The sequence below is a fragment of the Halichoeres trimaculatus genome, unplaced genomic scaffold (assembly GCF_033239565.1).
Source record: "Halichoeres trimaculatus isolate MK-OKI-2021-1 unplaced genomic scaffold, fHalTri1.1 fHalTri1_scaffold_8, whole genome shotgun sequence".
Classification (NCBI taxonomy): domain Eukaryota; kingdom Metazoa; phylum Chordata; class Actinopteri; order Labriformes; family Labridae; genus Halichoeres; species Halichoeres trimaculatus.
Genome location: NW_027437186.1, coordinates 12,812,311 through 12,884,399, shown reverse-complemented (window position 1 = coordinate 12,884,399; position 72,089 = coordinate 12,812,311). Strand labels below are relative to the sequence as shown.

The following is a 72,089-nucleotide window of genomic DNA, read 5'->3' as shown; positions in this document are numbered from 1 at the left end:
GAGCTTTGCACAGCTGCAGGCGCTGAGTTTATGCGTCCAACAATCTGCCTGTTGCATGTGAGTAAGTACACTAAAGGAGGGGGAGGGAAAGGAGGGGGGTGAAAGAGGTGGGAAGAGGAGGGAGGGTGGGGTGACACCCTTTGCTACAAACCTGCCCACAGTATCAGAGCTCAGACCGCCGCTGATGGGAGGGATGCTGCTGTGCAGGGGAGGATATATGACCTGAGTCGGTGCAGCGGAGCTATTAGAGCGCGCGCAGGTTGCGGATAGAGCTCACATACAAACACATGAACACACACATACACACTCAACAAGCTGCAGGGATTGTGAATGTTTCTATAAGGCTGACTCTCTTCATGCTGGGGTTAGAAACTTTCTGAAGTGATAAATCAACACTTCTCCAGTCAACATGTAGTTGGTCTGAAAGCGGAGCAGCCTTAAACTTTGTGGATAAATCGAAGAGTATTCTTTTTTTCCTCTCATGAACCGAGGACGTCAGCGGGTATTTAATATCCTATTGAAGTGATTTCAACATTTATTTATTTTTTTTTGTGATTTGTATTTTGAAAAATATGTGCTTCTAACTTGGTGTGTCACCTTATCCTGCAGGATTCCCATCATGGTTGTGACTTTGGAGGGGATAAAGGCAGCGACTCCTCGGGCTCTGCTGCTGGCTTGTGTGACCCTCTTTCTCTCCATCCACCTGTGGCGGTGGCTCCGGCAGCGCTCGAGCCGACCCCTGCCCGGTCCCTTTCCCTGGCCGGTCATCGGGAACGCTGCGCAACTTGGCAACGCACCACACGTGTTTTTTACGCGCATGACGCAGAAATATGGGAACATCTTCCAGATTAAACTCGGCAGCCGAAACGTGGTGGTCCTGAACGGGGACTCTATAAAACAGGCGCTGGTCAAGCAGGCGGCCGACTTCTCAGGCAGACCGGACTTCACCTCCTTCCAGTACATTGCTAACGGGGACAGCCTCGCGTTTGGCACCGTGACGGACTGGTGGAAGATGCACCGCAAAATTGCGCAGTCCACAGTCCGCATGTTCTCCACCGGCAACCCGCAGACTAAGAGGACTTTTGAGCGCCATGTCCTCGGAGAGGTCGGGGAGCTGTTACAGCTGTTTTTGGATAAGACGCACGAGCAGGGGTTCTTCCAGCCCATGACGTATCTCGTTGTGTCCACTGCCAACATCATGAGCGCGGTATGCTTTGGGAAGAGGTACTCCTATGAGGACGAGGAGTTTCGGCAGGTGGTGGGCAGGAACGACCAGTTCACAAAGACAGTGGGTGCAGGGAGCATGGTGGACGTGATGCCCTGGCTGCAGTACTTCCCAAACCCCATCAAAACCATTTTCGACAACTTCAAGAAGCTCAACCTGGAGTTTGGCATGTTCATCCGTGATAAAGTGATGGAACACAGGAAGACCATCGAGTCCAGCAGCATCAGGGACATGACGGATGCTTTTATTGTGGCGCTGGACCAGCTGAGGGACAAAAATGGACTTTCATCAGGGAAGGACTACGTGCCCCCCACTGTGGGAGACATATTTGGAGCAAGTCAAGACACACTGTCAACGGCACTGAGTTGGATCATACTCATAATGGTCAAGTAAGAAAATATTACTCTGTTAATCTGAGAGGAATCACTCATTTTATGTTTTATGCTCCTCACACCTTTATTCGAGGTCAGGGAAACCATTTACACCTTAAAAGGAAACAGGAGACAATAAATCAGAGCTGCTCCTCATCCTGTTGTAAAAACTGAACACACTTGAGGAAGTTCAGTAGCATTTGAGTTATGTAACAGCAGGGAGGAGGAGGAGGGGGGTTAGGGCCTAGACAGGTAACCGGCAGCAAGAAACAAAGAGCTGAAACTGAACACCAGTGAAAGTGAAGAGCCCACTCAGCACTTTGCTGAACAGAAGACACATTTAACAGTTCAATCTGGATTATTTAATCCAATCACAGCCTCGATTGCCCTACTGTATGAGCTGCTACACATTTGCACTTTGTGTCTTCAGAGTGAATTCAACAGAGCAGACAGGAGAGATAAGAGAGCAAGTGAAAAATAGCCTGATGTTTAAAAAGATCCAGAGAATTGACACATTTATTCAAATATTGTTTTTTAAGACCAAGTTTTGTTGCAGTGTAGCAAGCTTTGATTTTGATGTAAAAACTTTTCTCATGGTAGCATTTGATTTTTAAGAAATCCAATATTTAGGAGCAGACTGAAAAAATGTTGAACTCATCAAATAAAAAAAAGCAAAATCCAAACTTTTGGGTTTTCCTCATCAAATATCTTCATCGCAATTACAGTTTGTCACAAAGTCACACAATTTAATGTCTCCAAAGTTTTTCTTTTAATCTGATTACTATTGGGGGGGAGAAGCCAGCTGTTTTGTCTTTTTTTTGAGAAATAAAAACTTTTCCTATGAGTTTAAAGTCCTACACAGAGATTAGTTTTGTAAAGACTGGATTTAGTGTCGTTCCACTAAACCAACAAAACTCACAACTCTTGTCTTAATCACAACCTATAAACTAACTTCATTCATGGAGATAGTGCTTGAAACAACACAGCTGATTGCTGTTGCAACTGTTTTCATCACTGCCACCGTTTTCAGTCTATCACAATTATCACAATCATCCATCACAAGAGCCTTCAGTGAAAACATCTGGGTTGGTTTAGCCAAAGGCGATGAAACACTCATGAGTGAAAGTGTGACTTAAGACCGTGTTAAAGACCTCAAGAAAAACTAATCCACTTCTTTGGGGCACACACAGGAATTGTCTCTTTTACTCTTTAACGTCTAGGCAGAAAAATCAAGTCTTAAACCTGCCTTTGAAACCTGTTTTGATTGACTAATAATACACAAAACAAATGTGACTCATACATTTGTATAAAACCTCCAAATGAAGAGAAACTGTGTTCGTTTCACAGACCAGGTGTCAAATAAAGGCCTCCATAAATGTCTGCTGCATTGAGGCCTTCAGCTCTTACATATTCCCATTTCAAAGCAGTTTAAGACACAGAGATGTGGTGCCAGGGCAAAACTTAGAGGCAGATCAGAGAGACAACAATACAGGTGGAGGAATGATGCCAGTAACACGTCACTGCGGGGTCTGTGCTAAGATCTAAGGTGTTGTGATGTTAGGACTTCATCATGGTGCTGTGACTGACATGATGTGCAAAAGCTTTTAACTAGGAGGAAGTTTTCTTCGTAACATGTTGTCACCTGTGACCGCAGGTATCCTGAGGTGCAGGCGCGTCTCCAGCAGGAAGTGGACAGGGTGGTGGATCGCACTCGGCTGCCCACAGTGGAGGACCAACTGCAGCTGCCTTACATCATGGCCTTCATCTACGAGGTGATGCGCTTCACCAGCTTCGTGCCGCTCACCATCCCCCACTCCACCACCGCTGACACCTTCTTCATGGGCTACACCATACCAAAGAACACAGTGGTCTTTGTCAATCAGTGGTCCATCAACCATGATCCAGCCATGTGGTCCAAGCCAGAAACCTTTGACCCAGAGCGCTTCCTGGACTCGAGCGGAGTGCTGAACAAGGATAAGACTAGCAGTGTGCTCATTTTCTCGCTGGGGAAGAGGCGCTGCATTGGCGAGGATTTGTCAAAGATGCAGCTGTTCCTCTTCACGGCGCTGATTGCCCATCAGTGTAACATCACCGCAGATCCAGGCAGGTTGCTCACACTGGACTTCCACTACGGTCTGACACTGAAACCTTATCCTTTCGCCATCGCAGTGTCTCCCCGGGATGATTTGAAGCTGCTGGAGGAGGCAACCAAACAGGCCAAGGAGGTCTCATGAACTGAACAAACTTCAACAAACACAATAAATGAAGGCTGAACACACACAAAGACTCAAAGCTCACGTCTGTGGGCTGGAAACTCTATTTATAAGCTGAAATCTCAGGCTCCATCCTCAACACTGATCACTGACTCCTCTTTAAGTATTATGGCGCCAGCAGGAAACCTTTGGGTCTTTAGTTTGCATCAAACAGAAAAGATGTCAAAGGAAACGTCACACTGCAAAGAGAGATCACACTTCTGATACCATAGAAAGCATCAGCACTCAGAGTGATTACATCTCCAGTTATTCCTAACGAGTGAAGCTGCTGCTGCTAGGATGGGGTCATGCGGTGCAATTAAAAGCACACTCTGGGTTTTTTCATGAGGAGTAACACTTTGTCCACAAGGGGCACTACATTCACAACAATTTAAAGCTCATTTTGTAAAAGTAAAGACGTGTTAATGCCAACTAAAATTTGAGTGGCACGTGCGTCACCAATGGCAACAGCAGCAAAAAAGTGAACTCAAAGTCAAAATAAAGGGCCAGTCCCACTTTTACCCCTTCCCCTTTTGTCTTACCTCTTTGTCTACCTCCTCCTTTTAGCCCTCTGTTTTAAGGGCCAAGGAGAAGGGGTGAAAAAGATTTCTCTTAGAAACCAGACGCTACTTGATCCCCGCTACGTCATCACCCCTAGACACTTGTGGACAGAGCAACTGTTTTTTCGCTTCCAAACAAACACATTTTTTACAAAGTGATGATGAACTGATGTCAGATTAGGGAGAAAATTTCACAGCAAACAGACACCACCTGGATGCACTGCTTACATGAGTAATGAGACAGCGAAGCTATGATGAACAAACGTTAGGCAGTATTCAGAAGCTATATTATGTCGCTCCTGTAACCATAATGTTTGCTTTTGATAGCTTTTGTAGCTAATGTAGCTCCTGAATGCAGCTTAGCTGTTTAATCATTCATGAATGCAGTTCATTGTAGTGAAGTCTATTTTCTGTGAATTTGTCACTCTGATCTGACATCAGTGTAGCTGTTGTTAGCTTTAGCTGTCGCTATAGCAGCGTTGGCTAGATTGTTAAAAGGAGTGGTTTCAAAATACAACCAACAATTCAAAACATGGATAATATTAACATGGAACAGCAAAGGATCACGGAAAATTTGTCATACCCCTTGGTTTCAAGTGAGGTCTAGGTTTGACCTTATTTCAAGTGTGCCCTTCACCTTGATCTTTCGGAGAGTTGGGACAAAACCAAGGGCTAAGGGGTAGAAATGGGGTTGGCCTTTAGATTACAAAGATTCAATTTAAAATTAAGTTTTAACCAGTGCACATTTTGAATGTTAAAAAAAACATTTTTGGATATTGAAATATAACTTTTTAATTTGGAAAATGTAGATTTGGATTTCCCCAAAATAAAAACAAGACATTGTAATATTTTCTATTTTCTACTATGAAGACAAAAATCCCTGCAGTGGTAGTTCTTTTTGTTAAAAACACAAATTGTATTTGATTGCAGCTCGTCAAGTTTGCTCTTTAGCCTTTTCTGTTTGTTTGCATAACTGAGACACAAAAGCAGCCAGCAGATAATGAGACATCTGTTTTGTCCAACCAGCAGTTATCCTGGGCTCTCTCTGACTCTAACCGTCTCTTACACTGATCAAAGTGCACGCAGCTCTGCCAACAGCTGCACTTCACTGGAGATCAGCCTTGTAACCTGTAACACTATGATTGCAGCTGCTCCAACCATCCCTGCTGACTGCAGTGTGAACACTTGTGAGATTTGATTGAAAAGTAAAAAACAAAAACAAAAAAAACACTCAGATGATTTCACATCCGAGTGTCGGCAAGGTTTTGATACAAACAGAAGAGAAAGAAATTCACAATCAAACCTGCGTGTGTAACACCTAACATATTTTATCTGCAGGTGAAAAACTCGAGTCATAATGTTTGCAGTGACTGCACAATCTGGATAATAAGCTAACAGAGTGCCTCAGCCCCTGGTTTCAGTACTAATATGTAGTTTGTTTTGTTTAGTGTAAAGGCATAGTAACTCAGGACTCAAAGTAATGCCAAATGCTACTTTAACTATGAATGCCTTTTAAAGCAGAATGATATGATCTGAGAGCAGACGTGTGCCTCTCTGTCTGTGACCAGCTGTCAGATGTTAGATCAGTGTTATCCATTTTTTTACTTCTCTGTGTGATCTGCTCTGCTTTCTTCATCTTCCACGCCAGTAACCCAGCAACTTCTTCTTCATGTTATTTTATCCACAGGAATATCCATGCTGTAATTGATGTGTAGAGGTGTCTGTTGGCTGTCTCAGCATGGGAGACTGATGCACTGACTGTGAAGGTTTGGATCTGATATTTTCTTGGCTTCCTGCAAAAGCACACTGGGTGGGAGAAACAAGATTCAGGTTAATCTTTGAAACAAGAGGTGAATTTAGCACAAATCAATTCTGCCAACTAGGACACATTCCTGGATCTTCAGCCAACGCTGCAATCAATGTAAGTCTCCTGTGCTACTTCCAAAGGGCTGCTCTGACTCCAAATTTAAGTTAATACACTAAACCAAATCCTTTTAGTTATGAGATTTTAAAATCACTGTTAGAGAGCGACATGTTGGGTTGATTAAGACGACTCCTTCAGAGGAAAAGAGTTTTCCTGAATAAAGACTGCTCTTGCCAAAATGTGCATTTGTTTTGGGTGAAAATTATTGAAATACAGATCTTTAACCTCTCCTCTATGTTCCATATCTTACATTAATTTGTCCTCCACAAAATTACTATTTGCTCACAAAAAAGGCCAAAACTTACGCGGCCATTAACATAAACTGTATAAAATATGGACGTAGTCTCTGCGATTTCATTTGTTTGTTTCTGAAAATGAAGCCAACCGTCAGACGTGGCCATATTGGGTACAACAAGGGCTTTGAGCTTCCTCTCTAACAGATATAGGGTTAATATAGGGTTCACCCCATGTAAAGTGTGTGCTGATTGGGAAATGAATGTTTCAGACCCAAGTGGTTTTTGAATCAGACTGTAAAGTCCAGTCACTCTGCAGCCAGCCTTTCTCATAGGCTTCATTTTTTCAATCCGGATGTTTTCCCTTGGTCATAACCCAGGGACCCCAAATAGTGTGTGCTCCGGTGATCCAATACATGTCCAAATAACAAAAATATGCCCATTTAACTCATTTATTCTCAAGATATCTAAATATGTATCAAGATATACACTGAATATTGCTAGCCACTCGTTTAGACTAAATGCAACATTTGTGCATTTTGACCTGTCACCTTTTTTTCATTGCTCCTGGGGACAATTTGAAGTTGGATTTGAAACAGACTAAACTTTATAGTGCTGCCACTTTATCTTACAAACAAACCATGAGCACAAAGATTGACTGCTCCTCTACAATGCTTTTTTGTCGTTGTCTGAAACTACTAGACGGGGTTGGTGCCAGGAGAAGTAACATGCTGCTATCATGTTTTGAACTCTGTATTTAAAGATTCTGAGTTAGTGTTGCAAGAAAGCAAGATTAGATATGAGGTATAAATTTGTCCACAAGGGGCACAAGCATCAACACTTAAAGTTTCTAAATGGAGCTTTAATTTGATTTTATTATACCGAGCTGATGAGCATTACTCACTCATAGAATTAAATCATCACTGCTGCTTTCACAGAGATAATGCTGGTAATAAAAAATCCATGATTGGTGCATTATTTATTTAACCCATCTCAAATACAGTTTGGACTTTCTGTTATTGAATTAATTCAGTTTCTTTTCTTTAGAACTCAGTGCAGATAGAGATGTTTTTGAATGTACTGGACAGTGATCCAGTAACATGTCCGATGGCAAAACTGAGTAGACCTGAGACTCAAACATGAAGGTAAACTTAAAACATTTCAAAAAACTACAATCCAGCTTTAAAAAAAAACAGAAGAGGAGTTAAACTTTTGTAGTGACTCAAAAATTCTGCTGGAAACATTTCTATGACTCAAAATTTGTGATATGTCAGATACAGTGAACATGCTCGAGGTCAAAACTTCTCAGATCCAAACCTTCACGGTGACTTTACCTCATTATGCTTTAACCTGGAGCTGTACTAACATCATGAATGAAACATACTTCGCTATGGCTTCAGCTTTAGGCTGCACAACCTGTACCTGCAGCTGTGATGTTGCTCCTCTGAGTATTTCTGCTCGTCTGCAAGCTATTTGAATGGTGATGTTCAAAAACAATAAACAGACACTTTAATTCCTTTTTTGTTTGAAGCTGGGGTCTTTGATTTGAACATGCTGGAGGTGAAATGATGAGTCAAAGTTTTGCTGACGCTCAACATTTCTCACAAGAACATGGGCATATTTCTAAAGCAGAGTTGGGCTTTTTCCTTCTGAGTTTGTTTAAAGTGCTCTGAAGATTTGACAGGAGAGTGACGAGCCTTCATACGGCTTCTCCCTCTGCGCTGAACTTCTGGCAGGTTGCCATGTCAGGTGGGAACAAAAGGGAAGTGTTTAGGAGATCCCTTTCCCCCTGCACAGTGTTTTTATCTCACCCTGCCAGAACATCCTGTCCCTGCAGCCAAGCAGCCCGCCTGCGCTCCGAGTGCGTGACAAATTCAGATAAAAACTCCTGCAGATGATTACTGATACAGCCCTCCCTTCAAGTCTGTCCTCCTCACAAAATTAAAGCTGGAGACTAAATAGTGCTGGGGAAGTCATGGGTGGGAACTCTTCAGTCTTCAGGATCAGTAGAGGAAGTTTGCACCTACTTCTGAAACTATGAGCCAAACTCAGTCACATGTATGACCTTGTAAGTGCAAAGAAACTGACACTGTCATGGTTTATATGGTCGGCTCAGAGAGATAATGACTTGAGTTATTACAGCAGACAATATCATCCTTCAGGGGTTGTAGCTTTTGTTGTGTTTCCCTCCTTAAATTACAGGAAGCTGCAAGAGGAAGACAATATTCCTGTCTTATTCTGTGAAATGGAACCCGAAGAAACAAACATCTGCTGATTGAGAATCAGATGACAGGAAAAAGTCACGTTTTGCACAGTAAGCATACGCCTAGTGTCATTAAAAAGATGAGATCTTCCATGCAGCAGTGGTAAAACTCATTGTATGTGTTTGCAGATCAGACCTGTCAGGACTGCATTAACAGGATTAGCGTGAACGTCTCTCCAGAAGCTGGGCGATGATAAAACATGTACACATACATGCAGCATGAACACACAATAGGTTGTGTAACAGAGACATACCTGAGCTCAGCCTCTGAATGGAAGGACACTGACTGAATGTTGGTTGATTGTACAGATGTGACGTTAACACAGGAGGTCACTGACTGATAGGACATGGGGAATGAAGGAACAAAAGTGCTGAGATCTGAGATGAATCTGAGTCCACATCTAGACCAGGAACTGCAAGCTGAGGTCAACATGGATCTGCTCAATGGGCTGAGATCAGATCAAGACAAGAGCAGATTCAGTTGGGAGGAGAAAATGAGTGGTTTTTTTTTTTTTTTTTTTTTTTTTTTTTTTTATACATCTGAGCTTTGTTTGCACATATCCCAGCCCAAAAATAAGATAGAGCAAACTTCATGTCCACAAGTTTTTAAGCCTCAAGAACAATTATGGAAAAAAAGAAGAAAGAGAGAATGCAGAGAATGTCAGCGTTGAAAGAGACTGTGGGGAATTTCTAAGCAATCTTGAAAAAGTCTCCCCACTAGATGTATGCTTTGATGAAGTTTAGAAGTGAGAAGAGAGTTCTATGTTTTTCTCTGATGAAAACAATTTCTGTGATTAATTTTGTAGTGATGGTGGAAACTTGAGCCTAACTGTCAGACAGAAAAAGGACAGAAGAGCAGAAGAAAGATAAACAGGAGAGTGATACAGCCTGAGCTAAAGGCTAAAGCATGGGTTGAACTGTTTGTGACAATGTCCATTCCAACCCACAGTCATCAGTTATTCTGCAGTAGTCTGTTCAAACTTGAGAGTCTATCAATAAAATGAAGAGTGAGGTTATGTTAGCTCTGCTTGGTAGATGACAGGCAGGACATAGCTAACCAGGATCCACTAACGTTATACATCACAGACACGTTTCACAGCATCAGGCTCTCAGCGCTACTTCTGGGCAGCTACTTCTGGGCAGCTACTTATGAACTGACAGTTTGCTTTGTTGTCACGTAAGCCTACTGCTAAATGTAGCACTGGGCTGCTATTGGAGCTACTTATAACCAGCTACAACAACTTTGGTTGTTTCAAACCTTAGTGCTACGTACCTGTACTGATGATTGCCTCACCTTCTCACGTTGTATCTGGTGAAAAATTGTCTTCAACAAAGAAATTTTTTTCCAAAACAAACACACGCCTGGTTAAAACTCACATCTTACGACAGTGTGTGTGAGACTCCAGGCCAGAAGGTGGCGATGCAGTCAATTTAGAACAGATCCTCCTAACAGCATCTTAAAGTAGAGTTATCGTTTGAAAAGTGACAACAATCAAACTTTTTAAACTCTGTTTATTGGGTGGTTAAGTAGTAGGCTATGATTGGAGCCACTCACAGCCCTGTGCTCTGAGACATATTCATGACTTCTGATGTTGGCGAATCCGGTTACGAATTGTGGTTATGTCCTACCAGTGCTCAACTACCAACTCCAATCTCACCAATCAGAGCTAACATAACCTCACTCTTCATTTTATTGATAGACTCTCAAGTTTGAACAGACCACTGCAGAATAACTGCTGACTGTGGGATCACAAACAGCTGAACCCGTGTTTTAGCCTGTGCTCTATCACTCTCCTCTTAAGCTTTTTTTCTACTCTCCAGCTCCAGTATCCACCTTTGCTACAAGATCAATCAAAGAAATCTTTTTACAGGGTTCCTACAGCTCAAGGCAAGTTAAATCAAAGACTTTTTAAGACTTTTTTAATGACGTTGGAAATCAAATTTAAAAACAAGTCGACAACGAACCACAATTGAAACAAACAAAACTAACAAACAAAAACACCACATGAATTACCTGGGTTGGAGGCAATTTTAACCCAGTGTTTATTTTATATAAAACATGCCTTTTTACCTTTTTTTAAACCACATTTTAACAACTTTATGCCTATTTTTATGCATCTTTTTTGGCCACTGTCACAACCATTTTTGGAATTTTTACATGTATTTTGAAATTTAATTTCAAATTTAATTCTCAATTTTACTGCCATAATCAATTTTCCTAAGCCACTTTTTGATTTTTTTTGCCTCATTTTTTTCTCTCTAGGTAGAACCAAGACATGCGTCTGCTTTAAAAGTTCCTGGTGCAACCACATCACCGTTTTGATAGTTCAGCTATTGTGATAACGTGATGTTGCCACAAGAGTAAATCAGGAAATTTTTAGAAAAATAGATAAATGTTACTTAATTTTTTTTTACTTCAAACTAACATAAATCTTACCAATGTGTTCAAATTTTTTAGACTTTTGAAATCTGCATTTAAGACTTTTTAATGACAATTCAGGCCTTATTTTTAGAATAATGAATTCAATGCCTTTTAAAACTTTTCAAGGATCCGCGGGAACCCTGTTTTAGCAGAGAAAAATACAGACCTCTCTTCTCACTGCTAAACTTTGGATGGTGTGGTGTTGTCATAGAGACTTAGGCATACTGTAAATCAGTCTGGTCCTGTCCGACCTGATCAGGAAGCTGAGAAGTAGCATTTAGAAATAACCTGTTTTGATGCTGATAATCTCATATTAAAGTGTGGATTACAATCAGTTACATATAGAGGTGAGAACTTTTCAAGATCACTTAGAAAGTCCTCACAGGGACTTTAAAATGGAAAGTAAGGAAAGTTGTGATTTCTTTGTTGTAATAATGCTTGTTGGAAATCAATCTTGTTCTGTTGGAAAGTCTGCTTATTTGGTATGGATCATGCATTTGTGGAAATGAGCAGCTGAAATGAGTATTTGGGTTTCACCACTGAGAAATTTGCCAATCCCCTCTGCCAGCAAACAGCTTATGCTGCTGTAGCTAGTGACTCTTGTTATGAGCTCCTGGTTCCCCACAGGTACTCACAATCAGGGGCCTGATTAGCAGGACATATGAGCAGTGGACAGTAGGCGTCTGCTCAAAGAATCAGCATGCCATGATTGACTGATCTGGATTAAGCAACTTCAAGCTGATGTCCCACAAAACCAATTTGTGGCATCAAAGCGAGGAGTATCATCATTGGAGACTTCAGTCTTCCATTCAAACAAACAGGAGTCAATGGCAGAATAAGCTGTTGGAAAAAAATATTTGGAAACCCACACACTCATATCTGCTGCTCAGCCCACAAACGCATGTTCCGTATAAACATGTCAACGTTTCTAAGACAAACAAATAGACTTTCCAATGATATAAGATTTATTGCCAAAGAGTGCTGTAGCCTACGGTTTTTGTCTCTACCCTCTCCTGCCTTCAGGTTTTCTCAAGGTAGACAAACATCTGTCAAATTAAGTGAAATTTCACGAGTTCAGGTACCACACCAGTTTGCCAGTGACACATAACAGACAGCCGCGATGAAATGTTTCTACACACAACTGTGAAATAAAATGTTTCACATCATTAAGCCTGATGCCGATCTGTTGTTTCCTTCAGCGTTTAACAGGACAGACCTTCAGGCTCAACCTGCAGCTGACTGTAACTTAATATGTAAAGAACATACATGAGATTGTCTTCTTAACTTGCTCAGCCACAAAATAAATAAAAAAATGAGATCAGAACAGGATAGGCTGATACAGAGACAAAGTGGCGTTAAAAAAGAAAGAGGATACAATAAAAGCTTGTTTGAAGGTCTACCTGTTTGGACTTTACAGGAGAGGACGCCTGAAAGCCTCCAAGTTGTTATGCAAGACGCTGTCCTGTCTTTAGGCCAGTATGTACAGATTTTATGATTAGATGCAATCACGCACAGAGACGTGCCTGTGCTTCAATATAAAACATGAAAACTTCCCTTCATGTGAAAGAATAAACAGCTGTATGTTCTGTCTCAGCCTCGGCTTTCGAGGGAGCACACGTCGGGGTTATACAATCTGTTTTTGTGTCTGTATAAACAAACACCTGTGCTCATTTGGGAGGCTCCTATTTACAGTGGTTCTAGCATGGAAAGAAATGCAGAGACATGACTCGACTGGAGGGGAGTTGGCCTAAATCTGATTCAGTAACAAATACACAACTGCTTTGGCACAAAATGTACAGTGTGCGGGAAAACTCTACAATTGCTGATAGTCATGCAGGAGCTGGCTTGTCAAATTTCTGCTGATTAAGATCGATATATTTTATAATAGAAATCTCTCAACATTTTAACAGTAGGCTTCACATTATAAAAGTAATTGCAGAGGAGCATCTCTCATAAACAGTCATAAAACTAACGAGCACACAAGACAAATGACAAACTGTTGCAGAGATTTAATTATACACACCAGTACCATTAATCATTCAGTGCACACCGTCAGATAGCATACAGCATCGTCTCTGTGTATTGTTTCAAATGGGATGGAGCTTTTGACCCACTTTGGCATTAGAAAAAAAATTAAATACATTCATTATGCTAGTTGAAAAATCTGCAAAGCCCCCCTGCAAAACAAAACAAAACAAAACAAAAAAACAAACCTTAAAGTATTTTTTATGCAGCATTTAGATAAATTAAATTAAATCAACTAGACCTCCAAATCACAGGATTCAAACAAACTTACGCCTAACCTTTTTTTTTTAACAATGTGCATCAACATTATTGGGTGGAAGCATAGGCTACATCACCAGGAATGCATCAACGAGTACATATATATATGTTTAAATAAAGGATTTCTACATTTACTTAGTTAGATCTAATCTGGAATGCAATCAATGTGACTATCTCATTATTCCAAATGACAGGATTCTTCTTACACTTGTGATAATTTAATACAGAGCGCAAGACACATCTTCTCTTCTTACACTGATAGCACATTTCAACCCACTCTCTAGTTTTGCATCTCACATGTATATCACCTTTGTCTATCTTGTGTTTTTATTTTATTTTATTTTATTTTATTTTATTTTTTTTGAGTGAGCTAGTTTAGCGTAACCATGTTCATATAGATGGAAGCGTAACCGTCAACATCTTTGAGCATGTCTTTTACATTTAATTTGGGCTTTTATGGCTTTATTTAGAAGATATGACAGTGAATTGTACACTGCAAAAAGGGAAATCTAAGCAAGTGCTTTTGTCCTGTTTTAAACAATAATACATTTTATTTCAAGGCGCCTTTCAAAGTACCCGTACAAAACATAGTTAAAAACACTTCAACAAAAGTTAAAATGGAATATGGATGTATATAAAAGTTAAAAAGTGATTAACTTAAAAAGATAAGATGGATGGCAGCCAGAGTGAGTCGGGTGGCAGAATAGATAGGTTTTAAGGCAGGATCTAAAAATAGTCAATGATTAGTAAAATGTGTCTCATTACACTTTATATGAGCCACATGCAACTGACAAGCCCAGAAACAAGTCTTTTTCAGGATATTAAGAGACAAAAATTAGGTCTGAATCAGTTGTAGAAAGTAAAGATATCAATTTCTTGAAATTCGAAATAATATCTAAATTCAAGAAGTTCTTTCTTACTCCACTGGCAGATATATATTTTTTTACTTGTAACAAGCAATTCAGACCTGATCTTATCTAACTTGAAACAAGACATTTTCTAGACTGGTCAGGTTAATGTAGCTCATAGTGAGACCAAAAATGCAATGCGTTGAAATTAAGACAAAAGCACTTGATTTTTCAGTTTTTTTCAGCGTGGGAAACTTGAAGAGAGTGGGGAATGACACAAAGTGAAGGACCACCAGGTAAGGAAGGAACCCAGGCCACCACATGTTTGTCACATTATTTGAATCCTAACAGGGAAATCAGCTCATGTCAACACATCACAAGGAGCCTTAGATAAACATTAAGTTCCTTTTTTCATTCAACATGGTGGAAATTTGTGCTGCACCACTTTTCAAAAATCATCTAGAAAAGATGACCCACACAGATTTAAAATAAATGTTAAGCTTTTTGGGCTTCTTGGTACATCAGAGAAAGAGAAAAGAAAAGAAAAACAACCAGAATTTACAATGTCTTCATGTGAGATAAGTCATAATAGAGCAACAGCTGCCACAGGAGTTGTCGACTTGAGGAGACCACATGATTCAGCGTTAAAAGATGTAGATCATTTTTCTCTGGTTCACTGAGGATGGCTCACTCAAGTTACACCTCACAGCCAACTGATAAAAATTCCCCCATCATTCTGATTGTTTACCAACAAGACAAGATGTAAATACAAAGCTGGGAAGAGATCATCAGGCAGTATTTCAAGTTCAAGAGACACATCAGACAAGCAGCTGCTGCCTTTTTACTCTCATATTGATCCCACAATAGCAGAACATTGGGGTTTCAGCTTCACATACACACACTCACACACACACTCAGTGCTGCCCCACCGGCTCACAATGATCCTGTCTTTCTTGCCTCTGTTATATCTCTAAGCTCTGATGCCGCCATGACTTGGTTTCACCATCTGGCCCTCTGTGACATTCATACTGAAGGTGAGACATTAAAGGGATGAATTTTTCACGTCTTTAACTGGAAGTAAAAGTTATTAGTGTTTCATAGCGCTAAACAATATCATAGCTTTTTCACAAATGAATTTTAGCATGTCAACATACGTATCTGGACACATTTGTTCATGTGTAACAAAAACGCACCACAGGTTCTACATCAAAGGAGCGCGGAGTTAATGTATACTAGTTTTTCATTGCACTTTGGCCAGAACCCATTCAACATATTCACTATTTGTTCATCTCTTAGAACCTGAGTGATGGAAAAAATGATATTGATTTTTCAGGTTCCCTTAGTTCATAAGTTTTGCAACCTGAAACACAGCGGTAGCTACAACATTACTCTTTTAATGACAGAGTTTGAGCTCCCCATCCTTTACACGACCTCAAAAAAAAATTGCATCAGAGAGAATTCAGTGAAGAATACCTCTTACATACAGATGCGTAGAACATCATCAGCCAATCATCACTGTATGATTTGGTGTCTGCTACACACTGCTGCAAACACATCAACTGGGAATTATACAAAATACATATATGCTAAGAATTATAGGCAGTTTACTATAAGTTGTGATTACTCCAGTTCCAGTTAAGCATTTTTATGAGAGAGGGAAAACTTAAGATGTCTCTGATTTAACACAACCAGATATAAAACGTTTTTTTTTTCAATCAGACGAAGAATAAAAACAGAATCATAAGAACAAAAATCTGATTTAAAAGCACAGAGAGGACGGCTCTGACTGTGGTTGCTTCTGCCTCCACAGCTGATATGATGCCACAGTACACCTCCATCCACTCACAGAGTGAATTATCACAATGATGGCTTTTAGTATATAAACACTCTGAACACACACACACACACACACACACACACACACACACACACACACACACACACACACACACACACACACACACACACACACACACACACACACACACACACACACACACACACACACACACATCCATCAATAGCAGCTAGTTGGAAACAAATGTTTTGCTGCTGTGGTCACACTCCCAGAGCAGGGCAGAGCAAGTCCAGCTCTTTCTGTGCTTCTTCATCCTGAGGAGATAAGATGTTTGAGATTTCATCTGATTCAATAAACAGGCGAGGATTGTTTTGTCACAATTCTTGTTGCACATTAAGAACACAGCCAGTGAGATTAAATAAAGAGCAGTACTGGACTAAGAGAGAGTGTCATACTTCTTTGGAGACAGCCTTGACTGAACACGCAGCTTCACACATCTCTCTGGCCTTCTCCCTCTTCCCCAGGTCTTTGAAGCACTGCCAAAGACACAAATGAAACAATATGAAACAAAGAAAGGTCAAAGGCCTGTATCTCCATCAGGACTATGTACAGTGTGCTCCTGAAACATGTGGTACATACCTTAGCCAGAAACACATAGTTGAGTTTGGAGTATCCTGGTTGGATCTCTTCAACCTGAATTAAAAAAAAAGATTTTCATTGTTAGTTTAAGGACAGATAGTGAAAGATATGTTCAGTGAATGATGCTGTTATGGTCATGAAGCCGGACACAATACAATTGAGTGTCCAATGTTCAAAAATCACTGCTTAGAGCCAGACACAAATATTAATATCAATATCAATATGTATAGGCATTGAGACGTGTGCATTTACTGATTCATGCCCATTGGACCTTTTGATTTACTTGTCAAAGGTTTTAGGCATTGTTTGGCATTGGTAGCAGTGACATATTTGGCAAAAATCAGTGTTTTTCCAAGATAAATACTCCATTTCCCATGAGCACTATTACTTACTGTTGTAAAGGCGCAACTCTATCAACTCCTGCCAAGGTGTGCATTTGTTTGAACAGATCTTTTTTTTCTGTTCAAGCAAACTTTTCCCAGGATGCAATGGGGTAACATATTTATTAATAGTGCTATTGTTTGAAATGTTACAACAATCAGACTTCGTAAACTCAGTTTGTAGTCAAGTGTCTGGAAGTTGAGCAGACTGTCTGTTCAGTGTTCCTCACAGCCCGGTGCTCTGAGACGTGTCTGTAACGTTAGTGAATCCTGATTATGTATCAGTCCTCAATCTACCAACTCCAACCTCACCAAGCAGAGCTAACGTAATCTTGCTTTATGCTGGTGTCCAGCATTACTACATCCAAGAAATAATTTTCAGCAAAAAAGAGTCCAGATCACACTTCTCACTGCTAATATTTACTGGCAATTCAAAGGGCAAAGTCAAAGAGATTTCAGGTCTATGTGCCGTGAATGGATTTGTGTTCTTTCAGAAAAATCCAACCTGTCCACAGATACTGAGAAAAAACATTTCCAAATAACCAATTTGTGGTGATAATCTCATTTTTAATCATGGATTATTAACTGGAAAATGTACAAAAATTAGACTGTTTCAAGAAGTAAAAGTTTTACTTTGAGATGATGTTTTCTTTTATGAATACAACTTCAAGGTTTTTGCCTCTTCCTGCACTGTCTACTGTTTTGTCTCTCTTGTTATATGTTTTTTTAATGTATGATTTTTTTTTCTTTTCTTTCCAAAATCAATAAATCAGATCAAACCAAGATTACTTATAGAGTCCTCATAAGGCTGTCAAAGGGCCAGGGTCCTGACTACAAACTGACAGTGGACAAGGGATCCAGAGTGAACATGGACTCTGGGGTTGGACCACTGCAATCACCAGAAACCAATTTAGAGATCTGGCAACCAGAATAAAACTGCTCACAAGCAAAAGGACCAGTGTGATGGTTTGTTCAAAGCCGAGAAGTTCTGGTACCATAACTTAGAGCCCAAGACCCAATAGAACTCGTCTGAGCCATGAGGCTGCAGAACTGTGAACCCAGCAGCTGAAGCCTCAGAGATAAAATAGCAGAGGACAAGAGGCTGAGACCTGTTCGAACTCTGACACGATATGAGGGAACTAGCAAACGTCTTAAGGCTGGGGCCCCGTTAAACCACTGCTTAGAGGCCTTAGAGGCCTGTATAAATGCTGGTTAGAGGCACCAGCAAGAGGCTAGGGACTTGTTTACCTGAAAGGTAAGACGTGAGGAAACCAGAAACTTGCCTAAGTCTTGGTTGAAGGCCAAGAAGCTCTACAGTGAAACTACCAATCACCAGAGGTCTGCAGACATATTTAACGAGTGGCTAGATGTCCTTGCTGGTCTGGAGCAGGGTGATCACCAATGGTCACAGGCTGTTAACCCTTTAGTATGCATTTGTTACAGTTCCATAGACTCACAGCAGGCCAGCAACATGTCGCAACACTCATATCAAACTGATGGATGATATACACAAGACATGGGGAGAAGGCATGCACAGGAGAATTGGCCAGAAGCACAATCCATTCCTGTACTATATAAACATCTGGATAGAGGGAACACAGATTAAGCCTCTTCAAATAGCAGAGCGTTTGTTCTTTGAAAACCTGGAACATGAGCGACCTGTGGACAAGTTGCAAGTGAGCGCAAGGCAAACATGTTTCATTAATCAGGGCAGCTTAGGAGAGACCAAGACAGCAAAAACAAGAATAATAGATGAGAGATCTGGCTTTATGTCTGACTTCACTAATCAGACACTCACACTGAGCGGCAGGCACCATTTTTTAAAGGTGAGGGTGACTGCATCAAAGTGGTAGTCGGACTGTAAAGATCTTACGCTGCTCTCTGAAACCAAAAGTCCCCAGTCCCAACCCATAAACCTTATGTTCTCCAGGTGTGACGGTGATAAAATATGCAGGATTTGAACTTTTTCTTTAATCAGTAGTTACAGGCAGCCTGAATACCTTTGATTTGTAAAACCTGTCAGGTCTCACACCTCCATTTGATGGCAGGCTTTAATGGCTCGTTCTGATGTGGTGAGAAACCACTAGAAACACTCTGAACACAGACGTTGATGATACCAGAAAGAAGTACTTTGTTTTTAGCAAACATAAAGAATGTAAACACAGAGCTGAATCAAAGTACCTTCAGAAAGTTCTTCAGGGCATCTTCAACTGTAGCACTAGGGGGCTCCCCGAATAACGTCGCTGCCACTTTCCTTTCAAGCCATGATAACTGAGCCACCTGCAGAACATCAGACACCTCAAATGAAAAACACTCACATGACTTAAATCTGTTGGACAGGAGTGTATCACAGGAAAGGTTTGATCACTCTGACATCAAGGAAGCAATAAAACTCATCAGACATTTTTTCTGTTCATGCATTTTTACACACACTGTGAACTCGGATAAGTTGAGTTTGCTTGAAAAATTCTTGTAAACTTTAAAAAAACCTAAATAAAAAAATTAGTTAATTTAACTCAACATCTCAAGTAGTTACGATTATTATGGAAAATAATTCTACTAAATGTCTTTAATCAATTAAACCTGATGCTTATTTGTTACAAATTAAAATATTAAGTAATGTTAAAAAAATGTTGCATATCACTGTCAAATATAATAAGTTGACCTTACTCAAAACTGAACGGTGTGATATCAATATTTGCCTTATGAATAAAGTAAATGTAAAAATAAAAAAAATGAAGCAGATCTGAACAACTAAATTAAATAGCATTTTTAAGTACAGCTGGGTCTCATATCCACGGCGTTCCCTCCTCACTCATGGTTACAAACACTGTCACATCAAAAATCAGCTCTAATTTCATAACTTTAGTAACCGTGGGTGAAGAGGGAAGGCAGCAGATATGAGACCCTGCTGTACATTGAAATATTGTTCTTCAGGGGGCACAGGTTGTCTTAACCCCACGACACTGACTGGTGGTCTATGCTCCATGGCACCTATTGACCTTTGCAGTGTGCCCAATGGTTAATGTATTAACAAATGAATTTTTTTTCTAGCAGGCTATTTAGGACAATTTTGAAAATGTAAAAAGATTTATCTATTTTTGACACAGACCGCCAGTCCACACCATGTAGAGCATAGACAGCTGATCGATGCCTGAAGGAGCAAAGACAGCTGGCCCATGCTGTGACACACAGACAAACAATCCATGTCACCTGGAGCACAGACGAACAGTCCGTGTTATGTGGAGCACAGACAAACAGTCCATGTCATGTGGAGCACAGACAACCTGTGCCACTGCAGCAGGGTCTCATATTGACTGCGTCCCCTCCTCACTCACGGTTACAAAACGCAGAAACTAACAATTTTAAGTTGTGCTTACTTAAACAGTAACAAAAGTTAAATCTACTCAGAAATCATCCGTTTCAACACTGAAAACTCAGACATTTGAGTCAACTGAAATTACTAACAAATTTTAAGTTTTTATAGCTTAATCCAAATGAGTAATTTGAACTTTAAGGTTTACCGTGTATGGAAGTGAGGCCCACATGATAAATTCAACCCAAGCCTGCTGTGAGCTTTGGTCCTCTGCAGGTAGTTTGACTATCTCTGGCTGCTTAAGCATGTAAAAAGCTTCTCAGTTCAGTTTAAAGAGGTTTTCTGTCTGGTTTCTGAGTGGTCATCTGAGACTCCTTAGTGTCTCAATTTCAGAGCAGCCCTACCACATTTCACTTTAAGATCTTTCTCGTGCACACTGTCGCTTTGGAAAATGTGTGTGTGGAAAGATTTTTTTCCTACTGCCTGACCAATGTTGAAAATAATTAACTTGTAAGTACTGGCTCCATTAAAACACCCTCTCTTTACTCCAGACTTGTTCCTGAATCTGACTTTGACTGTATTTCCATGACCACAGGTAGTTTGTACACTGATACTTTCCAGAGTACATGATTACGGCCGGTAGAGTCTGGGTCAAACATGTAATGTTCCTGCCTCGCACCATTCATCAAAGCGGCGTCTAATTGCAGGTGTAGCGTTGCTTTGGCGTCATCGCAGAAACAGAACCGCTGGCTGAACGCAAACAGTAGATCATTGTTAACGTGCTACAGACAGCCCATAAAACTCAATCCCTGGAAATATCAGGTGTAGTTGCTATGAGTGCAAAGTCCCTCATTTCTTCTCTGATACTAGTGAAGCTGTGTAATAGCTTCCTTCCTTTCTTTCATGTGTTCAGGATGACAAGTGGTACTCAGCTGTGGGATAATAACCTCCTGAAAAAACAGAACATGTTTCTGAAATGTCACATTGTATCTGCACAGTTTTACTTTTTAAAAAAAGCAGCCGCGATCAGTCAGGATCTGCATTGTTGGAACATGAGCCGGACAGTTACAGGGTGAAAATATCTCTCAGGTCCAATCTGATTTACAGTTAACAATGGGTGGTGTTAACCTCCCGTGGTGCCTTCTGCAAATATCACAGGAGGGAAAACAAACCTCAGGGAAAGCTAAACAGTGGGACTGAATGAGAGGAAACAGTAGGTGGGGTTTACAGGGAGAGGTGGGAGGCCAAGTAGACAAGCAAGCCTCCATAAATTTAATGTTTGTCTTAGAGAGGAAAGATGGGAGGGAAAGATCACATACAGCATAGCACCAGCGACCCAGCAGGTAGTAGGACAGGGGGTCTTGTGGCTTCAGCTCGATGGCTTTATCCAGATGATCCTAGGAGAGACAGACAGACAGACAGACAGGGAGAAGATTTTCACAGTTGATTCATGACACGGCTGCTGTTTCCCCTGCTTTCTGTCCTGACCTGATCTGTCCTGCTTCACCAACCCACAACTATTTCACAAACACCTCTCACACACGCAATCTCACCCAGCGACCACACACTCCCAGCTGACACACACACCCTCCCTCTTTCTTTTCCATTCTCCCTTGCTCTGATTCAGAGTATTTTCTTTTATATCTTCCCACTCCAGTACTCTATCTCTGTCTCTTTCACCTGTCAGGAGCTTTGCAGGTACACAGTGTTTCAGGGGGAGAATCTCTGACAGAAGATAAAACGCTACGTGCAGTTGTTCCATACTCGCTGTTATGCAACTGAAGGACTGTAGGAGTGGCTTATAGTGGCTTAAGTGATATGTTGAGCCAGTCCCCTCTACCACCCTGAGTTCATGGGAAAAGCTATACCTGCATGCTGTATGCAGGGAAAAATGTATACACAGAATTTACATAATGCAAGGAGCCACAAGTTTTTAGGAGTGTGCCGGGCCCAGACACAACAAATGATTCTTCTTCTTATAGAACGGCTTACCTTAAAGATGTATCCGTTCTTTATCTTGTTCTGCACTGTGTCATATTCTGCCATGATCCCACACATGATAGCATACCTGTGGACACACAACATTAAGCTTATTACTGGTCTGCAACTCACAGTTTGGATTAACTTTATGGACTTTTTTTTAACAGAAACATAAAATTAGTAACAGACTCACTGAAAGAGGAGTTGTTTAGAGTGGAATTTTGACGCCAAGATTGGGAAAAAAGTCTGTTTCCTGCTGCAAGAAGGTAAATGCTTCTTAAACTGCAGGTACCAAGATCTTCCTTTTCAAGAAAACTGCAGACTTTTTTTAATTCTTTTTTTTAAGTGAAGGTCAACAAGGCATATTTCTCAATTTTCCTGGGCCAAATTGTTAAAGTAGTTTCAGATAGCCTGGTTCTACAGATGAAGAACAGTCAAAGTGGCTTGGGGTAAGTCAGAGATCTGAGTTGCTCAAACAGGAATAAGCACGACTGCACATGGATGCTGTCCTGACCTCTTATCACCTCATCTCTGCCGCAGAAACTGTAGCAGCAGTTGGTATTTGCAAAGAATTCACAGAATCAGTTCTTATCGTCAGTAAAAGAAAAACAAAACAAAACACAACGGTCCTGCAGAATCTGGCATCACACCACTAAAGACTGAGTGTGTGTTTGCTCTGCGTTCTGAATGGTTGAACTCTTCTCCATCATCATTTTTTTGCATCATCAGTGCCTGAAACCTACATTCTTTCAACTTGCCAGCAGGGGGCGGCTCGATGGCTGTAAAAATAAAATTTCTATTGTGATGTATCGTCCATTGTGTCAGACTGGAGGGGAAATCAAAGCTGAAAGTCTTGGTTGATTTATTATGCCAGTAAAAAAAATCTTTTTGAATTTACTATGATAATATCTAGATTTAAGTCTTCTTAAAATGCAACTTGATGTTTCTATTATCAGATTTGTTGAGCGGGGTATTGTTAATGGGCACAGTATTTTAAGGCTGCACCACCTTGATGTAAATAAGCACAGCCGACTGACGGCATTCTCGTAGCCCGGTACAGTTTGTCACTATTTTGATCTTAAAAATGGAGATAAAATTGGACATAGTTTGTGTCTGAATAAACTGAGATGTAACCACTCAAATGTAGCACTGTGTTCCCAGCACAGGCCTGTGGACTTTAACCTGCAAGGAGGACCAAAGGCTGAAAACCCTTTGACGTCAAGTTGACATTTGTCAACTTGAGTCAAGCCAAAATAGGTAAAAAGGTTCTTGTTGGGTCTTACTTCAGAGTGCCCATTAAAGTTCCTGACTAGGTTTCACACAGACTGAAATTAACTGTGATGCCTTTTTATGACCAGCAGAAGAAATCAGGAATTAACACAATTGATAATTTCGATAATGTTAATTTTTTACCTATAACCACTTTAAAGAAAGAGGAATAGATTCTTCTTACTTTTTACACGAAAAATGTTCACACTGAGTGACATTTTCCTGCAAAAAGGAGAAATGATGAGATGCTATGTCAGAAAACACATCTTACAAACGCAAGATAAAATTGTCTTGAGGAACTGTTTTTCCATGGTGAGCGCTAAAACCAACACAATCAGTAAATTCCTGCCAACTTGAATAATCAAGCTTATGGTTACGGTTTTGTTGAATGAAAATTGGGTTCAGTCAGCATTTCTTATGACAGCACCCCCTGTCTTTGGTATTTAAAATGAACTCTGAGAAACCATTGGACAATGACAACTACAGCAATGTTTCATTGTCTGTGTTTACAATTAACATATATCCCATTAGAGTTGTTAAAAGTGTTTTTTTTTTTTTTTTTTTGCAACAAACATCAAGTAGTATGAAGACATATATTTGCACTTGGATAGACAGGCTTGACCTTGACAACCAGTGTGTCCATGTGTTATATACCTAATCTGATCAGATCCTGAGCAAATGAGACACGAGTGTAAAAAGTTTCGATTTAGACAGCTTTGCTGATGTGATGTGTCATGTAGTTAGATAGGAGGGACGGAGAGACATTGTTTCTCTTGGTATCCAACACTGACAACTTACAGGAGTTTCGAAAAACGCCAACACTCATTCTTTTAGTAAAACTCCTCATTAGACAACATCAACAGAGAGAGGCGGCCTCCCCTTCCTCCTTTAGTCTCTCATTAAACCACCAACTAGGAGCAGTGGGCAGGTGGAGGGGAAACAAAGAGCGATTTGAGCTTCAGGATCTGTAAGTCAGCGTGACGCGTGTGGGTTTGGAAAGGAGAGGAAAGAGCTGATCAAAGACTTTTCACCACAAGGCTGCTTTAATCCTGCTGGTACTCTGTCAAACACCACAGAGCGACATAAACACCTTTTCTACGAAGGATCGGTGGGTGCAAAGGTCATCTAACAGCGCTGTCTAACATGGTGGTGCTGATGGTAGATGGAATCTGTGTGTGTGTGTGTGTGTGTGTGTGTGTGTGTGTGTGTGTGTGTGTGTGTGTGTGTGTGTGTGTGTGTGTGTGTAGAGAGGAGTCTGTTAAGTGTGAAGCTTTGGAGTTTTTGACAGGGCATGATTCAGCTCTCTGCAGTCGTTAACTAGACTGTGATCAGGCCCAACAAGCAGTCAGATTACAATGTAGAGAAAGAAAAACAGAAGGGGTTATTAGTAGGGAGCTGTGGAAAAGTAAAAAATACAACATGATTAGCAGGTAATTACTAGAAAAAGGCAGGTACAAGGATTCATCTCACAGGCATGTAAAAAACTGGAAAAATGCCTGTTCAAATGGAATTGCCAAAGAGCATGATTCAGGAGGCTGTATTTCAGTGAAGCACCATGCAAACATTAATCTTTGTACAAACCATCGTCATTTCTGCTTAGTGTGGGTGGTGTGGAAATTAAAAGTGATAGACAAGGACTAACCGCATCATTTCTAAGTGCCCTGTGTTTTCTCGAGAGCAAACAAAGGCAGCAGAATTGTGTTTAACTGTAACCAAAAAGATGTGTTTATTTTCTTAAGGTAGCACAGGGTGCGGCCACACTGCCGCTGGTTGGCGCGCGATGAGAGAAGAGCTCCACAACATCACAGGAGCAGAGATGCTATCTTTCTGTGTGGTGCTGCCTGACTTCCAATGAAAACACAATGCTGGATGTAAAGGCTTTGAACCACCCTTCTCTGCTGGGAGGAAATGGAGCCAGGACACCACTGGTTTGTGCTGTATCATTATGTTTTGATCCAGATTTGGAGAAGTAGAGACATAAATCACAGTATCCTAATAATCCTAATAAAGATTGAATGCCTATGCAACAGTAAGTCAATGCCTGCCAGTGAACTGAGTGAACAATTTAGGACAATTTGTAGGTTTTGTACTATGGCAGATACCTCTTTGTGAAGATTACATCACAGCAAAGAGAATACAGTGTTTGTCTGTCTCCAACTTCGCCTGAAAATGCCAAGATGAAGCACTAGGTTAAACTCTTGCAGTGTCCAGGAAAATAAACTAGCCTCTGGTTCTTGCCAATTTCACATCACATGCTGTATGTGCCTGTACAGTATCTCTGGTTGAACTATGTCACACATGTGAGGTGTGGTTAATGTAAGCAGAGCAAGGTTTGCTTGCAATCATCCTTGCAGGTAAATGTCCACATGCCTGTGCTGGTTATTACTCCAGTTTAACAAGGTCATGTGCAGATGAGTGCTCACGTTTCCAAAACATCCAATAGAAGTGAGGCACCACTCACTTATTTGTTACTCTCTCAACAAATAGGAGCCTTGAGCCTTGTTTCCACCAAGTGATTCAGTTCAGTTCAGTTTGTCTTGGTAGAAGAACAATCCCCGGACAGATACCCAAATAACCGAGATGAACTGTCCCACTTTTCGGGACCTTTCCATTTGGGTGCCAGACTAAACCGATTCCAACCCGAGGGTGAAGCTACAACACTGCAGACCATTGATTGGTTGACAGAATTGTCACTTATTGTGCGACAGCAGCTACTGTATTTCTTCTCGTAGTACACAGTCTTCTCTGAAACAAAGCTTGACTGTGCTTTGTAACAAAGAGCCCCATGGAAATCACAAAAAGGACAAATCGCTGGATGTCTTCCATTGTTGCTCTTTGTTTACTGTGTCGCATTTTTCTTCTTTGTTGGGTTTATTAGCGGGGTACACTGTGTTGCGCTGCTATGGCGTCACACTTTTACGTAGCTAACGTGGCTATTGGCATCTGGCTTACATGCCCCCACCAAGCTGCGGAACGCAAACCAATCAAACCAACCTGTACTGATCCAAACCGGACTGCTTGGTGGAAATGGGGCTTTTGAGTTTCAACCACAACAGCCCCCCAGTGCTGGTCACCAGCCTGGTCAAAAACAGATGCTGGATGGATGGCATCTCACTTGTTAACCAACATTGGTTACAAGTCATCAAACGTAATTGCTTTGGTAACTTTAGCAGCACACCCAAGCTGATCCCAAAAGTGTTTAACAGGGTCTGATCTTCTGGAAGGCTGTTCCATCTACTCCGCTCCAAAATTCTGGAAACTCTCTGAGAAACCCTGTTCTTTGGGACCAAGTGTTGACATCTTGGAAGATGAAGTTTGTCCCCAAACTGTGGGGTCCCAACTCTGCTAGTTGCAGAACCTCATCGTGATACCTCTCTGCACTGGGATTGCCTCTAGTGATGACAAGTCTTGTTTCTCTAGTTAGGGACAGGGTAACGTCCCCAACACCATCACACTGCCTCCACCAAAAGATGTTACTCTAAGGGAGTGGCAATCAGCCCAGCATCCTCTGCGTCTTCTCCACACTTTGACCCTATGATCCGACTGGTGTAGGCAGAATCTGGACTCATTGCTTAACACAAGGTTCCATTTGGGTACCAGAAGCTGAAACAAGAGTCAGTAGCAACAGCAGAATAAGCTGTTTGTCATGACTCCAGTCCATGTCTTCACCCATTTTGACCCCTCATATTTCCTGTCCCTATTTAGCTGTCCTATAAACCAAGGCTAAAACATCTGAAAGTATAAACACCAATCTAAGCACTGTTCCCATTCACACACATCCATCCTCTGATGGCACAGGCTTCTATAGCAGGAAACCATTAGTATCAACCAATCTCACTCATGCATTAGCACACCACCAACCATGTCACCAGCTTAAGACTGCAAGAGCTGGTCTCAAAGCACCAACCCTGCAATGCCAGACAACCAACTTTACAACTGAGCCAAAGCCTTCCAGATGATCCTGACGATTGGATAGAAAACAGTGACCTCGCCTAACAGCAGACTTCCTTCAAAAGGCTATGCTAACCAGTTAGTCACACCTGTCTGTCTACGACATGCTGCAATATGCTGATGTGATTAAAGGTAATAAATCTTACCAGTGGTTAGATGAAGAGAGCGGCTGGAGCAGCATACCTGAGAGAAACGGTAATCAGGTTTTGGATCCAATGTTGCCTAGGTGAGTGCTGTGGGAAGGGTTGCTCAATTTTCAGGCTACCACAACATGTATATTTATCGCTTTGTGATTGGTTAGCTTTTACATTATTCAGCTATTATGATAGGACCAGCATGCAACAGTGTTGGCTCAATTCTGCACCTGGACTACAGAGTTAGATTGTGGGAGGCTTTATTTGTGATTTTAACAAGAGCATCTCCTGCAGTTTCACCATTTTAACCAAAAAAGAAAAGATGAGAAAGCTAAATAAAAGATCAATATTTTGTTTTAGGGGTTATGCAACAGATCTATTGCCACTGTACGCAGCAGCAGCAGCAGCAACAGCAGGCCTGCAGTGGAGGGGTAGAGACAGGTAAGGGGAGCGGGCGAATGAGAAGCCAGGATGTGAAGGTGTAGGGAGGTGTGTCAAGCCTCAGGGGCCAATCCGCTCTTGTTTATGCTTTCCTTTCTTCTCCCAGTTGAAATCCAATCTCTCCTTCACCATCCAAGGCAAGAAAGAGTAAGGAGGAAGGGTGGGTTTCAGCATAACAGCACGACAAAGGGAAGATGAGAGGCAGATGGAACACTTAATTGCGCAAGGTTCATCCACATTTGTTACTGCAGCTCAGTGAAATCCCCCACTCTACTGGGCAAAAACAAAAGGCCTTAAGTGTCAGCTGCTTGATGGGAACAGCAGATTGATTTCAGTTCTTGAATCCAAACACAGAGAGCTGGCTGACGAGGGTGGGTGAGGAAAGAGCCCAGGCTAAAACTTGTACAGGAACAGGAGGGGGAACTCAAGGAATTCACTGACAACCTGAGTGAGACAGACAAGCTGATGGTGTTTTGGGTTTTGCGTCAAGTGTTCCCACAGTGATGAAGCAGAGGACGAAGGGTTTCCTCAGCTACTGGGAACTGAGCACAGTGTTACTACGGAGACACTAATGATGACGGTGGCAAACAGAGGCACGTGTTCAAAATTAAACTTGTCTTTGTAAAAGGGCAAAGTGACCCCATCCCCCTGCCCCCTCTTCTGACAAGCACTGCCACAGGCTTCCTGCTTAATCTGTGGGCCTTTGTACCATCAGAGAGGCCCTCCAGTCGGGGATTTACACGGGGTGAATTCACACGGCGGGATCATTGGAAATGCACCTATAAACAAAGCCGGCGATGCAAGAATGCAATCACATCTAGCAGCCGTCAGCCTGCTGAGATTTAGGCTTCTCACTCCGTGTCACGAAAGCACTGCGCAAAATGCCATGCATACATACTGTGAGTTCACTCATAAGCCCTTTTCATTCACATACGCCAGAAAACTTTCAGAAGATTCCAGGAAAGTCTACCCCAAATAGATTATATTAAATATTTTCTAATTCACACGCATTCCTCAACGTGCAAAATGTGGTGACTGTCTCTTATGAAATTCTTAGGATTTTGTTGCTTGTGTGAATACAGCCCCTGGAAGAAGGAGGTCGTGCACTCTAATGCATGCAGTCCTGTTTCACACATCTGTTAAGTGTTTGAGATAATTTAGATTATAAAAGCCGATGAATAATGCATGAATAAAAAAAAGAATAAGAGTGATAGACATAAATCTAAGCCAAGCATGCTTTGGTGCTTTTACAGAGTGAAATGTGAGAGCTAAGGGGTGGTGATGTGCACTCTAACATGCAAACAGATTTATAAAAAGTTCAGGGGGGACAGACAGTTGTGGAGAAGCGGATAGTATCCATCACAATGCTGCTCTTTGACTGAAGTGCTCCTAAAACACAGCCAACATCAAAAGAGCCCTCATCCACTCTCCAGGGAAAAGCACAGAGATGTGGTGCATGACTGAGTGGGAAAGTATGCGTAATCTCTGGAGAAGTGATGACTGTCTGACAGAGATCACCTTCATTCATCACTTCAGGTCTTTTAACAGTGTCCAGGCTCAGAGGGGATGCTGCGTGTTTCCCACTGTGTGAGCTTTAAAATGTTTGTAGCTGCACATCAACGGTTTCTAATAGGGTGGAAGCTTTTGGTGATTTAGTGTAATCCCTGGTTCTGTGATAACAGTCTGACTTCTTTCACTGTGGGCACTGACTTGGTGCTAAATAAGGGGAATACCTACACTCATTCACTCTCTCTCACACACACACACTCACTCTAACACACACGCACGCACACACACACACACACACACACACACACACACACACACACACACACACACACACACACACACACACACACACACACACACACACACACACACACACACACACTGCGGCATAGCACTTGGTTTTTGAGGCAGACAGAAACATAGTTATCAGATGTAACGTGGTCCTGAACAAGTTACTGACTACTGGGACACACACAGGGATAGTTGTGGGGCTGTATTCCTGAACTTGAAAAAAGATTTGACTGTAATAATAATTTTCTTCTGTCAAAACTGTTTAATTTTAATTTTCTTGTCATGCAGTCAGATGTATGGAGTCTTCTCAAACAATGAGGAGGTGACCTCATCATTTGTTGATCGACATGTAGGTGTGCCACAAGGCTCAATTTTAGGACCTGATATATTCAGTGTATATGTTAATAATTTGCCACGTCTGCCCTGCAGACGTGGCAGATATGTGTGTTGATGACACTCTTATCTATGCTACAGTTCCACAGTTTCATTTAGCAGACGCTTTGTCCAAAGGGACGTACAACACAAGGAAGAAATAAGACAGAAGGAAAAACCTAAAAATCTAGTTAGTGCGACAGAAGTGCTACAAGTTATTTAGCTGCAGGTGCTGCCATTAAGTGCAAGAATTTTTTTCTTTGAATAATGTATAATAATCTAATAATTATCTGCTAAATAACCACAATTAATTGCTGTAACAATATACTTCAACCTTCAACACCATTCAGTAATTAGTGCTGAAAATTCACTAAGAGCTGGGTCTGAGACCCTCTGACCTATTCTGCCCCTGAGGATGAAGAGGAGAAGGGTCAGACTAAGTGCTTAAGTGTTCCCTGAACCGATGAGTTTTCAGACATATCTTAAAGTAGAAAGGGACTCTGTGGATCGTATAGTTAGGTAATTCATTCCACTATTTGGGAACATCAGAGGAGAAGAGTCTGGCTAGTGATTTAGAGCCATGCTGGGCTGGGAGCACCAGGCGTCTTTCACAAGTAGAGTGTAGTGGGCGAGAAGGAGTATAGACCTGGATGAGGGACCCCAGGTATAGGCAGAAGCCGTTCTAGTCAATATGCAGTTGGTATGGGCAGGCAAAAACCAACAGCTAAATTAACCTTAGCTGAGGTAACACATTTAATATGAAAGAAAACAAACAAAAAAAAAGTGTGCATGTAATTCTACATACAGGAGAATAGATTTCAACCTGGTTTCATGTTTCAAATACCTGGGAGTTGTCTTAGACTTACAGCTGTCCTTTAAGAAACAAAAACAAGCCCTTTAACGCTGAGACTTAATCTCAAGTTTTTTCAAAACCAGATACCCAGTGATGCAGCCAAGCTGATCAATCACTCAGCAATATTTGCACACTTGTCCTTCTATGCCACGCAAGGGAAAACAGCACTTGCTCCCCTCAAAACAGTATACAAGCAAATAGCACTGAAAAAGTTACCACTACTGTAAAATACTTTCGAGGCACAACCCTCTAAGTTTTGTAAATGTTGTGGTTTTTGCTGATGCTCATTTAGTGTATAGAGTAATCAATGACCTTGCTCCTCCCCCATTTAAATAGCTTCTTTCACTGCGTGCCGACAGGGGAAGAACAACTAGGAAAGAGGCGACTGCGCAATACATTACGGGTCTTCTGAATTTCTGCCATCACTAAAGGAGCAACTTGAAATCATGAGTAAACTCTTTTCAATCATTAACTTCTCACTGTGAGCTACTCAACAAAGCAGGTTTTTGAGGCAGTCAACCTCACCCTACCTGCTGAGCTGTCACTCAGACTTTTCAGAGTGAAACTAAATTAGGTTTCTGTGGTACACTGCAAAGAATACCCACACACAAAGACAGTCATTGGGGGTAATTAACTCCAGATGACCAAATATTTAAATTAAAAGTGTGTGTCGTCACACTTGAAACACACAAGTAGATCTTGAAATACATAATTTTGGAGACATCAAATTGAAGCTGACTTGTTAGTAAGCTTTGTGGGTAACTGGATAAGTAAATACACATTACAATGATGTTTGTGTTAATTACAGAGCATCCAACAATATTTCATGTCAGGCTTGGACGGATGAGGATGTGTTGCCACCCCTTTCATTCTCTCATCAAGCTGCTGAGTTCAGATGATTGGCAGACTGAAACTTTCTTTTGAGCTGAAGGCGTGCAGAATACTGCAGCTCTACTAGTTTTAGTCATGTGCTGAGATGCTATTCAAGCAGGTTAATGAACTGTTAGTTACTTGCTGCACTGTAAGCAAAGTGTTGCATGCATATTTCAGCTAAACCTGCAATATTCTCACAAGACCGCGCCTCGCACTGATTCAGAAAAGCTGAAACTTTGCAATTATCCATCCATATTCAGCGTTCATTCTTTACTTCACAGGAGTTGAACGGCTGTAGATGAAAGGTTTGAGAAGCCATACATTATTAGCGTTTCAGTGGCAGAGCAGGAAATGAATGGCAGCGGTCCAAACACCATCTGTCAAAATGTGACGGGCTGAGCTGCATTCAGGAAAGCAGGTGACAAGTTTTCTCACGGCATCGGAGCACTAAGTAAACAGTTACCTCAGACATAAACTTCCTTGCAACACGGGCTGGCACGGACCCCAGTCCAGGCCTCTTCAGCGCTCAAAGTGCAGCTTTACCTACTTAACCCTGTCTGTTCAGTTTAGACAGTGTTTCTGCTTGCTTTAAGAATCATACAAATTCCATCAGTGGGTATAGGATTAAGCATTAAGCTTTTTCAAAGCTGTTGCTCTTAATCAACTAAACAAACCTAGCCTTCTATTTCATTTTACGTCTAGAGTGGGGGGGGGGGGGGGGGGGGGGGGGGTGCATAAGCAAATGTAAATTTGTCCTAACGGAAAGGGCGAGCAGAGCTGCTGGCCGGAGCAGGACGGAAAGGTCGCCAGAGACCACAAATGCTCTATTTCACAAAAAAGGACAAAAGCTGAGGAAACTTTTAGTTTTATACGAGGAAGCAGAGGTAACTCTGGAACTCTTGTATTCTGTTAGTTAAGCAAAGATAAATACAAGAGGCTTTGTGACGTTTCATTGCAGCTGCAGTAGCCCAAGCTAATCTCAGAGCTGCTTCTCGTGCAGTCTTCATCTCTTTGCCCCAGTCATGGATTCCATGTATGATCAGCAGTCAAGTTTTGACATGAGCGGCGTTTCAGAGGAGGAATGCACCACTTGGGGCCTGCACAAATACAAACGGGACTACTGCCATTGGGCCCACTCTGCACAGCTAATTAAAAGCAAGGGGATTTTTCACTGAGTCACAGAGCAACCAGGGAGGTACACGAGCAGAGAGGCGGGGCATCTCTTTGTTTAAGACTGATATAAGGCAGCAAAATTCCCCCAGGACCACTTATGAAGATAATCACAAGTACTGTCAAAGTGTTTACTCTGGTCAGGTGGCTGCACTCAACATGTCTTTTATGGTCTTTCTGTGTGGTATCTGTGAAAGAACACTGACAGCAGAACAACAGCCACATGAATACTGTGCATCAAAATCAGAAACAGTGAGAAGTTTATTGATATCCAACAGAAGAAGTAGCTAAAAGGATCTCAGGGCCTGATGGAGATGTGTGGTGGACTTTGGCTCAGATTCTGGGATTCAAAAATTACTTGTTAACTTATTTTCTTCATTGGTGATTGGTAAATGCTTGCTTAGTAATAATTTTAGCCATGTTAGAGCCCAAAATGTAACAAAAACCCATAGTGTACTTATAAAATTGTAATAAAACCCAGAATGTAATAACTTTTTCCCCAAAATGAAGAAACTTGTTATATTTTGGGTCAGTTATAACATTTGGGGTTTTATTACAATTGTTTTTGTTTTAATTACATTTTCAGTTTAGCCCTTTTGTTACATTATTGACCAGTCATTACATTTCAGGCTTTATTACATTTTTTAGATTACAGTACATTTTTGTTTGTTGTTACATTTTGGACTCAAACAAGCCACTACATGAATAGGAAACTAGTCAGTGTTAATATGTAAGTGAATTTGTGATGCTTATATTGTTTAGAGCGATAGTAGCTCAGTCCATAGGGACCTGGGTATGCAACTGGAGGGTTGCTGGTTCCAGTCAATGCGTTGACCAGAATTGGGAATTGGCTGATAGCAGGAAAAGTGTCAGCATGATTCCTGAGCACTGTTGAGGTGCCCTTGAACAAGGTTACATACCCCTTCCCAACTGCCTAACATTGTACATCATATTGGACAAAAGTGTCTCCTAAGTGAAATTGTAATTTAAAAATTGTAATTCGAACAGCCACCGATTTCAGTGATGGTCATTGTGACACAGGTTTGGCAAATTTGTTAAGCTGGTTAGAAATGTGTAATATATTCTTAATAATTTGGCCTCTAGCTTCTTAAATTATTGTTATTAGCACATTAGGATCAATCAAAACAGAAAAAACTACAAGAAAAAAACAACTGAGTAACAGTTTAGTCAGCACACCATTTGGTAGGAGTTTTGGCAGTGTGGGCAGGTGCCAAGTCCTGCTGAAAAGGGAAACGAGGATCTTCAAAGGGCTTGGCAGATGCAAGCGTGAAGTGCTCTATAATTTCCTGCTTGACTTAGGCTTGACAAACACAATAGACGAACACCAGCAGATGACATGGTGCACCAACTCATCATAAAACTTTACAGCAGACTAAAAACACTTTGTGTTCTGTGCCTTCCCACTTCCTCTTAGCTCTAAGACCTGATTTTAAAATTTCTAACCCTTTATCAAAGGTATTTTTTAATGAGAGCATTTGTCTGAGTATCCCTTTGGTGCACAAAATGTGTGTGCAACGTACCCCGACATGGTCCATTGCAATTTTAGATTACAAAACACACACACCATATCAAGTATCAGTAATGCTCTCAGAAATGTAATGTAAACTAGATTGGTTTGGTGGTGACACAAATCCTCATTCCATGTCACCACATGTATTATCAGTACAACCCCAAGCTCTTAACATCAATAGCTGTAAACGAACACCACTCAGTGTGAAGCAACCACCAACATACAGGCAGAGAAGTTGCAATAAGAGAAGACCATATATCACAAAAGTTACGTGTGTGTGTGTCAATGTCAGTCGATCAGAATGAAGTAAACCCAGGCAATGTTTACATTCCTCAGACTAGAGGTGATGCTATCAGGGGCTGGGGGGAGGATGGTCTGCAGAAAAGAGATGTTTGAAGGGTAAGCTGCGGTTATCTCATGCACCTCTACATGCAGAAGCTCCTGCACTTTTCTTCATGTGCTGTGTTCAAATGACTAGGTACATCTGTTCTGACCCACCGTGGGCTTTCTGAAATATTTGTCAGGAAACCTTAGAGGTACATCCAGAAAACTCCCCCAAAGACATGTCTGAGTCAAACATCCATTTAGCAGTGAAGAGCAGCTGCTCCTGAACAACACGTCACTCAAAGCCATGCTCCCCCCCAACACCACTCACCTGGGGAAAGTACCTGTGTTCATGCTTTCATAACGGGGGAAGTTTAACTGGATCAGGAGTTAACCAGGTGATTGTACATGACGGGGCTCAGAGAGAAAGGGTCACATACTGTCAGTCTTAATGCAAAACCTTGGATTACCTTTATCTTTATTAACTGGTTGGTTTAAAATATTTCTAAATAAATGTTGCTGACATGAGAAGCTAATAGCTGAGGGTCAGCTGAAGATGTTCGAAAGGTTTAAGGTTGGGAAGTAAGGTTTAAAAGCTTGTAGGTGAGTTATTGCAATTTTTCCGTCTTAATACTGCAGCCAAAATGACTAAACTACTTCACTGAAGCGATGGAGCCATAGGGGTAGTGATCTGCAATGTCGCTTACTTCACCTCAGCTCGGTTCTCTCTGCAACTTCTTGCCGCCTTTTGACCAAAAAAGTTAAAAACTATTTTCAGTGACTCATAGCTAGAGATGGGCCAATATTTTTTTTTCAGGGTGGATACCAATTATTAGTAGTCAAGGAAGCCAATAGCAGATTGTAGCAGCTAATATCCATTTGTAGTATAAGTGAAAATATTGGCGTCAAAGTTATGAATGATAAAAACTCTGACACTTGACTTTGTTAAATGCCTTATCCTCCCTAACTGAAAATTCTAAAAAATAAATAGAGCCCTAAAGTTTTCTAGAGTAAATAAAGTTTTCCAAAATTTCAATATCACTGAAATGTTATTTTATCGTTCATTTATCTTTGTTTTGAGGTACTTAAGGTATGGTGCTGTGGGTGAGACAATGCTGGAGACAGAATAGTCACTGCAGACAGAGAGGCATTGCATCACATCCATAATAAAACAGTTTCAAATTGTTGTTAAATTGTTTCCTATCAGATGTTGGATTAAAAAAAATAACGCTGAGGAGAATATGCCAAAAATGCTGAATATCGGCACATCAACCCCTGCTAGAAGCTGTAATGTTTAATATTAACACTACATCCAACTTAAACCCCTCGATGCCTGTTGTCGTGAATTTGCAACATACTCTGTTAGGTCTTGATACAGCTGAGATGACCTATGTATTCCACTAATGCCTCTTGATTCATATTCTACACAAACCAAGGATTGTATCAAATACATTATGTCCCAATATTGTGGTCATAGGGTGAACTTTATATTGTTTATAACTATTTTGTTTGCAAAAATACACTACAAAATCTTTTATATAGTTGTAAATTAATTCAGGCAGTAAGGAGTTAACAAGCCTGAAGGAGCTCTTACCCTGAGTTTTAAAAACCCAGATATGCTATCTGCAGGTTTCAAAACCAGGGGATACTTAAGCCTTTAAACACCAGATCCAAGTTTCTGATCACTCTATTTTGGAACAGAGCATAGCTACTGAGATAGTGTGAGATATAGACTCATCCGTCACAGCTGATCAGAAACCTGGATAATGTGATTAAGGTTTATACAGAGATGTCTCTCATGTTTCATGTCAACAATGAATCCACATCAGACCAGAACCGGGATAGTGCTCAAAAAAGGGAGGCTTCTGAAGACTTGAGAAGAGTTTACTGAGGTTGTTATTTGATTGGTGATGTGAGAAGGGAGTCAAACCTACCACTGATGGCTGTCAGCACAAGTAGGGTTCAGACCCACCGCCTCCTCGCCAACTTTCTTCCCTGGAAGAAGAGATAAAGACAGAGAACACATAATGATGCTCCAATGAAACACTAATTAAACAAAAAGTACTCACTGAGGGCAGTCTCACCCACAGGAGAACATTATGAGAGTCAGGGGGTGTGTTGACTGAGAAAGCACAACAGGATATACAAGAAAGCGAGCACTGGATAAAAGCAATGAAAACAGAAGTGGTATGAAATGCAATCCAAGCAGAGGGCTCAGAATTAAATCCTTCATCACTCAGTGCAGAGCGTCTCATTCCATCTGTTCTATTAATACCTAAATGAATGTTAAACATGATGCCCTCCTGCTTAAAATATCCATGTGTCTGACACAGCCAATTACGCAGGTGTCTTTGAAGAAAGCACCTGGCCAGCTCTGATCAGAGGAACAGAGATGAGGATGAGGAAGGATTACTGAGAAACAGGTCAGTCCACTTCTGTAGAGTCACAAAACAGCCTCTGTTCAGGAAAATAAAAACATTATTGTCAACTGTGCAAAGTCTCAGTGTGTAACACAAGACAGCCTTTGTACCAGAGTTTTTGGAGCGACGTTTTATCATCAAAAAGTTGGCTTCAAGACTGTAGGATGTTCTTTCTTTTGAGTGAATGACCTACTTTACTGTGGTGGATGAGGAAACACTGTGTAAACTTTGTGATAACAATCGATAAGAATATTTATTTCATCATGTACGAGATAGCTTGGGACAATCAGTCACTTGATAATATTAGTTTTCCTTGTCAAATAAAGACCACAATGTAAGACGAGGCTGGCATGTTCACACAGTTGAAACCATTTAATAAAAAGAGACAGAGATTAAGATAATGTCAGTGTGAAATAAAAGCACAGAGCTAGAGTACGCCTAGTCAGCACAAATGTATTGCATCTGCATCAACTTCACACATTTTCTGATCAAACTGCATTGTTTTTATTGCAGTTTTTTGTTTAAAGGACTTCCACATGCAACACAGCTAATTTGCAAAGCTAAGTTTTTTGCTGAGTGTATGAATGTGCACACTGGCATATTAGGCCTCATTCGCAAACAGTGCGTTTGCACCATGGACTGTACAAAACATGGACGTCGTCTCCGCAACGTCACCCATCTGTTCCTGAAACAGGAAAATGAAGCCAATCCGCAGACGCTGCCACATCTGATACAACGCCGGCTGTAAGTTATGTTTCCAACAGCTACAGGGCGCCCACAGTCTCGTGACCTGAGCTGTGCCTCTGATTGGACAATGAAACAGTCCTAATAACTTCTAAACCCCTGAGTTAAAAAAAAAATTCACTCACTCTACAATGTGTGCTGATAGAGGAATCAGCATTTAAGACCCAAGCCTTTTTTGAACCAGGTTGTAAATATGCTTTTAAATGCTGTAAAGGTCTGTTTTTAAGGCTGGGTGTGTGGGTAACTTCCAGTCTGTCTGCAGCACAGCCTCAAGCAGAACCTCGATGAACAGCAACTTTTAGCACTTCCTCATAGGCTTCATTTTTGCTGACCGGATGTTGCCCCTTGGTTTACGCAAATATGTGATTAAACCATGCGTACAAAAGTTTGAAGCACAAATCTGAGATTCATCAATATCTTCTTACTTAAATGTATTCTTACGCTGCACACAAAAATAGGACTTTCACAGACCATGCAAATCATAAATGACAACAAACTTTCTCAGAGAATATAAACAAATACTCTTTTGGCTTACAATAATTGACTATATCTATAGATGTCAGTTGTGTGTTTCAGTGGGGGGAGGCGGGTCTGGCAGAACTTGTCTATCAGTATCATGCTCATAAACTACTCCAGGTGACAGTGGTGCACTTTTTCGATGAGAGATCAGCATGGATATGAGAAGAAGGTGTACATTGACAGAGACATGGCGAAACCCTGGGAGGTCTGAAAAGTTCAGGCAGCTCACACTCAAACTGAAAATGTGTCGCCGTAGTTCAGAGAGAAAGAGTGATGCAATTGTGAGAAAAGACAACGGAGATCATGGAGCCCCTGAGTTGGGCGCAATCTCAAAATGTGAGTTTGTCTGTTTTTCTGGGTTTTTTTTTTATTAAAAACAGGAAGAGCAAAATACGAAAGAAGAGAGCCTTATTCTTCTTTGATAGTTTCAGAGTACATAGTCATAAAACACAATATTCTGTGGGTCCCGAACGGTCAAAATGCTCTGAAAATGGCTGGAAGCGAACGAGTTAACTGAATGCATGACATATTTAAATAACTTTCAGTAAAGAAACAAGTCTTTAATAAAATTCAATCGTAAAAACCGTAAGTTGACTAAATATATTTAATTACCATGAAACTGACGTCTTTTCGCCTTTATCATACTTAAAGTATTGAATCTTAAATACTAACGCCTTAAATACACTAGATTTGTCTGCAGTCTGACTGTGTTCTGTTGTGTTTTGACTGCATTTGTCAACTCACACCAGCTGTTCAGCAAGCTAGATATGCGAGACAAGCGAGATAAAGGGGTTCCCACGCTTCCCACTACATTGATAAGTCTCTCATCATTCATGTTGGGCTGTAAAACCTCAAACCTGTTGACTCCTAGTCTGGCTCTTTTGTCATCAGTCAGGCTCAATGCGAACTGATTTTGATACATTTGTTTTATATTGAGAGTCACTGGATATTTTAGGTGGAACAGAATTAGCTGGTTACCATGTGTCCTGAATCCGACTGTGATTTTGCATACACGCTTATTTTATGAGCAGAGTGAGAACACTTCTACACATTTATTAGTGAATGAGGCCCATTGCGCTCCACTGCTCAGTTAGGTTGACATTTCTTCCTTAGCTGGTGCTTTGATAATGACACAGTTTTCTTTTTTAAACAGTCACAGTTTCAGTGTCTCATCTGCACAGCTGTCTTCCTGAGTATTTGCCAATAAAATGTTTGGTCAAATTGATTAAATCTTGGAAATTTTACCTAAGCTGGTCAAAAATGTTAATGTTTCCCATTAATGAAAGATTGGACCGTATCTGGTTCACTTTACATTCTTACCTCAGGAAGTCGGTGAGTTTTATTTTTTTCTGAGGATCCAGATCAGATCAGAACCAGGATAGTGCTCAAAAAGAGGACACTTCTGAAGACTTCAGAGGAGTATACTGAGGTTGTCATTTGATTGGTGACGCGTAGAGGGGTCTACTGTCTACCATCTGATCAGGGACACTTTGGAAATAAAGATCTGTGTGCATTTGAGTTTTTCCAAACAGTACGATGACTTTAAATTGGTAAAACAGCCAGAGTTTACACATAAAATGCCTGGCCTTTAAGGTATTACACAATGTTTAGTTTCTTACCAGTTTCTGCATGGCCTTTCTTCTCCTCCAGAGTTGAGCTGACATCATGGACATCACAGTAAGCTCGTGTGAGTCTCCAGAGGAATGAAGAGTTCTGTCCAAACTGCAGAAGGACGTAGAAGTGTTACAGGAAATCTTTTTTATACAAACACACTTCCTCCAAATGAGATCATGCTGTCTACAACAACTAAGCGACTTTGCACAATAAGTAGTAGATGTATTTTGTGTCCCACCGAATAATACAACAGTCGCCAACGGTCACAAGCATTACCAAAGTATAAATTGCAATACCACGCAAGCTGTGTAAAAAAAGTGTGAACAATGCACTTAAAGCTTGAGACCTTTGTCCTTCTACTCTTTAACTTCTAAGAAATGTGGAATACAAATAAACTATGAAAACAATCAAAACAAATTTGTTTTACATGCAGTAACATTTACTATTTAGTTTCTTTACACACTTAACAGTTAACTGTTTATATTTTCACAAAAATATTAAAAATAATGAAGTCACTAAGTCTTTAATGAGGCGCAATTAGATGTTTAAGTATTTGGCTTGTTAATTCTAATAAATCAAACTATAACCCTTCACCAGCAAAAACAAAAAACATAAACATGTTTGAACCAGTTTCCATGAAGAACCTCATCTGTGTTGTTTTGGGATAAGCAGCAAAGAGAATTGGCAAAGGTGGCTGCTCTACTTTTTTTTTTTTTAATTATCAATCAGTAATATATTGTTCTGTTACTTCTCAGGATTGCAGTAAAGTTAGAATAACAAGTCATATTTAATGGTGGGTAAACAATGCAGCATTGACTGAATATGTGCAGAGAGTAAACACACCTCCTCTCTGTGCTCCAGAAGGAGGTCAAGACTTTCCCTTTTCTCCGTGTCAGTGCCTTTGTGCAAACAGTCGATCCTCTCCAGCAGGACCGAGAGCTGGTCTGCAGGTTCTTCCTCAGCGCTCTCTTGTGCATCACTGAGCTCCTCCTCCTCAGAGTCTGTCAGCGCTGTTATGTACCTGAAAGCACAGTGAACAAAGGGAACAACGTGTTGGTTGAAGAGGACTCTGTCAGTCTGTGCTTCTCTGATTGTCTCCATCCTGCTGGCAGCAGCATCAAGAAGCAGTTGCCAGTTTCCCTGAGGTACATGACGACAGCCTAAGTCCCATCTTAACATTTTCTACCTGTGAGGTGGATTGAAAGCTCCAAAAGAGCCACTCTGTGCTCAATCAGACACCAAAGTCTTAATGAAAGCTTTTATCAACTCCTCCTGCTGGTGCTGGTTTGAAAGGCTCCATCTTTCCTGAATGTTTACACACAGAACGTGTTTACATAAGTGGGTCACTTAATTGTTTATAAAGACTGGCTGTTAGAAATTCTTGACACCTTAACATAGACACCTGAGGGCTTTTGAACCAAACACAGGGAGACTTGTTTGCTGGGTGAGGCAACACTGGCATCAGATGTTTTATGAAGTCTTTCAACTTCTGTAAGTGTGTACAAACACCTTCAGCTAACTCTAGTAAAACAGCAGCCGTATTAAAGCTAAAGGTAAGAAATGAAAGACACAGACAAGAGAGAAAATTATGAAAAGCCTCCATTAAGTGTTGGCAGCTGCAGCGTGTGCGTCATTGGTGGTTAAGGGAATATTTTGGGCTGAGAGCCATGGTTCTGGAGGGATGTGTCAGAGCGGGCCACAGACAGAAATACTTGGGACCCAACAGGTGCCTCGTGCCGGAGGCTGCTTCCTGACCCCACCCCATAACACACACACCTCCAGCCCTGCGTGCTGTGATTACAGGAGGAGTATGAGGGCTGCAGATTTTCTTCAGTCAACAAAGGAACTGTCAGAAATAACACACCGAAGCTGATAATGTCAACAACACAAGTGCAGCAGTGCTGTTGTGCTGAGATTAAAGAATGCTGGCCTACTTCACTGAGTTGTTTTGTTTTTTATGATCTGATGTGTCTCATTTCTAATGAGACAACTCATCTGTCAGATGGGAGGAGTCACTCAGAAACCAAACTGTGGTTTTGCAATTAGAAACTTTGAAAAAGAACTTAATGTTTATTGCTTCAGATTTATAATCCACTGTGGACATCCCATCCTGCTCCAGTCAGTGGACAGAGTATGTTTAAAGGAGCAGTTTGCAATGATGCTGCAGATGCCAACCTTTTCCCTGAATGTGCAGGAGATCTTACTGAGGCAACAAAAGCTTCTGAAAAAAAACTTAAAAGGCCGGATCTGTTCAGTGTATAGTTTGTATCTGGCCAAATGAAGAAATATGCTGGATTTCATGAGCAACACTTATTTGTATAAAAGCTTGGCTGAAGGTATCATGGTATCATGGTACCATGTTTCAATACTTTAATGCATCCTTGTGACTGTGAGGGAGTGGAAGAGTAGGTGATTTTGCATATTGGACATGAACACAGCATTGCAAGTTTATATATTGAGAAATAAATATGTTAAATTTAAAACTTACATATTTCATCATTAAACAAATTAGTATATATAACCACGTGAAAACACACAAAAAAGTACCAAAAATTGGTACCGTTGAGTACAGATTGCAAGGTACCTGGCATTTGGTACCATATCGTTTCAAATGGGAAAACTACCCATTCCTAACTACATTACGTTTCTGCTTCGCTGAATTATGCACTCTTAACCTTTAAAGGTAAAATGGGGATGAGGATTATTTTCCAACCAATAACTGGTGGACCTGTTTCACTGTTTACTGTGTTTTAAAATATCATGCTTATTCATTTATGGTGGGTCTGTTACATCCAGCACTCCAAAGGGTTGGTATATTGTGTTCAGCGCAACCTGAATAGGATGACGAAGTGATGCCTGTGATGCACCAGTTTAAAGGCCCTGTGAGGACTTAATCACTGATCTTGAATTAGTCTCACTTTTATACATTTGCTTCGATGTGATAACACCACCAGCAAAGTGAAGCAGCAAGAAGTGAGTTCACAAAGTGAGAAACAATATGTGTTTTATCTGTGTTTTTCTCAGCTAAAAAAGGATTTCTTGGATTAATTTTGTAGTAATGGTGGACACTGGGGAAAAAAAGGAAAAAGAAGCAGAGGAAAGTTGAACAGGAGAGTGATAGAGCACGAGCTAAAACAAGCTGTTTTAGTAGTAAAAATAAAAGTGAGTGTTAAAAAGATCTGCTCTCCATTCATTTTGCTTAAAAACAAATACACACCATGTCAAAAGTACATCTTTACTACAGTGGGTGATAGTGCTCATGGGAAACAGAGTCTCCTTGGAAAAGCACTACCAATATGAGCCAAAGATGACATAGCAGTGAGTGGCAAACTCATAGTCCTCACAGGGCCTTCAAAGGTAGGGTCTGGAGGAATTTTTGTGCTTGTTCATAAACACAGCATTCAAATTGGGCTCCTTCTCCTTGGCTCAGTGCCAGCAGCAGCACACACCCACTGCCTCCAACCTTGAATATGTGAACACACTTACAGCCTGGCAACCACCTGTACCATCTACAGGGAGTGCAGAATTATAAGGCAAGTTGTATTTTTGAGGATTAATTTTATTATAGAACAACAACCATGTTCTTAATGAACCCAAAAGACTCATTAATATCAAAGCTGAATGTTTTTGGAAGTTGGAGTCAGGCTTTTTTAGTTTTAGCTATTTTAGAAGGATATCTGTGTGTGCAGGTGACTATTACTGTGCATAATTATTAGGCAACTTAACAAAAACCAAATAAATACCCATTTCAACCATTAATTTTCACCAGGGGAACCAATATAACAGCTAAACATTCACAAATATACATTTCTGACATTCAAAAACAAAACAAAAACGAATCAGTGACCAATATAGCCACCTTTCTTTGCAAGGACACCCAAAAGCCTGCCATCCATGGATTCTGTCAGTGTTTTGATCTGTTCACCATCAACATTGCGTGCAGCAGCAACCACAGCCTCCCAAACACTGTTTAGAGAGGCGTACTGTTTCCCCTCCTTGTAAATCTCACATTTGATGAGGGACCACAGGTTCTCTATGGGGTTCAGATCAGGTGAACAAGGAGGCCATGTCATTCGTTTTTCCTGTTTTAGACCCTTTCTTGCCAGCCACGCTGTGGAGTACTTGGATGCGTGTGATGGAGCATTGTCCTGCATGGAAATCATCGATGGAGACTTCTTCCTGTGCCACTGCTTGAAGAAGGTGTCTTCCAGAAACTTGCAGGAGGACTGGGAGTTGAGCTTGACTCCATCCTCAACCCGAAAAGGCCCCACAAGCTCATCTTTGATGATACCAGCCCATACCAGTACCCCACCTCCACCTTGCTGGCGTCTGAGTCAGACTGAAGCTCTCTGCCCTTTACCGATCCAGCCACGGGCCCATCCATCTGACCCATCAAGACTCACTCTCATTTCATCAGTCCATAAAACCTTAGAAAAATTAGTCTTGAGATATTTCTTGGCCCAGTCCTGACGTTTCAGCTTGTGTGTCTTGTTCAGTGGTGGTCATTTTTCAGCCTTTCTTACCTTGGCCACGCCTCTAAGTATTGCACACCTTGTGCTTTTGGGCACTCCAGTGATGTTGCAGTGCTGAAATATGGCAAAACTGGTGTCAAGTGGCATCTTGGCAGCTGCACACTTGACTTTTCTCAGTTCATGGGCAGTTATTTTGTGCCTTGGTTTTTCCTCACGCTTCTTGCAACCCTGTTGACTATTTTGAATGAAACGCTTGATTGTTTGATGATCATGCTTCAGAAGCTTGGCAATTTTAAGAGTGCTGCATCCCTCTGCAAGAAATCTCACTATTTTTGACCTTTCTGAGCTTGTCAAGTCCGTCCTCTGACCCATTTTGCCGAAGGAAAGGAAGTTGCCTAATAATTATGCACACCTGATTTAGGGTGTTGATGTCGTTAGACCACACCCCTTCTCATTACAGAGATGCACATCACCTGATATGCTCAATTAATAGTATGCTTTCGAGCCTATACAGCTTGGAGTAAGACAACATGCATAAAGAGGATTATGTGGTCAAAATACTCATTTGCCTAATAATTCTGCACTCCCTGTACATGGGGGAAACTCGAGAGCCGTCCAACTGACTTGACTTGGTTAGTCAATCACGGGTATGTGACACATACCCGGTTAGCAGAAAGCTAACAGCATCGCTCTTCATATCATGCTGCAGGTGTGCCTGAGAGCAAATGAAAGCCAAGGAAAAAGCTTTATCTGTTTGGTGTTTCATTGCACTGTGGTTCTGTTTTTCTTTCTTTGTGCTATGCTCACTATTGTAGCTGCTCTTAATAGCTTCTGCTCGCTATCATCAACATGCAAAGTCACTTGAGGACTGGGCATAGTGTGATTGGCAGATATAACCCCGCTTACATCAACATACAGGCAGAGGAGGGGTTTGAGGCAGACACAAACACTGACACACACACATATATAGAGGCCCGTAGGTCACAACTGAGCAGGATTGTTCCTGTAAAAGTTGATATTCAATTTCTTTTAGGAAAATCTTGCAGACTCTACCTTTAATGTGCCATCCTTAACAGATGACATAAGGCTATGATTCATTATCTTAAATACGGCAGGGTTATGCATCTCAAAAAAAAGGAAACAAAAAGAAGGGTGCGATGTTGGTAAAAAGGTAAGCAATAACTGACCATGGAGACAATAGATCCCTACTAGCAAAACCTGCTGGGTTTTTTTAATATCTTTTATAGGATTCAAAGGATTTTCAAATCTTTTTTTGTCAATATTTTATGCAGACCCCCAAATGTCTTTAAATTTGGGTTGTAATCAATCATTGCACTGTGCACATTATCTTTCAAACATCACCTCACTTGCCCCCTGCACAAACCTGAGGAAACCCTCTGACCTGCAGACATCTATGATCTAACACTGCAGCTTAAAAAAGTCTGAATGGATGTGCAGCAGACAGACATGGCTTTTCAGATATTGCCAGACAGTCACATCATTGGACTTGTGTCATTCATTCATCCTTCTGTCATTTTATTCATTGAGCAGTTGCTGCAGTTATTTACTTAGTGGATCTGGAGGACTGAGTGATCAGCACATACCCGTCACGCCATTCCACGGCTCATCAATCTCTTGAGTTGAAAGAAAAAAGAAACTAAACATCTATTTGTATTAGTGTGTGTGTGTGTGTGTGTGTGTGTGTGTGTGTGTGTGTGTGTGTGTGTGTGTGTAAGCCATTACTATCCTTGTAACTAGCGGCGCACAGATCTGAAAGAGCATGTCTAAATATTGTCATTGACACGTCAACACTGACAATAATATACCAGCAGGCCCACCTACATCACACACACAGGACATGATTTTGTTTTCTGCAGGCAAGTTTGGTTTGAGTGGAGCAGCAGAAAAAAAAAACTGGCAAAAGGTTGTTGAGGTTTTTTTTTTGTTTAAGAAGCACACACAGAGACAAAAAAGAAGGGAGATGACCTGTGACTCTAGGATGACATTTTATGAATGAAGGTTGACAGTGCTCAATCTAGGACAGAGGATTAAGACCATGTTCAGAAAAAAAAGGTTAATTCACAAGATCAATTTTACAAACCTACAGGAAGAAAGTCATAAATTAACAAGATTGATTTCATAAATTTACAAGAAAAAAGTCTTTTTTATTTGGTCTTTGAAAGGCATCACTCAAATTAAACACTACTTATTTTTCTGATCATTACGCTGAAACAGGACTTGTGAAGTACAGTACATGTTGGATAATGGTTAACTTCTGCTTCCACTTTTCCCTGTTTATTTTGATCTCAGTTTTATTCATCACCATTAACAGCAATGTTTTGTTCCTGTGCTCACTGTAAAATAAATAAACACATGACCTTACAAGCACTCTGTAGGGGAGTTGTGCAAAATAACCCCAACCCAGTGCCTTTTTCCTACTTCAAGTTACAGTCTACCAAACCCAAACAGCACTGTCATCCCTCAAAAACCCAGGCTCCTTTTTATCTGAGCTCCAGGTACTGACTATTCTGATACACTCACGCTCAGATGGGCAGGGAGAGCCAGCATATCAACAGAGGGATCAAATTTAGACTTCCTTTCACTGTTGGTATGTCAGGCCCACAGCACCTCAGGAATTCATAAAAGTGAGTGATGATGGCCAAGATTTATCCATCTCCCCCCTCGATGCTAGCTCCCAGCCCCCCAATTTTCAGCACTTTTGTTTGTGTTTATGTAGTGGTAGAAATATCTTTTTTGTAATACTAAAATCTCAAAGTTTTTCAATTTGGCACACATTTATTTCTCAGTTTACAGACTTGCAATGCTGTGTTCATGTCCAGCATGGAAAATCACCTACTCTTCCACTCCCTCACAGTCACAAGGATGGATTTAGGTACCTAAACATGGTACTGTTTGATTTTACATGAATCAGTACTCTTTACTACAGACAGATTTCGGTCAGTACCTATAAAAGTACGTAGTTTGGTACCCTAGTAGATCAAAAAACCTGTCTGGGGTATAGCCTTCCCAAGTTTGATTGGGCTGTACGCTCTACCTCCAGTAAGAAGATAGAGAAAAAAGAGATTAACAGTTTCTGTTTTAACTTTGCCCTGTGAAAATCGCTCTTAAATATCTTTTAAGTCTGAACAAACAAAGCACACTGACAATGCAGAACCTTACGGGTACAGGCTGCACATCTATGTTCATTCTCATGTATAGTTTGACAGACTTCCTTATGCTGACTGGTTGGTAACACATCCAACTGCTGTATTTTGTTTTCTTCTCGGTACACAGCTACCACACTGTGTCTGACCTTGCAACACTTGTATTCAAGGCTAAGAGTAGATGGCTTTATTTACATCACGCTGTGTTCTCAGTGGAGGGGACAGCCATTCAGTACCCAGACCCCACGGGTCCATGCAGGGACTCTCAAAAGAGCTTAGCAATGGCAGTCTCCTCGGCTACCCGTTCAAAACAAACCAGTGTTACCATCCCAACATCAGTGAGCCCTGGAACACGCAGCCCAGCTCATTGAATGTGTGCAGCAGTGGTGACAAGACTACTGAAAGCCTCTTTAACAACAATGGCTGAACCCCCCCCTCCATTAGCTGACCAGGGACTGACTCCAACTTTCTCACACATCAGCTGTAGACACCAGAGGCTTTAACTATGCTCTCCTTTGTTGTGGTAAATATTACAGGCATGGGGAAATAACCTGTCACTCAACTGTGAGAGAGTTTGACTGACACATCAGGAAACTACACGTCACCACTGAATGCAACAATTCGTCTCACATGTTAAACCATAAATACAACTTCTGTTAGGATGTTGTAACACTCTGCTCTGAAAATAGCTGGAGGAGCAGCAAACTAGTTTGGGGGATCTGGGTTTTGTCACAAGGTATGTTGGATTTATGATGTTTGCCCAAAGGTAAGAACAACAGTCAAGAAATAAATGTGAATGTAGCAGATATCTTCTCTTGTTTGACATCATTGTATCGATCGGGGCATTGCTCAATACAGGGCTTTATACACCACTGTGAATTTAATTTTATATTCAAAGCAAACTTTATTATTGATAATTAGATGAGTATGACAAATGTTTTTTTTTCGTACAAGAGACTGAATGAGTACCTGTGTTTTTTGTGTTATGCTACACTTTCTCGAAGATTTATTTTTGCAAATGAGAGCAGTGATCCATAAACTTATGTCTCTTGTACAAAAAAGAGCATTTGTCATACTCATCTAATGATCTATAATAAAGGTTGATTTAAATCTAAAATTAAATTCACAGTGGTGTATAAAGCCCTGATCCTTCAACCTATTTGGTCTAGATCAGTTAGGTTGGATCTGTTGAGCCTGATCCTGTTTGCGTTTCCACAGCCAACTGTGCCCCCTCTTGGTAGGCGGCATGTAAACCTGATGCTAATAGCCACGTCAGTTACATAGTACCATGAAGCCACAGTAACATGACTCCATTGCAGTGTACCTCGTTAATAAATCCAATGAAGAAGAAATATGCGTGCGTATGTGGTAAATAAAGAGTAACGATGGAAGACATTCAGCAATTTGTCTTCTCAGTGATTTCTATGTGGCTCTTTGATACAAAGTGCAACCAAGCTTTGTTTCAGAGAAGGCTGTGTGCCGCGAGGAGAAATACAGCAGCCCCTGTCGCATGGTAAATGACGATTCATTTGACCAATCTGGAGTGTTGCAGCTTCATCTTCTGGGATCAGCTCGGTTTAGTCTGACTCCCCAACAGAAGGGTCTCAAAAAGTGGGATGGTTCATCTCAGTTATTTGGGGATCTGACCCGGGACATGCCATAAAATGTGTGCCGAAGACGAATCAAACCACTTGGTGGAAACCGGGCTTAAGATGCAGAAATAAACCATAACCTGGTAAAATACTTCTCTCATTTATACAATTGCTAACAAGAGTATATTGTTGTCCTCTTCCTTATTAGAGGACAAAGTGGTAATAAAAGCGTCTTTCACACCAATTTTTATGGTATTTTAAAATAAACATTTCACAGATCCCTTAGAAAAGGCAGTGTGGGTGGTCAGACGTATAGTAGACAGGGTGACTGGAGACACATCAGACAGTAGATGATTTCTGCTCAGTGAAGACTGTATACACTGTGCACCATTCAAGACGCATGTTTGTCTTTCACTGAATAGTCGGATATGTACCTGAATGCCTCAGATATGGACAGATGCCTGCAGAGCAACACATCCCATGACGTCACAGGGAAGTTATACTAAAGCTTTTAATCGCTTCACAGACAATGAGATCCCTTTTCTCTTTTCTAAACATTTCTGCGTGTTGATCAGACATGCCCACAGCTAAACAAAACTCCTACTTAAATCTACTTAAATCAACAACCATCCAGTATGCATAAATGCTATTTTTTTGGAAAAGGAAGAAAAGAAGTGGTAATGTCCTTAAGCTACAGGGACGTGATGTGAATAAACTCAGCGGGAACTGTTCAAGGAATTACAAGTTCCTACAAGACACTTTGAAATGAGGCCTCTGACAGTTTGGCACACAGATGAGGTGATTGATGGGTCTCCTTACCAGCACAGAGGAAGCCGTTGTGACACATGACGAGTGAAAGGGATAAACAGCTGTAACTTGCAACCTTTTAGTCGCAAGTTCTGCATGTTCCTGTATTGATCGACACAAGCCTTGCTCAATCGTTCCGACATAACGTCACACTAATTGTTCTGTGTTTCAGCAGGAGTAATGGACATTGTGACTCAGGCTGTCTGATCACACACACTGTCAACACTGATCAGACTTGGCATATCTCTGCAAACACACAGTCTATGGAGGAGTGACTAATAAGTAAAGAGTTTTATCAATGAACTGAAATAAAACACTACAACGTGGATGTAAAACCACTAAAAACCGTTGCTTCTATGAGACTCTGCAGCAACATCTGCTTAAGGATGTGTGGCAGCTCAGACCTTCCTAATCCTTTCTGCTGGAAATTTGCAGCTCCACTAGAGCTGAAGTTTACAGAAGTTCAGCAACTTCACTCTCAAAGATGTGATATTCTCATTTATTGAAAAGAAAAACATAGTCCAAATCCAAAATATGGCTGCAAAATGTTCAGCTAGGATGTCTGCATACTTCCATTCTGCACCGAGCAATAACTGCACTAATCTCTCTAATCTCAAATGCATTCTCAAGGCTTTAGATTTCAACAAACATGCAACAACTGTTACCCAACCCTGAGTACTGCAGCTCATACAAGGATCTTATGCGGAGATGTTGTTCTCCAAACAGTTCCAAGCCAGTTGAGCAGACATGAAGAGCTCTTTAAATGGATGTGAGGATTAGGGGTGTAACCAGCTCCTCTGGGGGAACACTACACATCCCCTGAGGGGCTGAAAATTTCTTCACAGCACCATTCCCACTAACCCACACACCCTCTGCTCATACAAATAACAGAGCGGCAGGAAAGGCTCTCTAATTATGGAAGGTGTGTGCGTGAGGTGATTTCTTTTAAAGCATAATAACCCGCGTTGTAATTAAGAGCATTTGATGCAGCCGACGACTGCCACTCAAAACCTGTGAACTGTACCTGCTAGAGGGCAGTCTCACACTTCCTTCTGTTCCCTCAGCCAATGAGCAGGGCAGAAGTAACCCAAGTAGAGGTGGATTGTAAAGCCTGCCTGCTAGGTCTGCTTACATAAAGACATATTGGTGTCACTGTGTAGTATGTTTTCCAGCACGAGTTGACTCTTACAGAACATGTAATGCAGTAAACAAAGCTTGGGGGTATTCTGAAATGGTGTAACTATGCATTTTGTCCAGCAGGGGGCACACCAACTCTTAAATAAAGTCTACGCTATCTGCAGTCAAGAGGTAGAAGGCATTTGCTGGAATCTTTGAGTGTATGAACCCTGTTTTACCTTCCAGGGGGGGAAACTACTGATGTCAACTATGCAGATTTGTTTTCCAGTGTCTATAGGAACTGAAAAACTGTACTGACCAGCTGTCTTGTGTCTGTAGGCTCCCGTCTTATCAGCCAAAAAACATCCTGACCAATCAATACAGGGACACTTCTAACTTTAATAAATTTACAATACATTTCATTTTGTGATGTGGGGCCTTCATGGATCAGACTTGGTTGTCCTGTACGTCCCACAGATGCTTTACTGCAATCCAGAGCAGGGGTTCTGAAACATTTGTTTCACTGCCAAGTAACCCCTAACAAGTCCAAACAAGTTTCGGTTGGAAAACAAGTTTTAAAAACACAGCACTGTGCTATTAACATCTATTGGGTATATTATTTAGTTTATGAGCTTAAACTTACACTGAACTTCAAACACTGATTGAACAAACAACATTAAAGGAATTTTGCTTGGTTGCTATTTTTTGAATATATAATTTTTGAATCTTGCCTGAAGTGCCATTGCTTACCCCCAGGGGTACACGTACCCCCATTTGAGAACCACTGATCTAGAGCTGGGGTTCCCAAACTTAGCTATGCCAAGGCCCCTCAAATAGCATTTGCTTCTGGCCGGGGACCCCCTTTGAATACCAACAGACAATGCTTCAGAATATGTAAAGAAATGTCAACTTTAAAACAAATTTTCAAGCTTTTATTCACTTTTCAGTAATTATTAAATTTGTTTAGAATAGGAAATTATTAACGAACAAAAGCCAGATTCACACACAGTTTGTTGCAAAAGGGAGAAGGTATTTCAGGGCTCTGTATGCCTTTCTTACATGTAGCCAGTAGTTTGACAAGGAATAAGCGTTAAGGTTCAGCTCAGTTTTTTATTTTGATAGCTCAAAACTGCCATGTTGACATGCCGCGCTTGCAGCTGTCACACCAGGTGTGGTTAGGTACGATGCTCTGATCTAGTCCTGTTGCCATCACAATTTGGTCATTGTCACAGTAAATATTTCACACCTTGATGCTCACCCATTTGTCCTGCTTCTTATCAGACAAAATGTTCTCTAACAGATCCCACCAGTCAGGTGTTATTATAATAAGATAATCATCATGACCCTCTTTATCTCTCTGTAACTTAATTCTGTTCTGGTTATCTGCCCTTCCAAATTCCTACATTACAAGGTAAGGCAGGGAGAACAACAAAGGTGAAAGCAGAAAAGGTCCTCTGGGTACAGAATAGAGTGGGCATCAGTGAAAACACATGCACAGCATAAAAAGAGGAGCTATGGTGGAGATTGTTTGCAAAGCAAATATTAGAAAAGCATAAAGAAAATGCTAAAGCAGTTTGAATGGAGGGCCCATTTTACTATTTGCTGATTGGATGCATGGATATAGACTTTGACCTGAACTAAAGCTTTGTTGAATTTTGGGGTAAAAGGTTTGGGAATGAGCTGTCCTTAATTTTGGGAAGGATTTTCCCAAGGACCAGAAAATATGAAACCAAATAACTAAAGGAGGACAGACTTTGATTTTAGAGGCTCTTGATGGGTTAAGCTTCAACTCCCAAGATGTAAATATTACCCTGACCTTAAATGTTCCTGAACCTCTAACTTTTTTGTTCCTGGACATTTCTGCTCTGTTGAGTACAACAAAAAGGCCAAGCAAGGTTCATCTTTTCTTTTTTTGCATCTGGAGGAAAAAACAACAAAATGTCAAAATGAAGTGAAAGATTTAGTATAACATCACCAGTTTAAATAAAAGTGTAAAAAAGTGTCTGAAAAGATGAACTCTTTTTCACAAGTTTTAGCCTCTTTGATTTCATATATAGTTAAATTAAAAAGTTGTTTTTTCTCTGACTTATTTTCTTATGCTTGGTTCTCTTGCTGACCCACTTTTTGCAGTAAATTATTTTAAAGATTATATAACACTGACGCATTAACATAAACAATAATGAATAGAAACAGGACCCAACCTCTGCATGGAATGTGATTCATAGAGGGCACAGACACTTAACATTTATTACCCAGGGTGCACTGGATGTTCACTTGGCCTACTTAATGTTGTTGTAGTTGTAAAAATGGCTGGGAGGCAGTTGATTAATCATTGTAAGGACAGTAACAGAAGCAGGGAGGAGCTGTACAGGTCTAATCTGAGACTCACCGCACAGCTAAAAATGTGTGGTTAGGGTTTGACAGAAGCTTGTCTTCTTGGCACTTCTCAAACTGAACTTCCTACGGAGAAGATCAGGTCACATGAGGTTAAGCACCAGAGAGACGGACCGAATGTCTCCGCAAAGATCTGCATGTGAGAGCATCTCTGCCAACTCTGACAGTTTCCATAGGATAAGGAGCCATTTCTCAGAACGATGCCAATGCCTCAGTTTGGCTGCTGAGAGTTTCGGTTTAATCATCATTCGACTGTTGATGTTTGTTTTCATGAGCTGAGACTCAGAGTGATAGTCTATTGAAAAGACACACATCTGTTGTTTATGTTATCCATGGCTGGCGCATGTTCAAGGCTTTTGGCTGAGGTTGGAGGTGGATGACTGGGCATGTGCTGCTTGATTAGTCTGCTGTTCTGTGCAGTGCCTCAGGCTAATGTACATACTGTCATGAGTATAATTTAGTGCAGAAAAAGAGCTAGCAAGTCTGACTGGTAAAGTGGGAGGACCACAGATTGTTTGATCCTCACACAGATCAGCAGATAAGATGGTTAAGTGTAAATTAACCTGACATAAATTCACAGTTTACCACCTGTTGGGGTGAAGATCTGCAGCGTGTCTATCATGCATGCGCCTGCCTGGTGGGACCTATCACTAAATGAAGAAACAGGCCTGATGAAAGGCAGAATAGAGCAGCTCCAGAGTGTGAACAGATCAGCTCTGCAGCAGAGGAAGATTTGAACAGCTGTTTTCAAACCTTTCACTCGGCTGTGCTCCTGTGTCAGCTCATGAGCACAGCTGAGTGGAAGTAAACAGTGAAGTCTGCTGGATAAACTATGTACTGATGTCACCTTCCAAACATTATTGCAACAGTAAATTCTGTGTTTACTGTCACAGTAGCACACTCTGTGTGCTGTAAAATATAATGCAATGAGTTAATTTGCACTTTCATTGGCTGTGTCATACAAGAAATCACAATTAACATGTTGTTAATGTGTGAATCTGTTGATATAACTAGAGATGCACCAAAACAGTCCCGATACCCGGGATTTGATATCACCGATACCAATACTGATCCAATTCAATACCAGTGTTAATTTTAACTTTAATCTTTATTTTAAGGATGAGACTGAGACTATGTTTTGGTCTTTTCAGGCTTTTCTAACTTTGTAAACTAATATTTAATAAAAATATATTTTAACTGACCATTATTATTTTATGGGATTATAAATTGTACATTTGTAAAGGTGTGAATAAATCTCCAATACTAACAGGAATTTGGATTTAACTGTAAATCTCAACAGTGGATAAGTGAGGAGTTGAACTTTCACATATTCCAAGTTGCCGTCAGAGTTATTGGTGAAACAAGTGAGATACCTCCAAACTGCTGAGCCACTATTGCTCTCTTTCTTCATAATATCTAAACTCTGTCCATCACAGATTTGCAGACCTACCAGTGTTGGTGAACACAAAAGAGCAGAGATCTAAATAGATCTGTCCTTTGGTACAGCGCTTTGTCATTGATATCCGATCTCACTGTTTGAGTCTGTAATGGAACTGAAACCTGATGCTAGGATTGGATCAGTGCATCCAAAGCAATAATACAATTCATGTGTTCATCTCACTTGAACGATGGAGGCCTGAGCATAATGTCCACACTTTCATTTGTTCTGTAAACGTGGCCTCTATGGTTATTCTTCACCCTTTGTTGCCTCAGTCTTGTCTTTAATGCATGAATTACTGTGATGTGTTTATGCCTGTTCAAATTTTGTGTGATATGTTGTATGTCTTTTATCTTTTTTTAAGCCTGTTAAAACCATACATGTGATTTTTTTTTTGTATTTTAAAACTTAAAGTTTACATTTTAGGCTGCCTGTTTGACAACTGACTGGGGACTACAGCTGGAAATTAACCCTAAAGGCTAAGGCTGCCTCTTTTACTGTACTGTAAATTAAAGGGAGACTGTCCACAAAATTTTTATTACATTATGATAGTGCAATAGTACAACTTAATTCTTCAGTACTGAGTAATGTTGTTACATATCTTTCATATCCCCCACATGAAAGCAAGGCTCAGTGGTGTACCTATTTTAATAGGATTGTAATGATGTAAGAATTTCAAAATCCAAAGCAGTTACTGGATAAAGTCTCTATTCTGGCTTATGTTTCTGTAGCACAGCAACAAAAGTTAAACTCCTGGGCACCTTAATTAAAAAATTTCCTGTTGTTTGATCCATGATGAGCTAGGCTACAACATAGCACACTATGACGTGATGCGATAAGATACCATACAATATGATAAATTGCAACTTATTATTGTCACATCCGTCCGAGGGATGCACTAATACAGATCCTGGTATCGAGTATCGGTGGATCAGAGCACCTCAAAGCTGGATCGGTATCAGTGGGAAAGGGGCCAATCCGTGATGCCAATTAGGCAATCAGCTCTTTGCCTTTTTTTACCAACGCTCTTTGCTACTTGATTTACAATGTTACCTTCGATGCACTTTCTTTTTTTTCTGCATTACCAGTCTACAGGGTGTAAAGAGTTTACAACTGAATAGAATTTCTTTACATTCTGAAGCTCTGTTTTTACCAAGATGCCGCTAAACATTTAAACATTGTTGTAGTTTAAATTAAAATCGACTTCAGTAATTCCATTTACTTGTCATTTGCCTTTTAATGAAAACATTACTAGTTTTATCCCACAGTAGGACACTCAGGTTATTATTTATCGGTATAGGTATCAATCAATACCCAGAGCCTAGGTACCATTATCAAAAGGGAACCAGAAGAGTTGGACAGGTGCATCCCTAATCTGTCCTCAGCTCATTAAAAACTTCTCCAAGATTTATAAAAGAATCCACATCAATCACTGTTGTGTGCTTTTATCTCACATTCTGACACACAACCTCTTACCTGTCTATGGTCAGCTGTATGCATTACAAACTAACTGTCCAACAATTTTAAAATGTGGGGTTAGTCACGGTAAGCACTGCTGCATATGTAATCTTTTTAAATGATTGCATAAGCAGTTGTAAAATGTTAAGAATATCTTCTTTTTACGGTCCAACACTAAATAAGTGACATGTGGACATTGTTATTCCAATGCTGTAGGTGAAATGTTGCACAGGAAGCAAAATGTCCCTCCCTCCACAGTGGTATATCAGTGATGTATTAGTGTTGTTTCCCTGTCAACTTTGACCCCCTCTCATCTCAGTGACCATTAAAGGTACAGCTGAAGGTTACCGTTAAGCTCCACTCTGTTTTCCTAAGAGGATATATTTTCCACCTGACATTACCAAACAAGGGGGAAGGGACAGAAATATGAGGACATGTCTTCATGTTTGTATCACTTAATTATTTTTGGTCTAAACCTTCTCCTGGACTTTAAGTACAGGTTACTACAATCCAAAATACTGGCTGTGACCAAGGTCCAAGTCCAACGGTCGACATACCGACCTGTATTATCAGTGAGTTTCGCGCACTGTGAGCCCAGTTTAAACATTGCTATTAAGTGTGTCAAAGTTTTCATCTGAAGATGCAGTGAAATCATTTAAAGTAGACAGAAGACAGACAGAAGACAGGAAAAAAGGGGAAAGATAAATGAGGAGCATGACTAATGCAGATGCAACCTTAAAAGTGCAGTTTGGTAGAAATTTGATTCTGTTTATGCTCTAATGAAAACCTCATCACAAATCAATCAATGTTAGGCTCTAGATTATAAACAGTAAGCCAATGAGCTTTTTAGTCTCAATGTGGAGCTACCCTTTGCCTGCATTCCTTCTAACAGCCAGCAGGGGGTCAATACAATGGTACACTGTACTGAAGTGTGTTATTGATTTCATACCAAAGTGAAACAATGTGTTGCTGATCTCAATCACTACTTTGAGGTGGTTTTTGATGCTGGACAATGCTCATTTTATGAGTAATGCCTCAGTTTAGTCACCATGCATGTAATATTATAGCCCCTGGAATTTATAACAGTAATTCACTTATTAAGTAATCCCGCATGGTAGTCGCTGAAACAAAGGCTGCTGCACACATCTTTTCTAACATAGGAGAAAAATGTGTGAACCATCGGGCTCTTTAGGTACTCACCCTCCCTCACTCTCTGCTTCCTCGGAGCTCCGCCCCCCTGCTCTGGCCCCAGCGATGCTTCCAGCAGCCCTTTTCCTTCGTGTTGGGGTGCTCCTGTGGAGGGGGCTAGCTCTCCTAGCCTCATCGCGTCCTCTCAGCTCCTCCCTGACGTGGTCCTGCAGTGTCGGCAGAGCATTCTTCAATGACTTCATCTCCTCCTTCAGCTCTGACACGCACTGGATCAGAGCCTCCAGGCGCTCCAGCACCTCAACCTGACCCCTGGGCATACCTGGACCATCCACCAGCATGAGGCCAGTTCCCTGATCATTGTGTCTGTTGAGGTAGAAACCGGGACAGGAGCTTCTTCGTTTGGACTTGAAGCCTTGGTAACACACCACAGCCAGGCTGATGCCGGCCATTCCAGCCAGTGCTCCCAGCACCAGCACTTTGCTGTCTGCCTGGGCCATCCTGCACGCCTGCAGAGAACGGATGAACAACACATGTGAAAAGTGACAGCAGCATCAGAACATCATTTGTCCTAAAAGCCAAAAATTAAAGTATTAGTCTCAAATGAACATTTCTGACATGATGTCTTCAATAGGGACATAGCCTGTTGACAGTTTAGTTTATCTTTTCTATGAGTCTACATTATGAGGAATACAGGTCTGATCTTACATGAATGTCTGTTCTAAGGGTCAGGACTGAACTTGGGCAAAAAAGCTTTCAAGTTTTCTGCACCCCCCTAGCTGAAATGACCTATAATGAGACTTGAAACTTCAGCTGTGCCCACTGGACGCTTTTAAACAGATCCTGAATGATTTGGAGGTTGATGCATCTGTCTGCAAATGTTTTGTCTGATGTATCTAGTGCAGTTTTGAACCCTAGAGGTAGTTCTTCTGTATACTTGTTGTTTTGAATATGGCATTTGTATTAGTGTCTGATGTAACCATGTAGCTGTGCTGCTGCCTGTCCTGGCCATGACACTCTGGGAAAAGAGGTTTTAATCTCTAAGAGTCTCTTCCTGGTTAAGCAAAGGTTAAATACAATAAGTAAACAAACTCTAAACCTTAGTTAAGGATGATTTATTTTTTGGTAACCACAAATGTAAGTCTCGAAAGCAAAGGGGGTGGCTGAGGTTGTGCAGAGATTCAACAAGTCATCAGACTATGTAGCCCAGGCTGCTTTGGGAATACACTGAAATTTTGCTCCACAACAATCTACTGTTAGTATTAGAAATATATAAGATCCTGATGAGCAGGGCACTTGTTGAAAATGTCAAAAAGAAAAGAGAGACTTCAAGAGATCAGTCACTTTTAACATGTGTAATTGGTGATGAATTTCTTAACAACAGAGTCCCTGAAGAAAATTAAACCCATGATAGTTCACCTGAGGTCAAGTAATAGACATCAGCCAATCAGCTTGTGCCGATTAAGAGAAATATAACTCGAAAAAAACCAACTGGTGTAAGTTAGTTACTTTCCAGCTTTCCAACTTGTCACAAATTAAATGAAGGCCAGAGAGTAAGCCCATTAGCCTGCTGAAACTAGTTTGCTTCTTAAAATAACACAAATAAATACATGTTGAATTACTATTCAATGATACCCATCCTTTTCTGGATCAGCTACGCTCTAAATTGTTATCTTAACACTGGAACAAGTCTCGGGACGTCCTGTTGAGTGTCCTCGAAATATCTCTTATAATATAAAAACATACTCACAAAACACAGCACTTCAGGAGCTGAATGAAACCCATATGAACATCAAGAAAAGTCGTCCAATGCCCAGAGCTATTAGCATTTAGATTTGAGTCAATATTGCTTCACTGACGCTACAGTGAATGAAGTCAAACATAAATACCCAATAAGATATCGCTTCCCTACAGCAGAGGCTTTACTGTGAGCTAATGTGAACTATGACAGCAGGATAAACAAGCCCAGCTTAGATAATTGGATCAACAACCAACAACCAGCGCTAACCAACCAACAAGCGTGAGAGCAACATCAAGCCCTAATAGACTAAATATCCAGTGTCTGAATCACACCTAATCCTTATTTATTCACGTGTTCAGGCAATAATTTAGATTACTGTGTTGATTATCTGACACAAACAAAGTCCAGCTGTTGGCTAGACAGTCGAGGTGACACTTTCCTAACACAGAAAACGCAGAGCTACAAACGTCACAATGTTCACGTTAGAAAAACGGATTCACGAAAAACAGAAAAACACTAAAAATAAAGATTTTCAGTCTCAAAAGTCACAGATTAGACACGATAAGACATCTTACTGAAGAGGGGAGCAGGCTCAGGTCGGGGACAACAGTTCGCCCGTGTAACCGTCTAAACATTCCGTGCAACATCTCTTCCTCTTCGAACGTTCCGGTCTGTACCTGCGTCAACTCTACAGTTAATTAAAAACTGTACGTTTAGAGACGCATTAGGGTGTATGTGGTTCAGGAAATTATACAATCCGTCTATGAACCAGATACTGAGCATATACGACCATCCTTCGGCAGGACACAGAAACTGCCCCATAATGGCAGTCTGACTGTGATATACAGTAAGTGTAAACCTTTCCTGCTCTTCCTGATGAGCCAGAAACTTGTCAGGATGGGAGCTTGCAAAAAAGATGCATGTCAGATAGTAACCTTGTACTGAAGCCCCAAGCAGCAGCCACACATTTTTACCTTTTTTTTTTCCTGAGTTAACAATTTAGCCTGGGTTGTTTCCTTGACTGGATAAGGCTCAGGCCATGTCTCCCAGCATCAGAAAGTTATCCTGTTATCAAGACAAAACTAGCATAAGTATCCTCAGACAAAGTGATAAATGAACATGTTATCATGGAAAAAGTGCCCAAGTATGTGGGTTTTTCTAAATCCCCCCAGGTGGTAATTCTGGTTTGACTTGCATCAGTTCAGATGGGAGGGGGTTTCACCACACAGGTACTAGGTAAGGCAGGAAGCCACTTCCCTCAAAGTATTATAAAACATCAGTTAATGTAAGGTGAAATACTTTACATTCTAGAAACCAATAGTTTCCTTATCTGAATTGAAAACAATTTAGACCTAATCTCTGGGATTTCATCTGCTGCTGATGAGGCTCTGAAGTCACATTTATTTCTGCTGTGAACATTTAAAATGGGCTTTAATCTTAATTTCTCAACACAGACGTTTGCCCTCTCTCTCTGTGGTTTCCCACCACATTAACTTTCATGTCTTAATTTTTCTTGAAAAAAATAACTTCATCATTTTTGAGGATTTTTCACTGCACAAGCAGTTTTATATTTAAATCTCAGAATATTTTTCTTCATCTGCACTCAGTGACTTTTCAGGCAGAAGTGCAGTGTGTCTCTTTTTCTTACTGTTATGTAGTGAAGGCCAAACATCCTGAAGTATAATCCAACATGAAACGTTATTAACAGTCTTAAATCTCCAATTCCAAGCATGTTTACTTTTGTGGCTACATATGTCAGAGATTCCCGAGGTTTTCACTCGTTAGCAGCAATACACTCATCACATTTTCCTCCAAATATTTATGTTTGTTATCAAATGAATCTAAAATTGACTCAAAGAAAAATATTTTTCTTTATTTATTTATTTTGTCAATTGGGTTTTTATAATTTTTGTTTGAATAAGTTCCCAAGCCTCCCCAAAAGCAGCCAATTTTTTTTTCAAGTCAAAATCAACCCAAATGTGGATGAACTTTTTTGAGTGTTTGTTCTCTTTTACCAGAATTAAAATGTGAAAAAATAGTTAAACACTTAAACAGTATGAAGAGTGTTTCCATTAATTAAGGATACAATCAGATAACAACTACTGCCTTTACAGAAATTCATCAAATGATAAAGTCTGCTTGTTTCATTCGGTCTGTTTGTGTTATTCCCACAAAATATCCAACTTATAATAACCATGCTGATACAAATAATGCCACACATAAAAATCCTTATGATAAGATATAAGGGGTTTAAACACAGACCTACCTGGTGTGCTCCTCTAAGTGAGTCCCTTCTGAGAGAAAGGGCAGAATGTGTAACACATTTATTATCACATCAACCTTGGACCTGCTGTCCTCGCTGGGTTTAATTCAAGTGTTTGGCATTGGCTGTGAAGGAGTGGTTAACAAGTGATTTATTTCTTATATGGAGCTTCAGCTTCATAGTTCAGTCTTTGTTGATCTTTTCAGTTTATCTAACAATAATATTCAATATTATCCATTATCTGATGAAGCTGGAAATGACAGTGAAGTACCTACACTGATATAATGAAAGAAGAAAAAAATGTCCAAGGCGATCTTAAAGAGTTTTAGTTTGGTGTACCACAAGGGGGCTGTTTGGGGCCACTGACCTTCTTTATTTCCTCCAAAGACTTTCTTCTTATTCTGAATCAAGTTGTCAGCTAGGTATGATGATGATGTATCTCTTGTCTTGCTAGCTGCCTCACTTGGGAATTTGAGCATGAATCAATAAGCTGGTGTTTCAAAGACACTGAGGAAGTTTAAGTCCTCAAAGTGATATTAGACAGCAGACTGAAGGGATCAAGGCAGATAAATAAAACTGATTTATGTGTAGAGTTGAAATCAGGGCTATTACTGCAGAGGGTTAGCTGATTAAACAGAACATTTGGGACTTCATACCAGTAATAACAAAATGTAGTTTCCCTGACTTCAACTGTCTGTTTCTGAAACAGAATTTTGAAGCAAATCGGCTGGCACGGCCATATTGGAAGTGGCGCGGGCTTTGAGTCTCCACATTAACAGCTATAGGACTCACATGAGCTTAGCTTGGGAGATTGGGTGAACTTGTGATCTTAATAACTAATAAACTATGAGTAAGAAAAAAAAATCACCCCGTTCCGATATGGACTGAAGCAGACGCTCGAGGAACTGCAGATTTTAGCACTTCCACATTGCCTCATTGACCAAAAGCTCTGTGTATTTATGACATCATTCACAGTTCAAAGTAAGTCTAGCAGCTCTTTTCTAAACAGGCTGTAATCTCTCTTAGTGAAAGAGATGCACTTAACCACTTTGCTAGACATTTGTCCAAGCAAGCGTGAGAACTATTTATGTTACTCAAGAAATCCATTGTTGTGGTCAAGATTTAGTGCATGTCTAATAACTGCAACATTATGCTTCCTTCACAGCTTCTAGTTTGAAATCCAAGGCACTAAACAATCCCCAAAAGTGATGCAGTTGGTCAGTAATTAGCTTTAATATCAGCTTGATAACTTACACTCATGGTTTCATCCTTGGTTTCTGACTTCTTTCTTCTGGAGGGAGACTGGTAGAGACAGATTTGTGTAACTTAGTGTAAATGAATGAATCTTAATCTTGATTTAGAACAAGAAGAAGGTCTTCAGCAAAGGTGAAGACGTGCAGTGGCCCCTAACTTTAGACTGAAACTCATCCTCGTTGACTCACTTCCATTCTGAAATACAGACCCAGAACAGTTACCCTGTGAGATGAAACAACAAACCATGATCCCAGACATGATCGATGATTTCAAAACTCCTCAACAACCATGACCTCGAGTTAGTTTGCTGCACAAATGCTTCCAGCTCTTTGGGACGATTCTCTTATTTGACTTGGCAGAGCTACGTGATCCATCTAAAAGGTTTTTTTTGTCAGTCTTTTGAGAGGAGGAGAGCCGTACTCGCCTGGAAAAAGGTTTCAGGGAGTTCCCTCATATGAGAATAGCTACGTGCAGTTTCTTCTCTGCTCTCTGCACACAGTATTGTTCCCGAGCCCACAGCCTGCATCTGGCCTGCAGGAAACAAAAAGCCCACCTGAAACCCACAGACACGGCAGTGCAGAAAGAAAAAAAACCCACTTCTCAGCGGTCCTGGGTTGGCTCTGCAGATGTGGAGATAAGAGGGAGACGCATCCAGCCATGGCCTTGCTCCCATTGGGTCAAAGCCAGCAGATAAGCAGATATTGTCAACACGATGGTTTTATGTGGCCACCACACATCAACTTCAACTCTCACAGCCGAGGGGGAGAAACAACAGCAGCCTCAGATTTGCCTTGTGCACATAAATAAGCCCATTTCAGGTGTCAAACAATACATGGGAGAAGAATCAGAGTGAAATAAGGCGTCACTATCAGGACTCTGCTGCAGACCACAGAGCTGCTCCTGGTCATGGATGATGGAGTGTTTTCCACCTGTGTGGGGATCGACTCCTGTTTCAGTGCTGTGTGTGTGTGTGTGTGTGTGTGTGTGTGTGTGTGTGTGTGTGTGTGTGTGTGTGTGTGTGTGTGTGTGTGTGTGTGTGTGTGTGTGTGTCAGAGAGATGTGGATTTCCTTTAAGCTTTAAAGTTTGTGGAGGAAGAAAAGTCCAGCTCATGAAAAGTCCAGCTCATGACTATATACTTGTCTTACTTATGTCTACAGCTTAAAAGCATATACATGCTAGGACTTGGTACTTTTTTTTCCTCTGTGTATTTCTCATTGCAGCATGAATGATTATTTTATTATTTCAATCAAACATACCGTTAACCCTCTATGGTACCTCTTTGCCCCTGGGCAATTTACCCACTTTTGGCCTTTTAGACTCACACAATACATCTCAGTTGTCATGAAATACTTTCAAAAAGAGACAAGACCTCAAGGAACCAATAACAAGGTTTGAATTTGTCATATGACCCCCTGGAGGTCATACAAAATCCATTTTTTGCAGACTTCCTTGCAAGGACCAACTTGGCCAATCCTCTCCTCAAAACTGTCCAATAACTTTTACCGGGTCTTTCTCAGTCTATAAAAAATATGTTCATATTAAGTAAAGCTTAATCTCTAGTAGTTCAATTTGCTTGATTTGCTAATTTACTGAAGGGAATGTGTAAAAATGCAAATGTTCCCCGAGGCAACACTGTACCATTATAGATTCACCATGAAAACCTTTCGGTAACCTATCTTTGGGTCTACAAACAGTTCAAAAACAAACTGGTCATTAAATGTTTTTGGGCCTCTACAGTTTTCACCGTGTTAGTTTTAGTAAAGTTCAGACTTACACTGTAGGCTCTGGTCAGCTAGAGTGAACTTTGTGAGCACAGGCTTCTATCCTCCACACATTTTTCCCACAATGAAAAGTCTGTCTCCTTAAAGCCACAGAAGTAAAGTCTTTTGTCAATCACTTCATTAAGTTGAATAAAATGTGTTTAGACTCCTTGACTCATTCATTTCAATGGGGTGTTCTCCAGTGGTACAGTGTTGCCTGCAGGCAATGTTCAGACATTAAATCTTATATTATCCATGTGTTTTTGAAAAAAAAAATGTGTTGAGATAAATAAATAGATAAATCTTTTTTTAAGACAAAAAAAAAACACTCAAACCATTTTTTTTCTAACTGGCATCACTATGCCTACCACAGGGGGTTATATCAGTGTTGATGGTTAAACCCTTTTCGTATCTTTTGTGGCTCAGCATCAAAGTGATATAATTCCTTTGAACTAAGATTTTACAGAGTTGAAAATGCACTATATAGAAATTGGAACATCTTGTGGTATCTAGTGGTCGAATTGAAGATTGAAGCTCTCCCTTTCTCATCCCTTCTGTAGGCGAAGAGACGTTGGGGAGGAAGCTCCTGTGATGCTTAACAAGTTAATCCCTCAGCCAGAAACTTTGGTGTAACTTTTGACCAGGACCTTTCTTTTCAGCCACGCTTATGTTTTACGCAGCACAGTAGAAAACTGACTTCTTATCATCTGGTATCAAGAACAATGAACAGGTGAGGTTTTTTTAAATTTCATAAGTCTGTAATGATGGCACAATAATGTTTAGCCCCTGGTCTTTTTCACAAAATCAAACGTGGTCCCTCTTGGAAAAGATCTGTACATCCCTGGTCCATTTATTTACATTAGGCCAGATAATAAACGAGACAAATTAACAGTTTTATCGACTGTCTTAAACAACAGAACAACAGCATTTTCAGAAACAGTCTGAGGGTCTCACTTTGAGATGGAGGTTTTAGCATTGGATCAAAAAATAGAGGCAAAATTTTCATCAAACTCCAAAACAAAATCCAGAAAAGTCTTCCATATAAAATTATTGTACTTGATGTGAGAAAAATGTGCTTCTTTGGTTATCAGTCCTTCTTGTGTTTTAAACCTTTGTATTAAGAGCTCCTGTCAGCAGCAGCAGGGGTTGAATGACCATGACTGAGAAGGTTGAGATAAAGCCCTGGCCTGGCATTAGTAATCCTTAAAAGGAGCTCAACTGGTGTAAGAAACATACCGTCTTTATGAGAAAAAGGCCTTCATTCGAAGTCAATCAGTCTATCAGTCCATCAGTCTATAATCAGTAGATTATAGATAAGTTGACTGTCAGAGCACAAGTTGAATTTTTGAACAACAAATAAAAGTCAAACCAGTGTCTACTCAGTCTCAATACTAAGGCCTCAATGTGTTTTCCAATTTTTTTTTTGCTTGAAAAGTTTACATTTGTTTTCCATGTGATACGCTGATGGACTGTTATTGAAGACCTCTAGTGGACAGAATCTGTTACTGCAGCTCTGCTTTCACATTTTCTCAGTCTGAGCTGCAGCACTCAGCAGCAGCAGCTCCTCATAGAGGTGTTGTGTTACCATGCTTTATTCACTACTGATCTAAATCTCTTTGAGGCATTTTCCACTGTTCTTTACATTTAAAAGAGAGAGGGGGAAAAATGGAAAAACAGAGTTGAAGATAAAGCATAATGATGACATAACAAACAGCTCAAACAGTTATGGTTTGTTTAGGTTATCACTTTAGCTTATTTGGTGAGCCATGAACAGAAGCTTTAGAAAAGTAATTTAAAACTTTTTCTGTCTGACAACAGAAATTTTCCACCATTTTAAATTTTAAAAATTTAAAATGTCTCCAAATTTACTAGCAGCAGGAAGCTAAAATAGTGCACACTATTTGCCCAGTTTTCTCTAAAATCGGATTATTAACTACAAGCTGTGCTTGAAGGCTGATGTGTATAAAAAGAGACTTTAGCAGCACAATTACAGTTAAGTTTAATATCCCAGCTGTCTTATGAATGATAAAACAAAAATGAGATTTTCCTAAACCAAGTCATCTGCATCAACTTGCTGTTTCATGTTTGTCTCTGAGAAAATCTTGCTTCTGCAGCGAATACAGAATTTTTTAAACAAAGATGCATAGTAGGAAATGTAAAAAACATGACAGGATTAATACATAAATCGAAATATGATGCTCTCACATACTAGTTTCTTAAAGAGTCTTTCAATTCTGCTTTGCTTTTTGCAAAGGGTATTTTAGAAAAAAAAACACAAACAAAGAAATACGACAGGTTAAAAGTTATGGCATCATATAACACACACTCAAATCTACCAATCAGTGACGAGAGTAAACAAGTTAACAACTGGAGCTCGGTGGGAATGAGGCAGGGAGATGGTATCAGAAGGAAACTCTCTCTGTGACCTCAGTTGGTGTGCTCTAATGATCTCTAACCATCTTCTACTTCCTGTTTGTCCTCTGCAGCAACTCAATCAGTCAAACCATCAGGATTCCTCAGAGAAGCTACGTATGTAAATAATCAAACAACTCTGAACATTAACTACACGCAATGCTTTCTTTTTTTGTGTGATACACACTTTGAGTATTCTTTCTCCTAATGTGCTTCTCTCTAAATCATACTTAGAGTTACTGCTTCATTTCAGTAAGTTTGGCGTAGATGTCAGATTTTATCCTTCTCTCCCTCTGAGCTCTGGCACAATAAAAATGGAGGACAAAATGCTGATAGGCTTTGAATACTGATTTCCAAAAAAAAATGTTTTTAAAACAAGTCTTCCTTGAACAGAATCCTTTGAATATAAGGTTTTCTGTTCTCTGGCCTAAACATGAGCTTTCATTTGAGTGTTTATTGTGGGTGTATTGGTGTTTTTGTGCAGAACACAATAACCTGTGTTATTCCACCTTACACACCAAAACTTGTTGGTTATACCCTTCATTCTCCATGTCAGTAATCCTTATGCATTATATGTATTATTTATTGTTTTTTTTTTTTTTTCATCTTTTTTATGAAGACGTTTTTAAGTGGTTGTAAAAAGTAAAACTAAAAGCTCATGAGAGCAGGGAAACAGACAAATGTCCAGCAGGGGGCACTAAAAGAGCTTGTATTAAGATCCTCCTCAGGCAGAGGTGCTGATGAGGAGTAGGTCTGGCTTCTCTCCACAGTGTAAGTGAAGCAGAGGTGAGGTTCACACTCATCTTTAAAACAGCCTGTAACAAAGCCACAGACTGACTGAGTTTATCACTGGACTGCATCAGGTAAACAAAGCCGCTGTGGTTCAGGCTGGACTGAGCCAAAGATCAGGATAATCTGCTGCTAAACACAGACTGAGCTCACACACACTACCCAGAATGCATCAGTGAAGGTGAAGGTGAGGAAAGCTTGAATCATCCACATTGTGTTTGTTCTCCTCACACAGGTATACAGATAGAAACATAATGATCAGATGTGGCTCCAAACTGCATGCTGTCTGTCCTGAACATACGGCTAATATCAGACTGTTTCCATCCCAAAACAAACAGATCCTGGTTTGTTTCCTTGTATGTTTTTTTAATTAGACATAAAAACAAGTTAAATTTTCCATAAATGTGACAGTTTATGAATTATTAAGTTTCAACACCAAAAACAGCCAAAAGTTTTGTTTCTGATGCCTTCATTTAGCCTGCATTAACTACAGAGGACATTGTTAGGTAAAGAAATAAGTTATAATATCAACATTCATTAAACAGTATTTGAGGTCATTAGTCCCATGTGTCATGGGGGAAGAAAATCAAATTAGACCACAGAGGACAGGTTGAGGTTTGAACACTTTGTTTGATTTCTTGATATGCCAACCCTCTACTCTAATGATAATCCTCCAAAACCCATTTTTCTTTAATTTGTGGGTCATCTTCTGCAGTGAAAGCAAAAACTAATGCCCCTCTACTGTTACAAATCCAACATGACTCACATAAACTTATTTAAAACTGTACCACCAACAAAATACTTACATCCTAATGCTGAAATGTTCACTATGACGTTGCTAACTGATTTTTTTTTTTTTCTTTTCCACAACGTACATTTTGAAGAGGTACTGCATACTGTATAGATCAGGGCTCAAACTGCCCTGGTCTGATGTCATTATGTGAAAATGTGAATCAAAAACAGAAAGAGTTCAAAAGTACAGTAGAGGACACAACACTGGATAAAAGTTATGGAATTATTGTAGAAACTGCAATAACTGGTTCATAACAGTTGTTTAGAATGCATTATAAGAACTATTTGGGTCTAAAAATGCTGTTTGCAGGTCAAAATATTGTAAATGTGAAAAAAAAAAATCCTAATAAAATCCACATCCTGATCCATAAAAATATTGACACTATTTTCCTCATATGACCCTCTAAAGGAGGACATTTTCCTTGATCAGAAGCAGAACTTGTGGATGTTTACGCAACAGGTAATACCACAGAAAACTGACCAGTGATCGTCTGGTATCAAGAGACACCCGAGGGACAGGTGAGGTTTGATTTCATTAGTCTGTAATGATGGCACAAAGATGTCTAAGCACCCTTAGTGACTGATTTTTACTGAAATCATTAAAAGAGCATTTATCAATTATCTTTACTGATAATAAATATATCAGTAAGACCACTGGTCCTTGGTTATCCTCACAACAACAACAAAAAATGTGGTCCTCTTTGGAAAAAGTTTGGAGAACCCTGGTTGAGCACATCTCCACAGATGCTTGACTGGATTGATGTCAGCTTGACTTTGTTCCACAGGATAAAATGATGAATAATTCCCCAAACCCATAATCATAATTAAATCACGTCTGACCTCAAGATTTGATTGACATTGCACTCTGAAATAAATAATCATTCATGGTATTGGATAGGTAAAATGAATATTTTCCTGAGACCTCATCTAGTAATGAGAGCAAGTTTTACTAGATGATCTCAGTGGTATCAGCCCCGAGTGTGACGTACAGCAGAGGCTGATGGGAAAGATGTCAGACTTGGATCAGATTTGTTCTGATTAATTCCTGTCTTCTTTCCCTTTGGTTTTTTAATTTGATGGTTAAAAAGGTTTCCGGAGGCGAGATCATAGATGACTCATCCGGCAAAATTCAGCAGAGGAGGAAATTTTCAAAATGCAAAAAAAAGTTTTTCAGAATTGCTGAAAAAAGATTCCCCTTCCTTAATTTCTTTTTCTGCTTTAGTTATAACAACTACGGGACATGAGATAATACTTTTTGTTTGTTGCTGTATCCCAGATTTTATTCTCAGTGTTTCCATTTTTTCTCTGGAATTGTGAATCTTAAAACCATCACTGTGTCATTCTTTTCCTCTTGCTTACCTGGCTCTACTGTAACAATTCATATAGATTTGAGTTAACTTGTCTTCTCTTCACATGGACAAACATTGGCATTCACACCGAGCCATAACACTTAAGTCTTTGTCTTGTCAGAAAGCCTTGCTGTTCCACCTCATAACAAGACAGATGAAATAAAACTCAGTAAAAGTCTAAGAGAGACAAAGCAGATCCCCAGAGACCTCCTCTAGCTTCAAAGAGAAAACTATTTGGCTTTTTCTTGTGATTTTTTCCATCCAAACTGTGAGGGCCAGCCATAACATTCTGAGATAAATTTGGGAAAACCCAAAGCTGATGTTTGAGCCCTCAGACTTGATTCGGGATGCGTTTTTGTCACCTGGGATGGCATCAGCTTAAACAGGGGACACATATTTCATGGAATTTAAGCCAAGACTTGTGAGTCAAAATTAGACACAAGAATTTCAGGTCCGGACCTTAGGTTCTGAGCCAAAGTTGCGAAAACCCAAAACAGAGGTTTTAGCCCTCAGACTTGATTCGGAATGCGTTTTTGTCACCTGGGATGGCATGGGCTTCGACGGGGGACACATATTCAGCCCAAACTGGAAAGTCAAAATTTGGCTCCAAATTTCAGGTCCGGACCTTAGGTTCTGAGCTCAATTTGGGAAAAGCCAAAACAGAGGTTTTAGCCCTCAGACTTGATTCAGGATGCATTTTTGTCACCCAAAATGGCATGGGCTTCGACGGGGGACACATATTTCATGGAATTTCAGCCAAAACTTGGAAGTCAAAATTTTGCTCAAAATATCAGGTCCGGACCTTACATTCTGAGCTCAATTTGGGAAAAGCCAAAACAGAGGTTTTAGCCCTCAGACTTGATTTAGGATGCGTTTTTGTTTATCTCAAATTATTCTCCAAAGGAGAAACAGCTAGTGCACAGAATACAAAAGTGAATATTGAGGGAGGAAACCAAAAGAGCATGTTTGACCATATGTGCCTTTCCACTCCGATGTCACATCACTATTTATGCAGAGAATCAACGGTCAGATGTGAAATATCTCCCAGTTCCCGTCCTGATGGGAGATGCAGGTGTGGTTCAGGAGGAGGTGAAGAAGATGGTTTATTGTCAGAATGAAGCGCTCCAGCTGAACAGAATTGTATTGTCTGAGGCCAGTGAAGCACACAGGGAGAGCAGGACCTATTTCTTAAACAGGAACAGCAGAGGTTTGCAGAGGACACTTTACAGCTACATTATCAAGTCATATTATGATCAGACAAAACCATACAGGACAGTGAATGTACAAACATTATTCATCATTCTATTAAACACCATGTGCTCAGTGGCAGAGGGGAAAGAGCAAACAGTCACAGCTAATGGTTTGAGCTCATAAAAAGAACAACAAAAAGGTTAGAGAGCAGCACTTCCTCTGAGTTGAAATCTGGTATAGAGCTTTGTTCAGATTTGACACTAAGGTGCCATCTTTTGATTGATGGTGCTCTTTATCGTGAGCAGGAAAAATTCTTGTCTCAAGTAGTAATAAAATGGGTATGTTTGGACGTTCTATTAATAAATCACATTCAAGCCTCACTCTTCTTGTTTTTATGTTTTTGTGAAATAAACCTTAAAGCAGATCATTTTTACATTTAAG

At 40.5% G+C, this 72,089-nt stretch overlaps 2 protein-coding genes across 2 annotated transcripts; one reads left to right on the top strand and one right to left on the bottom strand.

Annotated features, from left to right (window-relative positions):
* The first annotated feature begins 178 nt into the window (after window positions 1-178).
* On the top strand, window positions 179-7,666 carry cyp1b1 (cytochrome P450, family 1, subfamily B, polypeptide 1). Its single transcript, XM_074675817.1, has 3 exons — window positions 179-502; window positions 610-1,614; window positions 3,251-7,666. The coding sequence occupies exons 2-3, from the start codon at window positions 620-622 to the stop codon at window positions 3,828-3,830; spliced, it is 1,575 nt and encodes a 524-aa protein (XP_074531918.1). The 5' UTR covers window positions 179-502; window positions 610-619; the 3' UTR covers window positions 3,831-7,666.
* Window positions 7,667-14,978: 7,312 nt separating this feature from the next.
* rmdn2 (regulator of microtubule dynamics 2) lies at window positions 14,979-60,492 on the bottom strand. Its single transcript, XM_074676485.1, has 11 exons — window positions 60,413-60,492; window positions 58,151-58,605; window positions 41,353-41,530; window positions 40,515-40,617; window positions 37,147-37,207; window positions 22,507-22,582; window positions 21,834-21,911; window positions 19,380-19,478; window positions 16,819-16,872; window positions 16,635-16,715; window positions 14,979-16,493 (listed from the first exon to the last, which is right to left on the bottom strand). The coding sequence occupies exons 1-11, from the start codon at window positions 60,482-60,484 to the stop codon at window positions 16,440-16,442; spliced, it is 1,311 nt and encodes a 436-aa protein (XP_074532586.1). The 5' UTR covers window positions 60,485-60,492; the 3' UTR covers window positions 14,979-16,439.
* Window positions 60,493-72,089: the final 11,597 nt, after the last annotated feature.

Bases quoted from the DNA above. Each gene is read 5' to 3' on its own strand.
- cyp1b1 (XM_074675817.1), top strand. From the start codon at position 620: ATGGTTGTGACTTTGGAGGGGATAAAGGCAGCGACTCCTCGGGCTCTG. The intron at 1,615-3,250 runs GTAAGAAAATAT...CTGTGACCGCAG, and splicing joins ATCATACTCATAATGGTCAA to GTATCCTGAGGTGCAGGCGC.
- rmdn2 (XM_074676485.1), bottom strand. From the start codon at position 60,484: ATGTTGCACGGAATGTTTAGACGGTTACACGGGCGAACTGTTGTCCCC. The intron at 21,912-22,506 runs GTAAGCCGTTCT...TGTCTCTCCTAG, and splicing joins AGAACGGATACATCTTTAAG to GATCATCTGGATAAAGCCAT. The intron at 19,479-21,833 runs GTATGTGATCTT...GATGTTCTGCAG, and splicing joins TGGGTCGCTGGTGCTATGCT to GTGGCTCAGTTATCATGGCT.